The sequence below is a fragment of the Pogona vitticeps genome, chromosome 1, assembly GCF_051106095.1.
Source record: "Pogona vitticeps strain Pit_001003342236 chromosome 1, PviZW2.1, whole genome shotgun sequence".
Taxonomy (NCBI): Eukaryota; Metazoa; Chordata; class Lepidosauria; order Squamata; family Agamidae; genus Pogona; species Pogona vitticeps.
In genome coordinates, this window is record NC_135783.1 from 59,045,397 (window position 1) to 59,117,485 (window position 72,089).

The 72,089-nt window shown below is 41.7% G+C and overlaps 2 protein-coding genes and 1 long non-coding RNA gene across 3 annotated transcripts; 1 reads left to right on the plus strand and 2 right to left on the minus strand.

Moving 5' to 3' along the window:
• Positions 1–2,855: 2,855 nt before the first annotated feature.
• LOC140705553 (uncharacterized) lies at positions 2,856–14,949 on the minus strand. Its single transcript, XM_078383146.1, has 4 exons — positions 7,175–14,949; positions 6,828–6,917; positions 5,683–5,743; positions 2,856–5,034 (listed from the first exon to the last, which is right to left on the minus strand). Exon 1 carries the CDS (start codon positions 9,332–9,334, stop codon positions 8,216–8,218), a length of 1,119 nt encoding a protein of 372 aa, XP_078239272.1. The 5' UTR covers positions 9,335–14,949; the 3' UTR covers positions 2,856–5,034; positions 5,683–5,743; positions 6,828–6,917; positions 7,175–8,215.
• A 580-nt stretch (positions 14,950–15,529) lies between these two features.
• LOC144585885 (uncharacterized) lies at positions 15,530–17,051 on the minus strand. Its single transcript, XR_013540484.1, has 2 exons — positions 16,914–17,051; positions 15,530–15,749 (listed from the first exon to the last, which is right to left on the minus strand). It is a non-coding gene; the product is annotated as an uncharacterized LOC144585885 (long non-coding RNA).
• A 4,164-nt stretch (positions 17,052–21,215) lies between these two features.
• IRF2BP2 (interferon regulatory factor 2 binding protein 2) lies at positions 21,216–26,913 on the plus strand. Its single transcript, XM_072993300.2, has 2 exons — positions 21,216–22,487; positions 23,344–26,913. Exons 1-2 carry the CDS (start codon positions 21,446–21,448, stop codon positions 24,036–24,038), a joined length of 1,737 nt encoding a protein of 578 aa, XP_072849401.2. The 5' UTR covers positions 21,216–21,445; the 3' UTR covers positions 24,039–26,913.
• Positions 26,914–72,089: the final 45,176 nt, after the last annotated feature.

Here is a 72,089-nt window from a genome sequence, read left to right on the forward strand (position 1 = left end):
AGAAATACTGAAAAAATTAAGATAAAAGGAAAATGCTCTGAACCACAAATGGTTACATGCCCTGATGTTGTTAAAAAAAAGAAAAAGGAAAAGAAAGCGAAATATCTGTTGTTTCCTCTTCTCACAACAATCCAGGCCTTTACTCCTCCTCTACGATTCTGTGGTAGTCTGGGCACAGAGATAAACAGGTGTGACTCTGCATATCTTTTGTGGCTTACTTGACCAGGCACATGAGCATTAACTCTTTGGCTTTTGCACAACTAACCTAGCAGAATAAAAGGGAGGGCATTTTGCTCAGGATAAAGACGTAGAGAGCAGTAATGAATTTAAACAGATAAATGTGTCCCTGCATTGGAATAAAGGCAGGGTATAAATGAAATTAATTCAAAAATATTTTTGAAAGCAACATTTAAAAAGCTGCAGAAGGTCTAGCAGTTTTAGAAAAGCTACCTATGTGTTGTGTTGTGTCTCTTGTGGGTTTGGTAAGATTTAAAGTGTAGTAATGGCTGTGATGAGTGCTCTCACACAGTGCTGTGTACGAGAGACTGAGAATACTGTGGCTCTCCAAATGCAAATGGCTTGCAACTCCCATCAGCTCTGTACAGGGATGATGGGAGCGATAATTCAACCCGAGAGGCATACCGTCCTTACCCTTGCACTAGAAAAAGAGTACAAATAAAACTTGTGTCAATTTGATTTTTCCATGAAAAGCAGGCACTAGCAAACAAACCCAATGGTTGACTATAACTTACCTCTACATACAGGAATACTATTTCCATCTTCTGTGGAGCTTGGGAAAGTTGCTTTTTGGGATTTCACCTCCAAGGACCTCCTGAGTCATCATGGCTATTGACTATGCTGGCTAAGGCATTCTGGGAGTTCTTGTCCAAAAAAGCAAATTTCCTAAGTTCCACATTGTGCACGCATACAGTCCTCTGCCCAGTGTTCACAAACATATACTGTGTAATTTAAGTATGACTACACCGACCAGTGGTGTGTCTGCTTGCTCTTATACATCACACCTTTCCTTACTCACCATATCTGGCAATCCTTCCTTCTCTGTCAGGCCCTTATGACCTCTCAGAGCAGACATGAATCATCAAGCCATGCATCATAAAAGCTTTCTTAAACCAAGCTCTTCCTTGAACAACTCACTTCCCAACCCCCACTGCCAAAGCATGGTAACTAACCAGTGATCAAGGAGAAGTTGTATTGCAAGGTTTCCTGAGTTTACTTTTTAAGCAAAACAAGCTCTGCAACAGACACTTTTTTTGCAATAATGAAATGAGACTTGCTGGGATAGGGAACATTTAGCTTCTTCACCTCACAGAAACTCCAGTCAGCATGGAAAATAAGGAGGAACTCTGGAATTAGCTATACAAATTTATCTAGAGAACCACATGTTCTCCACCCCTTATCTGGGGTGGCTTCTGGCATGTTTCAGAGCTTACATTGTCTCTCTCTTATAATGAGAATGATCAGAATTAACCAAGGAAGCTGCTCTATGATCACCATTGGTTCACCTGTGGTACTTCAGTTTTGGAACACTCTTTTGGAGCTCTGACTGGTGTCCGTGTTGGCCTTTTAAACTACATTTTGAAGGAACTGTGATCATGGGTTGAATAATCCATGGATTTCTGTACACAAATTTACTTTGTTGAATTGATTTAAATTGACTTAAAATAATTAGGTTTTCTGTTTTATCATCTCTTTCACACCCTGATGTTCTAGATCATAGGTCGGAAAACAGGGGTAAATTACCCCAAATGGAGTAAAAGTGAAAATCCTGGGGGTAATGAGCAGAGTGCTGCCCCCTCCCCCCTCCCTCCCACCCCCACCCTCTGCAGAATCTAGATATAAGATGCAATACAAAGAGCTAAACAAATGAATAAATAAATCAGTAAGTTAGTAATTACTTGCTGTATAATGACAAGATCCAGGAGTTCAAGTAGTTGTGTCTTTCAAAGGCAATGATGATGATGATGATGACTTTTAGTCTAGAACAGTGGTTTCCAAACCAGGGCGCCAGACACGTATGGGCAATGGCAAGGGGTAAGTCAAGTAGGTATGCTTGTTCAATCTCATTGGTTAGTATCCTGTTCAATATTTACGGCACACCAGGTTTCTCCTGTGAAAGTTGCCCTAAGAACCTGCTGAAGTGCTAGTCATGTGCCTTGCATACAAGTAGCATCTTGTTAGATCAAGAGCTACTGGGCATTTCACAGGGTAGCCTCTGCAAAAGTTTCTTCTGAGGATCTTCGAGTCCTTAGGAAAAGCCTTGGATGTTGTGCCAGGAAGGAGGGGCTGGAGTTGGAGCAGCAGAGCTGGTTAAAACTGAGTGGAGACAATATGGAGGGAGAAGGGAGGGGCAGGAAAGTTCTATGCTAAGGGAGGATTACCACTCACATAACTTGGGCACTGACTTATTTTTAAAAGCACCCTAAAGGTCCCAGGTGCCATACAATCAAGAGCTTGGGAAAGTGACTTTTTTGGACCGCACCTCCCAGAATTCCCCCAGTCAGCCTATCCAACAGCAGGGCTGACTGAAGGAGTCTGCAAACTGTAGTTCAAAAACATACCGTTCCCAAGCTCTATGTAGAACAATAATGAAAAAAACACAAGGCTTGACCCATAGGTTTAGAACTAAAAGTTAATCACAAATTATTCTGTTTGGTGGAATAAAAAAACTGTATGTAAGGAAGAATGATATCATGCTTGGAACCTGTTTCTCATTTAGAAGTACTCTCCCTTGAATTCAGCTAATCTAAATATGTCATAGGGAGATCATAACCCATTTTATTCATTTTAAATGCATTTTATGTAGTTTTTTTTAAAAAGGATGCATTTAACTCCTGTTGCTTTTATAAAATATTTATTGTGAATCAGATTTGTTCATACAGTCCTTCAGAAGCTTCTATTTGTTTTGCTGTACTGTATTGTGTTTTGCATTTAGGAATACTTTTTCAGCTGGCTCTAATGATGGTAATTAACAATAATGTCAGGCCCCACTTATCAAAAAATAACATCATTCCTATGTAACAGATACTGAATGCATTGGTATTTTCCAAAATTCTGTGCTTGATCCAAAACCTGTATCTCAAAATTACTTTCATACAATTCAACAGATGAGGTTCGACTGCACACCTTAATTATTCAAGTGTGATGATGGTATCAGTTGTTGCTGGAAGCAAGCAAAGAGATTTTTGGCGCAAGAAACAGCATCTATAATAAGGAGAAAACATCATTTGATGTAAAGAGCATCATTAATTTCAGTGCAGAGGGGGGGGGAAACAATAAATCAATGCCTCACATACTAAAAAGAAAAAATAAATAAAGGACATTTCTGAAAATGAGACCCAATAAGAAATCTGGGACAGTAACTGATCAAACTGGTCTTGTGTCTGCAGGGGGTGCAAGAGGCTAATTGCCCCAAGGAATCATACATTCACATATTTATTTTAATATTTACAGGCAGATGTATTTCCATCCAGGCCTGTTCTCTGAAATTATCAGGTTTCCATACATAAAACGTAATAGTTAAAAAAAGAACATCTTTGTTGTTCATATTGCTCTCATGGTGGTGTGCCATTAAGTCACCTCCAACTTTTGGTGATCCTATGAGTGACCTCCAAAATGTCCTGTACTCAACAGTCCAGCTTAGCTCTTGTAAACTCAAGCCTGTGGCTTCCTTTAGGGGTCAATCCATTTCACATTTAGTCTTCCTCTTTTCCTGCTGCCCTCGGCTTTTCCTAGCATTCTTGTCTTCTCCAGAGAATCTTGCTTTCTTGTGATGTGTCCAATGTATGACACTCTCAGTTTCACCATTTATGCTGCCAGAAATCGTTCAGGCTTCATTTGCTCCAGTTCTGCATCTTTCTGGACGTCCAGGGTATCTGCAAAGCTCTCTTCCAGCACCACATTTCAAATGAAGTTTTTCCCCCCTCTGTCAGCTTTCTTTACTGTCCAGCTTTCATGCCCATACAAACATAGGGACTGGGAATACAATAGTGTGAATGATCTGTGCCTTGGTCTCCGGTGACATATCCTTACACCTGATGATCTTTCCTAGTTCCTTCATTACTGCCTTTCCTAGTCTCAGTTTTCTTCTGATTTCTTAGTTGCTGTTTTCTTCTGGATTGACAACTGAACTACCATTTACAAAATTTCAATTCCTTCATTGTCAACATTAAAGTTGTGTAGTTCTTCTGTAATAATTATTATCGTTTCCTTAATTTTCAACTGCAGTTCTGCTTTGGCACTTTCTTCCTTCACTTTTTATCAGATGTCATTTTACATCATTACTGCTTTCTGTTGGTAAAATTGTGTCATCAGATTATCTTAAATTCTTGATGTTTTCTCCACCAAGTTTCACCCCTCCTTCATTTGAATCTAAGTCCAGTTTTCTGCATGTTAACCATAGAGACTGAGCAGATAAGAAGATAAAATGTAGGCTTGACTGACTCTTTTGCCAAACCATTCTGTCTCTCCATATTCTGTCCTAATGGTACCGTCTTGTCCACAATACAGATTAAGCATCAGGACAATCAGATGCTGAGGCACACCCATTTATTTCAGAACAACCCATAGCTTCTCATGATCCACATAGTCAAAGGCTTTGTTGTAGTCTATAAAACGCATACTGATCGCCTTCTGAAATTCTTTGCTGTGCCCCAGTAGTCAGCAGATATTTGAAGTCTCATCCTAAGTGCATTTTCCTTTTAACTTCAACTTAACATCCAACTTAAACATCAGGCGTTTCTCACTCCATATACAGTTAAAGCCTTTGTCGCAATGTCTTGAGCATCAATCTGCTTGTACAGAAAACTAGAGCAACGGTCCTATATTTACTCTGGCATCTCCTTTCTTGAGGGTTAGAATGTATATTGAATGTTTCCAGTCTGTGGGCCATTTTTTTTTTTGTATTCCATATAGAACTAGAGTAAGCCTTGTTATTTCCCCTACTGGGACCTGAAGGCAAGTTTGGAACTTGCAATAGTGATGCCATTTCTTTAGATATGAAGACTGTCATTTCCGCTTTGTAAATAAGAGTGTAATAGGAGTAATGAAAATGGAAACAATGTTAAATAATATTTCAGTATTTATGGTTGGGTACAATCATAAACAGATTACATTGCATAAGATTTTAGGATTTTTAAAGACTGTGCTAAATTTTTATTGAACCTCTTGGTCCCCCCCCCCCCCAAACTCAAATTCAGCATTCTCTACTGTGCAAACACTTGCCCGTTACATTAAATTAAAATAAATTGCAAAATGTGGTATGCTGTTTACTTCCTGATATGACTTCCAAGAATGGGGATGGGAGTACTGAACTGGCAAAAGTGTCTTTAATTGCAAAGAAGGGGCATTAAACAACTATATGAACATGTCATTAACTTTTCTGCTGAAAGCCAGGTGGAATGTTGGCTGGCTCATATCTTACCTGTTTGAGCTCCATGATGCTGCCAGCATTTCTGGTTTACACCATTTACAGCTCTTCCTACCTTTATGAAACATTTTGAGGTTCAAAAGAGGTATCACATTTTCTTTTTTAAAAAAAAATAAGGAACACCAACTTTGTTCTTGAAAATGGAGAAAACATTAACATTCAGCTCATGACCTGTCTCATCACCATTAGAGGTCTGCAAATAAGAATTACCATTTTATGTACTGATCGTGCTTTACCTTCTTTTTCTTTCACCTGTCCTTTACCTCCAGCTCGCCGCTTTTTTCCTGCCCCCTATAACTGGAGTTCTCCACCACAATGACATGAAATATACAAAAATGACACAAGAAGTCAACTTAACAAGTTTTATTTGGCATAATCTCTCATGGACTCTAGCCCATGCGTTCAAATACATGCAGTTTGTTGGGCAAAAGGAATAGCAGCCAATGCAGGGCAGTGTGAGCACTAGAACACATACACACCCACACAGGCGGTCAAGCGAGCACTCATATATACACAAAAACACAGACTTTCCCTCAGGCTCTCCCTTCCCCTCACCCCATTCACTCACTTCACCACTCAGCTGATTTGCAGAAAAAAATATACCCTTTGTACCAGCTGCTCCTTCCTTGCATGCCTGTTTTCAAACCTGTGCAATTGGCTTATTCACTCATAGTTATTCATGCATGGGCTCTCTCTTTCCCCATACAATGTGTGAGACTGAGAGTTTGGGAGGAGGAATGGGAGAGCTGGAGGAAGCCTGACCCCAGGGCGGGGCAGTGTCCAGCCTCCACTGTACACAATCCAGCAAGTCCTTGTATGACCCATGGTATGTCCTATGCATTTAAACACATTTCTTTAGCTCTAACTAACAAAGGGATCAAGTCTGCTCTCAGCAAGGCTGGTGGAAATTTGTCATTAGCTTCAAAGAGCATCAGGCCAAGTGGGGAACACAAAGCATCTGCATTTACCTATTATCCTCTCTTTTACCCTGGCATCTGTTATCTCAGTGTGAGTCTATGTTTATGCTGTAATTATGACTCATGGGGAAAAAACCCTTTAGGTAGAATTAACAAGGAAGAGTAGCTTGAATATTACTGAAATGAGAGAAGTTAACTTTTAATTCTGTATAGTAATTGAAAGAAGGATATATTATAATTTAAACTAGATAGCACTTGGAATGAGGATGCCCCAGCCATTCTTCTGTGAATGACTTTTAAATATACTGTGTATTAAAAGATATTTCTACTATATATTGTTCTTTATCAGCTACTCCATTCTAAAAATAAAGAATAAAAAACAGTGAACACAATAACAATTAAAATCAAAATTAGACATCAACTAAAATAAATTAGCAATGGAGTAAAAAGGACAGGTTACTTACCTGTAAGCATGGTTCTTCAAGTGGATCTCTATGAATCCACACCAGTGGGTTAAACAGCGCCTGCGCTGGTCCTCTCAGAATCTTCCAGAGCTATAGGGAAAAAGTAACAAAGTTTAGGTTGCCCTGTACAGTGCATGCTCCACCCGCCAAAGCCCCAGTTCCATGTGCTCGCCACATAGAGAGAGTTGGACCTCACTCAACAGTGACGGACAAGTGGGGAGGCTGGGCGGGATGTGTGTATTCATAGAGGTCCACTTGAAGAACCATGTTTACAGATAAGTAACCTGTCCTTCTTCAATGCGGTCTCTATGAATCCACAGCAGTGGGTGACTAGCAAGCTCACTTACCGGAAGGAGGGTCGTCACTGCAGGATCGATGTCAGCACCGCTCTCCCAAACTTAGTCTCATTCTTGGCCCAGAGGTCCAGCCTATAATGTGTGATGAAAGTAGACACATTGGACCAGGTAGCTGCTCTGCAGATGTCAGGGATGTCAACTCCTCGCAGCAGGGCCGTAGAGATGACAACAGCTCTAGTGGAATGAGCTTGAAGCCCCTCAGGGAGAGGCTTGTTGTGCAATTCATCGGCCAAAGAAATGGTGGAAACCAACCATCTGGACAGAGTAGACGATGAGGCAGCAAAACCTTTACGCTGACCATAGAAGCATATGAAAAGTCTTTGAACTTTTCTAAAGTCCTTGGTTCTTGAAACATAAAAAGACAGTGCACATCAAACGTCCAAACAGTAGAGCATGCGCTCAACATCAGAAACTGGATTTGGAAACAGTGTAGGCAACAACGAGGGTTGATTAACATGAAATTCTGAAATCACTTTAGGAAGAAAGGAAATATCCAGGTGTAACACAACTTTATCCTTGAAAAACTGAAGGTAGGGAGAATCCGCATGAAGTGCTGCCAACTCACTAGCTCTACATGCCGAAGTGATGGCCACCAAAAACAAGGTCTTAAATGATAAGAGTCTCAGGTCACAATTAGCCATAGGCTCAAAGGGAGGACGAGTAAGGGAATGAAGCACAAGCTGTAGTGACCAGTGTGGCAAAGGTCTCTTCACAGGAGGTCTCATATTTGAAAGGCCCTTGAAAAAGGCCTTCAATGTAGGATGGGAAAACCATCTGGATGATTGAGAGCCCTGGGGTTGAAAGGCTACAATGGCTATGTATATACTTTAAGAGTAGATTTTGAAAGTCCTAAATGAAAGAGATGTCGAAGATAAAGTAGCAGTGTAGACAATGCTACTGGAGAAGACTGTAAACCACGTTCCTTAGTGAACTTCAGAAAGCTTTGCCATTTGTGTTTTGTAAAGACAGCTAGTTGCTGATTTTCTAGCCTTGTCAATGACTTCCTTTATCGATGGGATATCCTCCACACTGTCAAGTGGAGGGACTCCAGGTCTGGATGAGGACATTCCCCGAGTCCTGGGTGATCAGATGTGGAATGAGAGGCAGCTTCATTTTGTCCGTTGCTGACTGTAGAAGCATGGAGAACCATGGCTGTCGCGGCCACCAGGGAGCAATCAAAATTACTTCTGCTTCCATCTGGAGCGTCCTGATTAGGGCTCTTTGTATGATGGGTATTGGCGGAAAAAGGTACAGGAGGCTCTCGTTCCAGGGGATCATGAACGCATCCCCCAGAGACCCCTCGCCTCTTCCCGCACGTGACACATACTTGTGACACTTCCTGTTGTTCAAAGCAGCAAACATGTCTATAGAGGGTGTCCCCCATCTGTGGCACAGTGTGTGGAACACAACTGGATCCAACTCCCACTTGTGAGTTTGGAACGAGTGACGACTCAACTCGTCTGCCACCTGGTTTTCTGTTGTGGAGACATGAATGGCCACCAGAAAGATGTGCTGCTGGTAGCAGCACTCCCATAGGTGGACTGCCAGAAACAGGAGTGATTTTGACCTTGTTCCTCCTTGCTTGTTCACGCAGAACATGGTTGTGCTGTTGTCTGTCACCAACTGTATTGCTCTGCCTTGTACCAGAGGGAGAAAGGCCCTGAGCGCCTTTATGACAGCCAGAAGCTCCAAGTGGTTCATGTGGAGCCACGCTTCCTGAGGGGACCACGATACGTGAATTTGGTGACCGTCGCAGTGTGCTCCCCATCCCAGGGGACTGCCGTCTGTTGTGACCTGTCGTGTGAGCTGCAGAGGATGGAATGGATGTCCGACCAGGAGATGTGGGAGGAATGTCCACCACTGCAGCTGTAGAGCAAGTTCTGGAGTGACTGTTAGTCGCTTGTGCTGACTGTCTTGATGAGGGTCGAAGAGAGTGAGCATCCAAGACTGAAGAGAGCGCATCTTGAGGCGAGCATGAGATAGGGTAGTTGTTGTTGACGCCCTCAGACCTAGAAGATGTTGGGAGAGTTTTGCTGACACTCTCACATGAGGTTTGAACTTTCTTATTGCCTTCCTCAACTTGTGTATACGTTCTGGTGGCAAGAACATGCGAGCATGGACCGAATCCAGTCTTGCTCTGATGTAATCCATCACCTGAGCGGGTTGTAGATTGGACTTGTGTTATGATGGCCCAGTTGTGAAGGTAAGGAGATAGGCAGGTGGGGTGGCCAGTGAGTGAAATGATTCTGGGTAAGTCAAAGATATTGCCTTGATTTCTTGCCAGGTGTCTTGTATGATTGTCGTTTTTGAGCAGATTGAGGTTTGAAGGCAGTAGCCGATGAAGAAGGCTGGGAAGAATGTTGGTGACCCTGAGAGCTGAAAGAACAGCAAGAGAGTAGTCAGAGGCAAGAGAGTAGTCAGACGGTCCGCGATCAGGGCAACGGAGGTCAGATAGGCGAAAAAAATCAAGTCCAAGTCTGAAAAGAGAAGGTAGACAAACAATTTTGAAGAGCTCTGAACAAGAGGTTCCAACTCCGCGGGCGGAAAAATGGAGCAGGGGCTTTGGCAGGTGGAGCATGCGCTGCACAGAGCAACCTAAACTTTGTTACTTTTCCCCTATAGCTCTGGAAGATTCCGAGAGGACCAGCACAGGCGCTGTTTAACCCACTGGTGTGGATTCATAGAGAACACATTGAAGAACTATTGTTTTCTAGTTTTTACTTTGTTGCTAGTTTATGTCAGTTGATGTCTAATTTTGATTTTAATTGTTATTGTGTTCACTGTTTTTTATTATTGTTTATCGGATTTAGCTCCATTCTGAAGGAAATCAACCCTAAGTGCTCTGTGGAAGGATAGATCCTGAAGCTGAGGCTCCAATACTTTTGCCATCTCATGAGAAGAGAAGACTCCCTGGAAAAGACCTTAATGTTGGGAAAGTGTGAAGGCAAGAGGAGAAGGGGACGACAGAGGATGAGATGGTTGGACAGCGTCATCGAAGCTACCAACATGATTTTGACCAAACTCTGGGAGGCAGTGGAAGATAGGAGGGCCTGGCGTGCTCTGGTCCATGGGATCACGAAGAGAAGGACACGACTTAACGACTAAACAACAAAATCTGATTTAGCACTACAGTATATTACTAAGGAAGACAAAGCATCTTTAGGAAGAAAGGTATGAAATAACACCCACAGTGGGGCTTTCTGTTTGACCCAAATCTCTGCCTTTGATTATTTCATCCATGCCAATTCAGATGCTCAAGTCCCATGCCTGTTACTTGGTTTTGCCATGTTGAGCCTAGTTCCTGCAAGGTTTATAATGGTTGGGCATATTACAGCAACTCTCAGGACATTGTCTTGAAACATCAGGGACAGCCCTCTTATTAGGCAGAGTGAGACAAGTGCCTCAAGTAAATTTTTAATGTTGTTAGTCGTTTACTTTATTATTATTTTATTGTTACTGTCAGGAATGGAGAGAGGCTTTTGCCAAAGGTCTGCCCCAATGCACCATAGGTTAGGCCTAAGAAAGGCCGTCTCATTCTATGTCTCTAAACAAGATGCATGTTGCAGGCTTGTATAACACTGTAAAGCTCTTCCTCCCTCCCTCTTCTTGCCCGCACTCTCTCTTCTTGCCGTTTCAAGGAAAAGATCTGAAAGATCAGCTTATGTAGAAGTTTAGCCTTGAACCAAAATTCAAATCAAAGAGAATTTTAAAGGATATGCATATTATGTAAGGATAAGAAAAATCAGTGAGTGCAGCAACTCTTGATAGCTTCAATATTTCAAGAGATGTACTGTACTAGTCGTAATTGTTTTAACTTCTGTGAATGTTTTTTTTAAAAAGCAAGTGAAGAAAATATACTCAAGAGTTTTTTTGTGTCAAATAAACTAGGCCTAATTTTAAAACGCTTTCTTTCTTTAAAACGCTATATTTTACTACCAGTATTTTATGCACCCTGGAAGGCTATGTAAGAAGGTGCAGAAAACATTGGGACACATGTCTCCATTTTACTAACCTATTCATCAAAAGCAGGAGGACAAGCTCGCACTCTCCAGATGTTCTGCAACTCCTTTTGGCCTCAGTCAGCATTGCCAGCAGTCAAGGATTGTGGAAGATAAAGTCCACAGCCTCTGGAAGGTGCCAGTTGTCTAAACTTGGTCTGATGTAAATATTATTCTTCATGTATGTGAGCTCTTTCTGGCTATAAAAATTGGTTCCTTATTTGTACGTTTCAGTTTTATGATTCATCAAGTATAATGGGATTATGAAATTCTCTGTAATAGTCATTGTATACCATCAAATCAATTCCAGCTTTTCCCGTGTTTTCTAGGTAGGGAATACTCAGGAGTTGTTTACCTTTTCCTTCTTCTGTGGGTGCCCTGGGACTGTACAGCTCACCCAAGGCCACATAAGCTGGTTCTTATCACAGTAGGGAACTGAACTCCCAACCTCTGGCTACACAACCTGTGTAGGCCATTACATTTCAGAATCAAATATATATTTTAAAAATGCTTCAGTAAAGAACTGAAACTAATAACAGCACGGCTCTTCTTAATCATAGGCCTCTGTTGCAATATAGATACCGATTTAGACATTTTAGGATTTGAAGCAGATAAATGAAGTGACCACAGATTATGCAATAATTAAAACACTTACCACATGACCTTATGCTCAGGAGATCTGTTAACTGATTCTTCTGAGCCAAATGAAGAAGAAAGAAAACTCTGTTACTCTGCTCTGACAATAAGATCACACCAGGGAGTAATTTCTTTGAGTATATTTCAGTAGGTTATGAGTGCACAATAATAATGGCTATGACTAAACAATATTCATTCTCTTTGGACCACACATAGAAATCTTTTGATAATAAGCAGTCCTTCAATAAAAAAGACAGAATATGCACTATAAAAAAAGTAATGCCCTCCCTCATCTTCAAAACAGTCAATCTGGAATACAGTACTTTTATCCATTATTTTAATAAAATTTGAAAAACTTAATCATACTTAATAAAAACTAAATCCAGTGGCCCGAATATTTTGTGTAACAGTGTGCAGTGGAAAGTGATGATGTCATCAGCTTGTGCCTCTAACATTTATTTTAAATTGCTTAAATGGTTCCCAAACCCCCTCTCCGTTTTAGGTCCCATGTACATTCTATATACAGGCGCGCGCGCGCGCACACACGCACACACACACACACACGTATGTATGTATGTATGTATGTATGTATGTATGTATGTATGTATGTATGTATGTATGTATGTATGTATGTATGTATGTATGTATGTACACTTAGCTGTACATGTACACAGATTTCAGCCCAAGTTCATCCATTTGTGATTGTATACTCTGAAGGTATGGTCTGAATGCATGTGATCTGAAAATATCATAGTGCGATTCTCTGTTCTGTATACAAAAAAAAATCTATGACATGTAAGTACAGTATATACTACTGAAGTCATAATGTTAGTTGCTGGAAATGGATCTGTGTATAGGACAAAGCACAAAAGGAAAAGAACAAGATAACATTTGGACAGAAAATGGAACAAGGAAGGGTGTTAACTGAGTAAAATCTGTCCAGGTTAGCTATGCCCTGAACTTGTAAATGGATGATTTGCCTGCTATTTCTTTGTCTGTCCCATAGGGACACTAGTTATTTTGACACTGTTCATATGGATCTGGCCTAAACCTACTTTTGTTACAGTTAGGGAAACAAATTAGTAATACAGGAACTCCCATACTGGAAACAGCACAGCACTTCTGGCACAGACCCTGAGAAAGTTTTGTCTTTGGCTTGAAAGATTTAAAACTATTTGAGAGAAATGTGATCCCTTCCTTCAAACTTTCAGAGGTCCAAAGTCTGGTTCCTCCAAAGCTTGACATGACCAAAACAAAACAAAACAAAAATAAAAAAAATTCATGATCGCTGTAAAAATAAGTTAGGTAAATTTAAGCTTTTTAAAATTAAATGCAGATGCTGCTATCATTTCATTAGTCTGGGGGGGGGAACTTACATATTTAATGAAAATCCAATCAAAGAGATTTAGGAAATGAGCACATCTGCCAAGTGATATTCTTAGCTCCTTGTTTTTCTCTTATTTTGTCATTCGTTTTCTGATAATTTGTTGGCTTTTTCCCATTTTCTGTGCAGCCTTTCCCCCCCTATTGAACTAATATGTTTAAAAGTCATGAGGAGAGCCAGAGCTATGTCACAGCAAGGTCACAGATTCTGTAGTTTCCTGTTTATTTGTAAAAGGGTTTGTGGAGGTTATTCCCAGACCCTCTTTAGAAAAATAGAAAGTTGAGGCTAAAGTTCACCTCTTTCCTGATATCGAGAAATCTAAAATGTGAGCGCCATGCCCACTGTATCTTAAAGTCACAAACAACATTCTAGAGAGCAGGTCCCAGCTAGATGGTAAGACGAAATGCTTCTCAATGCAGCCGTGACATGTGTTCCAATAGACGGTGAGGAAATCTCCTTCCTTAAAAACTTCCAAAGAGAAGTTGGCCTGGGCACTAAAGAGAAGGATGTAGGCACACAGGTTCTTCTATTGCAAGGAGATGATTGTTTAAATATTATTTAAATAGATGGTTGTGGGCAAAAACTACCAAGAAACGTTTTGTGCAGCACTCATGAAAAGGAATACAAGCAGTCTTCCTGGTGAACGGTGCCCAAATGAATCCATTCCAGTTCAGTAACTGAATCAGTTTTCTTATTCAGCTTGTCTGAGCTAAAGAGATGAAAGTATAATCAGACGTTAGTCTGAATTCTGAGGAGGAAACTCTTGTTTTCCTCTGAATAATTTCTGAGTAACTCAGCAACTATTTTAACATTCCCTAGCCAAATGTATCACTTCAAAGCAGCATACCAGATCCTAGCATACAAGAATGGAGCCATTTTGCTAAATTTTTAGAAGGCTCTCTTACTGGACAGAAAAAAAATACAAAAATACTTTTTTTAAAACGATGGAACTACAGAGTCCTTTCCAATATTTGGAAACAGGCAATATTCAGAGCAAACATAGTATTTCTGCTGGTGTGTGTGGGGAGAAGCAATAGGAATAGACACTCCATGGTGTTGAGACTAGTCTTGAATAAATGACATTCACTGCAATCTGTCAAGATGCAGTAAGTTCTAGCTCTTACTGGAAAACAAACAAGTCAAGGGGTCCAGATGGTATCCATTCAAAAGTTCTTACAGAACTCAGATGTAAAACTGCTGACCCGGTAACAAAAGTATGTAAAATGTTCTTAAGACTGGCCTCTAATACTGAAAAACAAGGCAGTGGCCGATTTAACGCCAACTTTTAAAAGGGATCCAGGAAATAAAAGACTATTTAGATTTATGTCTCTTCTGGCTATACTAATAGAAAGTAATTAAAGATAAAAGTTTTGAATATAGAGAAAGGCAATTTTTAAAAGAAAAATCAACATAGCTTCTGCAAGGGTAATTCCTGTATCACTTAACTCTTCAGAGTTCTTTGAGATTGTCAATAAAAATGGGAAGGGGGAGGGCACAGTTCAGTGGCAGAAAGTTGTTACCAATTAGAGTTGATGAAGTGTTTTACTCAATTTAAGACAGCTCCCTAAGTTCTTGAGTGGGCAGAAGTGATCAAGTAGAGTAGAGCAGACAATTTCCAGGAGTCTGGAGACCATTTCCTCCCTGGTACCTTCCACAGGCTGAACAACCCGCCCTTGGCTGTCAAGCAAGGAGAAATGATAGTCACAGGATGTAAAATGGGTATCCTTTATTACTGAAAGATGCGAGCCCATATTATTATTATTATTATTATTATTATTATTATTATTATTATTATTATTATTATTATTATTATTATTATTATTATTATTATTATTATTATTATTATTATTATTATTATTATTATTATTATTATTATTAACAACAACAACAACAACAACAACAACAACAACAACAACAACAACAACAACAACAACAACAACAACAATACAGGGATACCCATTTCACACTCTGTGACTATAATCTCTCCTTGCTTGACAGCTTCAGTGGATGTACCAGTCCTTTTTGTTCTTGAACAACCCCTTGGCACAAAAACAAAAATCACTACTGTACAGGATTTGATTATGTTTCCTCATTATATCTAACTTCCACAAGAAATTCCTGGGGGAATGTTGTCAGGGATTTCAAGCTCTCTTAGAGAAAACAAAATGCTTGGAGTGTAAATTCCATATGAGGTGTCATTTGGTCTTAACTCTTCCCCATGAATGCTGGTAAACCAGTTAGGTATGCCTCTGGGCTTTCCCCCACTGCACATATGCAGTCAAATTCATGCCCCTACCCCAGCCAGGCTAAGATCATATTACTATTACCCATTTTTAAACCTTTATTTGAAACTGTGAGAATATGCTAAGAAGTGATTGCATGTTTCATTATCTCCACAAAAGCTTCTCTCTTAATGTGTTGGTCTTTGAGGTGACAAACAAATTTGTTTGTTGTCCTTGTGATGATTTGTGTGGTTTTATAAAGTCTCCCAGTAACTTTCTCAGCTGAGAAGTAACTTGAGTATGTGGCTTGTGTTCTGAGGATTGTCCTGCAACAAAATAAAGGTATATAAGAAATCCTCAGTATTCTTATCTTTAAGATGCAATACTTCTGTATTTGGATGAGAGTGTGAAAAATTTGGGTGCACTTTTATAGATAAGACAGATAAATATTATCTGTATGTGTTTATACATACAAGAACAGGCAAACTTATTTTAACTTTAATTTGGCAGTTTCTAAATTCTAGAACAAAGTGTGATCACCCACTTTGGTTAACTGGTCTAACTGCTTCAACTTATTACATGTCTCCTATTTTGCTTCATGGGGTCACCATAAGTAGGAGACAACCTGAAGGCACAAAACAACAATTTTTACTGCAGGGTTGGGGGGGCAATCTCTTGTGTTATTAACCACACCCCTATCCATAGAACATAATTCATTTAGGAATTCCACAGCCCCCTTCAGAAGAGGTATTTTCATCCTTGCTGTTTTATAATTTAGCCAGAAGCAGAATCTGAACTTTCCACGCGCTTGCCTTTTTCAGTGGCCATACAAGTTTCTTCTACAGTATTACAGCCAATGACCATTAGGTGTCCTCTAGTAATAAAGATTCCTAAATATAAAATTACCATGTAACAATGGAAGCCTTTAACGGGTTAATCTCCAAGGACTTGATTCAGTCCACTTAAAAAGAGCAACGTCTCAAACAAAAAGGAGCCTTGTTTCGCTCCCAGAATGCCTGAACAGCCCCCACCCCTTGTATCAAGTTTCTGGGAGAGAAAGAAGGGACAACTGGGCAGTATTTCAAATAACTATAACCGTTTTCTGCTCGTGTGGAAATATGCACCGATGTCTCAACAGAGAAGTCAAACCTTTAAGTTTGCCATTTTTGTTCCTGTTAAAACACAATTTTATAAAAAAGAACCAAACGCGCCCCCAACCTCTTAAAAAAATCACCCTCCCATTATGCTACGTTAAGTTCCCACCGGTGACAATCTTTTCCACGGTCAAACACTCTCATTTTGGCTCTCTACCAGAGTAAGTAAAATATTTGCAGTTTTCCTTTTTTTATATAGAATCTGGAGGCTAAGCAGGAGGGCACAGAAGTACGTGACTAAAACATCCGAACTTCCTCTTTCATAAGCCATCACATGATGGAAGCAATTACAATTCCAGCCTTGTCTCTCTACGAATCGTAGACGCATTGCCTCACCCTAGAAACCAGCCTCCCGCTCTCTCTCTCTTGTGTGTAGGCAGCAATTGCTGCAGCCACGTTGGAAAGGATCCAAATTCATTCTGGAGAAAAGAACGGGGGCACTGGGTGGAAGACAAAAACAAAGCTCTGTTTACTAAGTGTACAGCTTCTTCTTCAACCGGGAGGGGGGGGGAGAGAAATAAGCGCAGCTGACAAAAGAATCCGAAAGCGCAGAAAAGAACATTAAAAGGCTAGGCGGCTTTGAAACGGAAAACAAGGCGCGTTAACCTTTCCCGGCCCAAACCAAAACGAAGGACAGAAAAAGGGGGAGGCTGTGGGCGGCGGCGGCGGTAGTAGATGCAATTTCCTTTCAGAGAAAATTCCAGACATTCATGGCTGTCGTGTGTGAAAAAATAAATCTGTCCAGGAGAAAAAAAAAAGGGGGGGGGGCTCTTCCTCGGCGAGAGAAACCGCCCAAATCTTAATGTATTTTTTAAAAAAATCTATATTGCCTATATTTCGCTTTGTACACCTATCCACAAACTAACGGTTACTAAACCGTCGAGGTTGCTTGACGCTCGTTAACAATTATCTTGTTTGATGGGGCCGCGGAGGGGAAGAGCGGGAAGGTGTGAGGAGAATCGCCCTGCGAAGTGAAGGGAAGACAATGTTTACGTCTCCTGGTAGCCTCACTGGGGAGGCATCAGAGAGCAGGAAACTATTAAGCACGCATTGCACTGAGGGAACAATAGGATTTCCCTTAATGTACCACTAGTTGCAGTTATGCCCTTTAAAGGGGATGCGCCCGCGTGTGTATTGGATCTGCAAGAGGGGTTTGGTGGCTTGTCTGTTTTGTGCCTAGGTTTGCCCAAAAAGGAAGCGCCCATCAACCCCACCGCACTGCTTTGCGTGCTGGTAGGATTGGCTGATATCCCTTGCAGACGCATCAGTAACAGGCAAGGCGTTGACGCTGGAAATCCCCGCGGGAGAGTCATGTCATATATAATAGATTAAAACACACAAAACGAAACAAAAACGGGGAGGGAAAAACCTCACAACCTGCTAATTTGGAATTAAACTGCTTCCGTGAAATTTTGGAATAGGTTTATTAATGAGATCCAGGAAGATCGATAACATCGCGGGTGTGTTTTTCCCCCCTTTCCGCATCATTAGGAAAAGCTGTTCAAACAACTGCATTTTCAGCTAGCAACGAGGCAGAAAACGTCAGCAAGATCCCTTTTGCTTCCCCTTTGCCAATCCTGTTGGAGAGATAATGATCTACACTCTGCTCTTCCAACTCACAACCAGCTCATTCCAGTTCAAACGGGAGAGGGTGTTCTTTTTTTTTAAAACCAGCCTGGGGCGTTTGTTTGCGAAAAGAGAGGAAGAATGGCGGTCGGAAAGTTGACAGCTCAAGCAACTGCGTTTGCGGATGGGGGAGGAACATGTTACAAACGAAAGGCGTTGGCAAGCGGCTCAAGTACTGAGTCAATGGATTCTCCCTGACTTCAGAGCGAGCAAGACTGGCTTGTCCTCTCTCTTTACGCGGAAGTGTTGTGCGTGTGTATCTTCTGTGCAGACACACCTCAAGGCGACCCCCAAATCTTCTTCCGAAACTTGGGCACTTGCAAAAACAGCCGGGAATGCTAGCCACCACTGCCCGGGTTGCAATTGCTAAGCAGCAGTTTCAATGTCTGAAACGTTGTTAAAGCAACCTAATGCCGCTAATTGCTACTGCAAGACAAATGCCTTTCATGGCGGCAGCCAGAATTATTCTTTAAAGGGTGTAGGCTAACCGGACGGTAGCGCCCGGATCTGCAATGCCTGTTACCCCAGCTCCTGAGCAGCTCTGAAGGACGACCATTGCGCCTTCATTTAGAAAGGAGCGGAGTGGCCACAGTGACCTTTTTGTATTGCAAGGCGCGCGCGAGCGCCATAGTGCCTTTTGCCATTTTTACATCCCCTCCGCCACTGTAGCATGCAAGCTACTCATGCTATCTGAAGTAAAAAAATTAAGCCTGGGAGGGAGGGAGCGCTAAGAGCCCAGAAATAGCAGCAAAAAAGGGCGGCGCTTAATGCTGTGACGGTGCTTGGCTGCAGCGCTCGCTCCCCCCGCCCGGCCGCTCGATCTCTCCGTGTCCCTGGAATGTGCTTTTCGCTTCACAAGGCTTCAAGTGCCAATTGCATAGAGTCACGTCTCTGACTGCGCCTGCGCGCCGCGCGAGTGAGGCAGAAGCCCTTGAACAAAATGCAAACGTCAGAGCTCTCTTCTCCTCCCGCCCGCCTTTCCCTTTGTAACCTACATAACTCAGCAGCAACAACAGCGGCAGCCGCGGCGGCAGCAGCAACAGTACTGTGGGATTGGGTGACCTAGCCGCTGCTAGTTTTAGGGAAACGCTGCGACTTTGTTTACACGGCGCAATCCCATAGGCACACACAATGACACTTAACGTGTGTACAGTATACAGCAGGGGCCCGCCTTGCCTGCTGAGGTAGCTGAGCTGTACGCGAACGCTACATAAATTGACCGGGCTTCCGATCGCGCAAGGAAAAAGAAGAAATGTCTGAAAACTTGGAAGCAGACGGGGGGGGGGGGGAGGCGGAGAGAGAGAAAACAATCGTTTGGCAAACGTACCCAAACGTTTGTGTGTGTTTACCGTGCGCCGTATACGGTTGCCGTCTGAGAACGGAATATTTTTAAAGTAAGGAATAAAATTATAATACACCTCGCCACTGCCAAAAGTAGCCAAAGCAATGATGGCACGTAAAAAATGTATGAACTTTTGAGTATTTTGCCTCGATTGCACTACACGCAACTACCGCCCCAGAGTGTTCTTCCGCCATGTTTAGTGGGATTTCTCTCGTGCAAAGGATTACTCTTACCCCTTCCCGACTGCAGTCTAAAAATACATGCCCTTAATTCATTGGCTGATAATAAAAAAGAAGCATATTTCCGAATGCACAGGAACTTAATGCACCCGTAGTGAAATCTGGTGGGATTTGCTTCCCAGTAAATAAGGATAAAACTGCGCAGTTAAAACAGCTTGTGGACAGTATAGATCAGTTAGTTTACCGTGAGCAAACTATTTTAGGAATGTAATCGTACATTTCAGACTTAGTTACATTTGATTGACAGTAACTCAAATAATTTCAGTGGCTGGCTTTTACTTTTTATGGACTGATCGTAGCCCAACGTTACTTTATTCTATGCATTCTCTTCTTACTCAAAATTAAATTATTTATGCCTGTAAACCCCGATCCTAGGCATCGTTTCTGGAAAGTATTTCACGGTACAGTACTTATTTCCAAAAGAAAATGGATTTAGAGTCGAAGTGTAAACTGGGGACAAATTCCACGGCAATCCACCAGGATTTGTTTCCAAATAAATCTCTACTCGGATTTTTTTAAAAAAAAAAAATCTGATGCAATTTGCAAGGAGTGGCAGCGCTACTAAAGGTTCTCCCATAATTCTCAGGACAGACCTTATATCTCGTGTGCTCTAATGAAGCCTTTTTATCTATGCGGTTTCATGCGGCGGCGGCGGGGGGGGGGTTACAGAGAAGGGTAGGGGGGCTTGAGCACAGTTGGGAGTTTTCCTTCGCTCTGAGCGATTTGCCGAAGGTCATACGAAGAGAGTCACCACCGCACCTAGCATTAGATCGAAGCCGGAATTAGAGCAAGGGATTCAAATGGTAACCTAGATTTTCAGAAGCAGCCATTGCAGAATTTAAAAGCCTCTCTTAAAGCATGCGTACATACACACACATCTAAGGCGGTGGCACGATGCAAAGCAAAATGTGTATTGGGCGGCGAACAACATGACACCCGCATTGTTATCAAAGCTGCCTTGCCCAGAAGAAAGGAGAGGAGGAAGGCCCCCAGCTCCCCATATTTGCATCCATTCACATGAGAAAGCCCGGCCGCTTCCTCCCCGCATCCCCTCCCCGCGTGCTGACTAGGAGAGAGCTGGTTATTCTTGCAGCTCTTGTTGTCTTGGCAGAAGTTCAATGAGCAGCGGGAGGAGGAAGAAGAAGAAGAAGAAGGGGGAGAGCCGAGCACGCAGGCGCTCCTGGGCACTGTCGAAGAATCGAGTCACTGGAGCAGAGCGCACAAGCGGCGGCGGCGGCGGCGGTAGCTTCTGGAGTCCCCGCCCCAGTGCGAGTGTCTGGGCAGCCGGCAGCCGGCTGGCAGCGCTGTAGTAGCCAGAGCGCGGTGCGAGCAAGGCGAGCGGAGCGCAGCGCGGCGCGAACTCGGGAGGGGGGGTCTGAGTGGGGGCTGCTTGGAGGGCGATGCATCTCGCCGTGTCATCCCTGTGAGTCGCCGAAGAGGACTCCGGAGAGCCTGGCGGAAAGTCGCGCGCGGTGCTTCCTTCTCGCCTCAGAGCTGCGGCTGAACGCGAAAGGAGGTCGCCGTCCGTGCAAAGAGGCGGCAGCCGCTGCGAAGCACCGAGCCGAGCCTCCCCGGTGGCTAGGAGATTTTTGCGGCGGGAAGAGGAGGAGGAGGAGGCAGGGGACGAGGCGCGGGGGCGCTCGCTGCCCCTGGACTCGGCCATGTCGTCCGCGGCGGTGGCGGTGGCCGCTGCCTCTCGCAGGCAGTCGTGTTACTTGTGCGATCTGCCCCGCATGCCCTGGGCCATGATCTGGGATTTCACCGAGCCCGTCTGCAGAGGATGTGTTAACTACGAAGGGGCCGACCGGGTGGAGTTCGTCATCGACACGGCTCGGCAGCTCAAGCGGGCGCACAGCTTCCAGGAAGGCCGGGCCCCTCCACCGCCCCATACCAAGCAGCAACAGCCGCCGCCGCTCAGCGCCAAGGAGATGCACTCGGCGGCGGTGGCTGTCGCCGAGGCAGCCTCGCGGGCGCCCCCGCAGCCCCACGAACGCTACTCTCTGGCCGCCGCCGCCGCGGCCACCTCCGAGCGGCCGCCGCCGCGCCTGGGACCCGAATACGGAGGCGGCGGCAGGCAGGTCAACGGGATCCTGGTGCCCAATGGCTTCTCCAAGCCCGAGGAGCCGCCTGAACTCAACCGCCAGAGCCCCAACCCGCGGCGGACTCACGCCGTGGCTCCCACCATGGTGCCTCTCCTAAACGGCGCTTCCCTGCCCGCCGCCATCAGCATGAATAGCCGGGCGGCGGCGGCGGCGGCCGCCTCTTTGGCGGCCATCTCCGGGGCGCCGACCCAGCTGCAGGTGTCGGTCTCTCAGACGCAACAGCAGAGCCAGCAGCAGCAACAGCAGCCGGGAGAAGGCGGGCACAAGCGGCCCGGCTCGGTCTCCTCGTCGTCGTCCAGCAGCGGTGGAGGTGGCGGCGGCGGCGTGAGCGACCCGGAGGGCAAGGAGAAAGGGCAGCCGCAGGCGCGGGGCTCGGCCGACAATCTGGAGCATCTCGGGGTGGAGAACAAAAGCCGGGCTGCCGCAGCCTCGGGTTCGGAGCAGGAGTGGCTGGGCAAGCCCAAGACCGTGCGAGACACTTTGCTGGCCTTGCAGCACAGCAGCCACCCGGTGCCCTACGAGAACAAGTTCAAGAAGGAGCCCGGCTTGGCGGGAGGAAGGTTGCTGGGCTACGACACCAACGGGGCCGTGGCCAAAGCAGGTGAGTGAGGAGCCGTGGGACAGGGCGCGGGCTTGGCCCGGGCGGGGTGGCTGAGGGGGGGCCCTACAAGAAAGGAAGAACAGGCAAAGGCTCCCTTTTCCCGTCCTCCTCCCCCCTCCTCCCCTTGGAAAACCAGGGCACAGCCGCCATTTCGGCCCCACTTCCTGGTGCCTGAAAGCGGCGCCGTTGCTGAGGCGGCGAGCAGCATGCTTTGGCGTGCTGGAAAACGTAACATGGATGAGTCAGGGCGGTTGTTGGTAGAGACAACTGACAGGGTTTTCCTTCCCTAGTGTAGGTCTGGCAGCGCTCTTCTGCGAGGGGAGGGGAGGCGAGGCATGCACGCCTCTTAGCCAACAGCAGCAGTAGACATTTTGCTGAGCCGTGGAGCCATAGGCGCCATATCTTCCTGGTATTGTTGATGAGGCTTCAGCAGATCAAACAGAAGTTAGCAGAGTTAGCCAGTGTGCTCCATGTACGTGGGTTGCACATGTAGTGGAGGCACTCAGCTGCTTTTAGCCCAAATGTGTATTTAGTGAGTGGAAGATTACAAGCATGGAAGTGAATACAGTATTTGGCTTACGGCCACCGTGGGAGGGAGGATGGTACAGTGTAGTCACATTTGAATGCAGCATGTACTGTGGCGTAAGCACTGGCACAGTATGTTCACTTGCCTTGCAGCTGCTGATCTACAACCCCAGATAAGCTGGAGTTAACTTGGTTTTAAGCTGGTTTTATCCATTTGTATTCAGTGAATAACTTGGCTTAAATCCAACTGTTTGGTGTAGCTGGCTTGCTGACACAAAATGTTGCTTTAGCTGTATATTTTTGTCAAAGTGCCGTGTCTGTTTCTTTATAGGGGCACGTGCTGCAAGGAAGAGAAAGCCTTCTCCAGAGCCAGAAGGTGAAGCTGGACCTCCGAAAATCAATGGAGAGGCTCAGTCCTGGTTGCCAACGTCATCAGAAGGAATGAAAATGCCATCTTTCATGTCGCCGCCACCCCCTACTGCTTCACCTCATTCCAACCGGACCACACCACCTGAGGCAGTCCAGAATGGGCAGTCCCCTATGGCAGCGTTGATTTTAGTTGCAGACAATGCTGGTGGCAACCATGCCTCCAAAGATGCCAACCAGGTTCACTCCACCACCAGGAGGAACAGCAGTAGCCCACCTTCGCCATCCCCTATGAACCAAAGAAGGATGCCCAGGGAGGTGCCAAGTCAAGGGGCCAATCCTGGAGGAATGGAGCCTGTGCACCCCGCCAGCCTCCCAGACTCTTCTCTAGCAGCGAGTGTTCCCTTGTGCTGCACTCTGTGCCATGAGCGCTTGGAGGACACCCACTTTGTGCAGTGCCCCTCTGTCCCATCCCATAAATTTTGCTTCCCTTGCTCCAGACAGAGCATCAAACAGCAAGGAGCCAGTGGTGAGGTCTATTGTCCGAGTGGGGAGAAGTGCCCACTGGTAGGTTCCAACGTCCCTTGGGCCTTCATGCAAGGGGAGATTGCAACCATACTTGCAGGAGATGTGAAAGTGAAAAAAGAGAGAGACTCATGATTTTTCCCATTTTTCACTGCAAAATCACCTTTAACATAAAACTGCTTGAATTGTATATATCTATAAATACCTATAAATATCTATATATATATATTATATATATATATATATCCAAGACAAGGGAAATGTAGACTTCATAAAACATGGCTGTATAATTTTGATTTCTTTCTCTCTTTTCAAATACATTGTGTTTCTATATTTTTTGAAGATGAAAGGTATGTACTTATAAAAGTTTTCTTTTTTCTTTTGGTTATAGCAACTATTTGTTGTGCTTCCTTAGTGACAGTTACTGTTCAGTGTAGGCTGTGACATGTGCTGCTTTTTTTAGAGAGCACTTGGCAAACCAGAAATGCTTCTAGCTGTAATTGTATGCACTTGTTTTCCCTTACTTCTTTTTAAAGAAAAATGCCAAATACATCTTCTGATGTTGTAAAGATCGCCTTACTGTCTGTGGTTCCTTATTTTTTGCCCTTCCTCATTCATGCTGGAGGCTTACAGCTTTTATAAATAACATGGAACGCCACTCAGTCCATTCCAAAGACAGGTGAGAAAGCACAAGGGGTTTCACTTGGAAACACAGTTTCCTTGTTGCTACTGGGAAAAAAACACACACACTCAAAATATAACAGAAAAATTTCAGATTTTGAGCAGTTTGAGGAAAAGTTGCCTTCATAGTCTTATGTTAAGTAAGGCACTGTTGAGTTAATGGCAGAGTTGACCACAGTTCATGTAGTAGGTTATAAGACTTTAGAATTTGCTTTTATTCCTTAGCTACATAATGTTCCCACAGAATGTTATGATATGTTTAATTATTGTCAGATTATTAGTGCAGACATAATAGTGCTGCCATTTTTTCAACAGATTCATGCCTTTACAGCACCACTCAACATGGCCACTTTCTTCATATTCACATGGAAACTGCTGAGATACATTTTTAATTTAATAAAAAAGTAGTGCAGGTGGACTTTGATCGAATTTATTGCTTGAGTATGGTACTGTTCCTCTTGTTACTGTGACATCATGTTACCAGGTAGTGGCAGGTAACAGTGTGGTGATGACAATGTATGCGTTAGCTTGGCTTGCCAGTGTTGGCAGCGCAGAGATTAATGGAAATTTCTACCTGAAATTAGTGGAAATGTGTTGGGAGGGGAAACAGTTTATTCTCATTTAAACAAAACAATTTAAGATCTAAATTCAGATTCACATAGGCATGCCTTGCATTTTAGACTACTTTCTAGAATTATTTTGTAAAAGTATTCTTTTGATCACACATTTTAAAGGATTTTTAATAAATCATCCATTACTAGATATAGTCAAGCCTTTTGGTAGTGTTTCTGTGCTGTTTGCATTTGTGTTAGGAACACTGCTGTGGAACCCCTTGTGTTAAGTGTTTTATCATATGGTCACAAGTAATGCTTTGAAGCAGAAAGATGGTTATATGATTCCCATCTTTGTGGCAAAATGACACTATACATTTTGATGTTGAGAGAATCTGTTCAGCTAAATTTAACTGATACTGTTGGGTCAGATGGTTCTTATGCGTTAATGTTCACTATCTAATGCAGAATAGATTTTGATAGGTGTTTTTTTTAATGGTCATAACATTTGAAAATCCATGCACAATAACTTTTCTTTTTGAAGTGTAAGCACACCCACCACCAGCATTGTGTTCCATGCTACAGGTCAGTGTAATATTAAATAACAAGATTTGCATGATAAAACCAATTCAGTACTTGTTAAAATGATAGAAATACATATAATCCAGACTGGTGTCTTATGTAAACACGTTTAGACAATTTGAGAGGAAAAAAAACGCACATATATACAACTGTAAAGGATTTTTGGAACCACTATAGTCTGTGGAAATACATATTTAGGCACTTTATTAAAATTGGATTTTGAATTGATAGACAGTAACAAGTTCTTAAGGATCTTTGACAGATACCTCATGTATTATACTAATTTGTATGAAAAAATTGCATTCTAGGTAAAACAGTATCCCTGCTAAAGTTTCCTAGAAAGTTTGTTGTTGATGTCTTGGCATGTAGATCAGTTTTGAGCTTCTTAACTTGAGGTGGGATGATAGTAAATTCGTTCTTGCTAGTGATATTCAGGCATGCCAAAGGATTGAAAAGGCATTGATCTGGATTTCCAATGAAAATCCTTTTATTTACACTTATATCCTAAGTGTCTTCATATATTGTAGCCCTGTAATAACATTGTATGTTCTTTAAAGTAGTTTAAATAGTGGGAACGTTTAGGCCTTGTCATGCCATGTGATGACAGCTGGAACATATTTCAAAGCTTTATATCTGTTCAAGCAAACTCATTCTGAAGTTGTTAAAGTGTCCATTTCTAACACACATTATAAATTCATAAAACAGAAATGTCACTAGGACATGATCTTTGCATTTCTCCTATTTCAATTGGCCTAATGTAATTTCAGTTTGTTTCTTGCTATGTTTATGGCATCACCTCAATGGATCACTATATATTTATTATGTGTTTCCTTGGCTATAAAGACATTTAAAGTGCTTTAGCTGCAACAGTACTACCATTAATCTCTGATAATAATGCCAACCTTGACTCCATTGCACCTAATGTGAACTTAAAGTTGTTACTACAATGGAGTCAGGTTTTGCACCCTTACTTTTTGAAGTTTTTAATGGTGATAATTTGTATAGCAATAAAGCAAAACATTGTTTTAATGGAGTGTGATTACCATACTCTCACCTTCATTACTTAAAGTTACTTATATTGAAATATCACCTGCACTATGCTTTCATTGTTTATAGTTGCTAAACTAACACATTACTATTTTTACCTATTATTTTTTATCTTTTGCATTAAATAAAGTGAAACTAGGAGCTTTAAACAGTTTCTGTGACTATTCTTTTTTGTGGCCGTTTCAGAGTTGCTGTTAATATTGTAGCTACTGAGGTACATAGTAGCTAAATGACTTGCTTTTTTTCCTTTAAAGATTGCCTTCTTTTATTAGATATAAAAAGACAGAACAGTGTAACTGAAGTATTGCCCTTTTCTCAGGAAGGCTGACAGTTCTTGTGTCTTGTGTTATATTGCCCATCAAGAGATCCAGACAACTAGGAAGGAAAAGAAAATGTATAAGCACTCCAAACTAGTCATATTGCAGTGTGCAGAGATTTGAGGTACATATGTGATGGAATAATGTTTAGGAGAAAGTTTATTTTGAAGGGTTGGCCTAGTGGCTTTTTATGGCAACAGGATCCTGGGAAATTTTCTCTGTACTTTAGCCAGAGCCTTCTCCCCTTGCTACTATGAAGAACACAGTGTTGTACTGGCATGAGAAGTCATGGAGGAAAAGTCCATCTCTAGTCAGAGGTGACAAACACAAAGAGGAATCTTAAGTTGATGCCAAGCAGCTGTCCTAGGTATATGCAAGTTGAAGTGGTCTTTGCATTCAATTGAAGTATGTTTAGAATTACAGTACATCTTCAGCATTGACTTTCTCACTATTGTACTGTTGTATGAAGAACTATGAACTGTTGGATTTTCCTGAGCCTTTTAAAAATACTCGTACTGGCTACGAGTGCTAGGTGCTTATAACATAGTTGCTTTTAATTTAGAAGCAGTAGGGTTTTTTTAAAAAAAGTAATCATTTTGAATGAGAGTTCTGAATGACATTAACTGAAGAGAAGATTTCACATGGTATGTGGCACTGCAAGTTTTTCAACCCTGAAAGTTGCACTGCTGAAATAGTGAACAGTATTGCAAGTAACTTCTATAGTTACACAAAAAATGTAACCAAAGTGTTTTAAACCAGTAACTACTGGAAATAAGTCACTTTTCAGCAAACATTTGCTTTGTAAGAAGCCCCATAGAAACAAAAGGATTCACTTCTAAGTAAACGTTGGTTCCCAGTGTGATTTAATGGATTAATGGACCTAGGACTCTGGAGAACAGGGTTTGAATCCCCACTCAGCCATGAAAACTCACTGGGGGAGTGGAACTGGTAAAACCACTCCTGAAATATCTCTCTTACCTTGAAAGCCCTATTAGGAATTATATAAATTGGTTCTGACTTGATGGTATAGAACACACAAACATGGATTATATGGTGTAAATCTACAGTCCTGTGTCCATCCATTTGGATGTAAGTCCTATTAAATTCAGTGGGCTGTTCCTACACAATTGTGTTTTAGAAAGAGAAAAAGGTTACAGTTTACACCTGGCTTAATGCAGTGTTGCTTACAGAATCAATTTTATGATATTCTGGAAAGAAAACAATTACTGTACTTTATAAAAATTATATACAGAGGTGTACATTTATTTTTCAGTATACTTTTTCAAGCATGTTTTTCACATTTTCATAGAAACCCTAACCATTCCCATTTACATGCAAGTTAGAGCCATTGATTTTTCAGTATAATTGATTCCACTTAGAAATGTTTAGGAATTCATTCAAATGAACAATCGGTTTGAAATAAATGCATTTTATATGTAAACAGTCACTAGTCCATGGATGACTTGGTTTGGGTTTACATGCAAAAGATTGCAAACTTCATTTCTAATAATACAGTATGAAATTGGGTTTCCGCGTTAAGAGTATGTACGAAAACAGTGGGAAGAGCTGAATGGCTGATTCTATTTTGGTCATCAGAGTAAGTAAGCCCTATTTGAAGTTCAAAAAGACAAGACTGGGGGAAAAACCCACACACAAAACAGTTTTCTTGACATTACAGAATTAGATTTTAAAAAATTCATTCCAGCTACTTTAGCTATTCATTTTAACTAAGAATACTAAAAAATAGTGTAAAATGCGCTTCTCAACATTGCAGCTATTAGGCAAGGACAATAAGGTTTTAAAATTCCATAATGCTGATGCAGAAGATCATTAATGAAATCTGAGGCACTTTGTAAAATAGTTTTACTTGGATGGTACTGAGTAATAAGTTTTCTCTTCCTGATTCTTGAGAGTAGACATTGAATCATTCAGAAAATGCTCAATTACATCTAGGCCACATGAAATCCTGAGTCATCCTCATTTACTTGCCTTTGTTCAAAATGTACAGAAAAGCAAGACACGCCTTTCCTCTGTCATAGACCAAGGTCAGACTGTACTAACAGATGAATGGAATACAATATTACCTGTTTCATAATTCCAAACTCTGAAGCTAGGGCACAGAGATTATTTAACTGTTTTGATTTTCCCAGTCTTTAAACAATATTTTCTACTAGCAACTGCCAGTTATAGAAGTCTGGTGTTCCAATCCAGCTAGTCTTAAAAACGGGAAGAAACAATGAGCATGCATAAAACTGAGAACGCACATCCTAAAACTAGTAAAACTGCCATGCTTCTAGCTGGAAAAAGCGTAACTAGCTTGAGGACCATGGGCAATCAGTGGAAGACAACTCAGAATGGGCATTTGTGCCAGCTTTTTATGTTGTGTGGTTGGGGGAAATTCTCACAGTATCCATAGTGTCAATTGACAAAGATTCTTTTAGGTAGAAGATCTCCAAAGGAAAGGGCAAAGAAAACTGGAATGCACTTCAAAGGTGAGAATGGGAACAGTGAATAGGCATGTGGCAACAAATGGAGCCTGCTTTCCCATCCACTGTAAGAAATTAAAAGTCTTTTTAGCTGTTGTATGTGTTGGAAGTGCACACACACACAACAAGTGGTGAGAGTGTGTATGCCCCATTCCCCTCTACCATTGCTTTCTATATGCAAAAGTGACAGTCTGAACCAGGGAAGGCTGCTCTTATTTATGTAGCCTTTCTGTGTGATTCAGAACTCTCTTCCCATTAATTGGGGTTTTGTCTTACATAGAGATAGTGGACCCTCTCTCTCTTCAGAACATTGGGAGTCAGGTGCTCAAAGTGGCAATAGAAGCTGTGCAGCTACTAGGTCCTTCTCCATGCAAGTGGGCGATGCACACTTAAGCAACACCTGAATGGGGCTTACATTTTGTACCCTGGCAGGTTTGTGCACATACCTTCCTCAGAACAAATACTTTAAAGTCTAGGACTCTTGGATACAGCAACTTCAGACAGACATCTTTAGAAATACAATCAATGGTGTAACAATATAACACAGATATTATACTTCTAACAATTCTGGTCACCTCTTATGTCAATATAAGAAATATATGGGCAGTGGATAACTGGGAAGGTTCAACTTAACTAAAATAGCTAAAGCTCTTTTGAACCAAACTCAAACGGGAAACACCCTTGCTGTTAGGAATATTAGCTGCAATCTAATTGTTACAACATAGGTATATAGGTGAAAGGTAAGTATTAGACGAGCAACAGGTCTTAAATGGAGTAAGATACTGAACACTCAGAAAAACTACAGTATTTTCCCATCAGACACCGGAAACCTCAGAACCTTTAACAGCTTATAGCTAGTTTTTTTTTTTTAAATGTCAACATGAGTTTTGCCTTCAGTACATGAGAAACAGAACAGAGTTGGAACAGGCACAGAAAAAGGTGGTTAAAGCTTTGATACTATGCCCACTAAATACAGAATTTACTTCCACATCAACATGCATGGATTAGACAAAGCACTTTGTGTTTCATTTCTTATACTAAAAATAAGAGCTCTGGAAAATAATGAAATTCACATTGAAGCAAATATGTTGAGGTTTATACTGCACATCAACTATCATATTCATATGTACCAGGGAGTAAGTCTTACTGGCTTCAGCAAGACATCTTGCTACGAACATATATAGGATCAGGCTGCATGTGAGTTTATTATAAAACTACGGCATTAACAGTCTGGAGAAAGGGCTGTTTTCTTCCCCCTTATGTCACTAGAGCTGAGAAAACTGATTGGCTGGCTTCCTGGCACTAGTAAGGCATTTACATCATCATCTTTGGGAAGGAACCCTATGAAACATACAGGACTTTTTAAAAACTGAAAAAAATGTAAAGTGTCTGCTGGCTAAGATATCTAATATGACTATAATTCTGAACGTCAGATATTGGAAGAAATAAAAAATCGAACCAACTAGAAAGGCCACTATGGTGCCTAGCTTGTAAGCTTAAGGACCTTTGGTTTTCACTGATGAAAATGGATATTTGTGTACATGGGCCTTGTGCCAATATGGTCCAGCAAAGCAGTCCTTTTATTTAGAAGATGCCACCACTTAAGAAACAATCACACACAGAAGAATCAGATTTGGCTATTTTATTGACTAAAATTAAGAATTTGAAAAGAGACATTTGTTTACATGGAGGGTCACTCACAGACAACCGAGGGTTTGTTTTCTTTTATTCTGTTCCTTCAGAAATAAGATTAGAAAGGAACACATATGTTGACAGAGAAACTATGAGAACTGAACTAGAAATAAAGAAACTAGTCCTTCGTAGCATTTACAGTATTCTATAAAGGTAGCTACTCCAAATGCAGACAGGAAGAAAATGAACAGTTTCAATGATATTGCAGAAAGGCTGAAAACTTATTCTGGAGCCAGGATGTTAAGCCCAATAGAATGATTCACCCCATCATGGATTTCCCTTATAGGAAATCATCACAGCGTTTCTGTTGTTGTCCTCAGTGCCTCCTTTTGGCTCAGATTTGCTTTCCTTGCTAGAACAGAAATTCCCAAGCGGCAGTTTGGGAGCCTTGAAGATGAATCATCCAGTTACCAGAAGTGGATGTTGGAGCCAATCCCTCTACTACATTAATGGACAGTAACTTCTGAGCTAGAAAATAGTGCTGACAGGTGGTGTCCTGGCAGCAATAACAAAGTTTTAGCAATCCCCTTAGGAAATGTTTTGAAACTACCCATATTGACATGTTTCTGCCTTGTACAAAATGAGACCACTAACTCATCCAGTTAAGTAATGCCTCCCCTTCCCTAATATTAGTACCCTCCAGCTGTTTTAGATTACAGTTTCTATCCACTTGAACTAGGATATCCAGTAGTCAGTTGCATGACCTAAAGGGCAACATTATTTTTATTATTATTTTATACTAGGGATACGTCAGAGAAAACCACATTTCAAAAAAACACATACTATGCAAAGGCATGGTTGAGGAGACACCTTTTGAAATTTCCCATACTTAATACTGTTAGAAAGTATTTCCTCTTACTGTATGAAGAGGCCCTTAGATGAGGAAAATTAAAAACAAAAACTTATTACTGTTCCAATGGCCAATTCTCCAGCCACTGGAAAGCAATTCATTAGTATTCCTAGAACTAAATGTCACCATCAATAGTATTTTTTCAGAATGTCTGTCTTGTGATTTTAAAGGTTTCTGAACTTTTACAGTAGTTTAAAAATAAGGCAATTGTGCATGTGAGTAAATTATTAACTTCCTTACCAAGCACTTGAACTGCAATTTAGCCATGTGTTCTTTGTAACTAGGGTTTGTTCAAGGTGCTCACTGCTCCAGACAAAGTCTGAAGTCCAGAAACTAATGTTTACACAACCAAGTTCACCTTCTCCTTTGAGGTCTGTTGCCCCAAGCATTATTCCACTACCAATATACATTGGCATGTTTTCTTCTCTTCGCACCCTACAAGCACAGCACAGGGACTGTCAAATCTCTGTTAGGAATTCTGATATGTGTGTGAGAGAATTAATGTGCTAAGTGACACCTTTAACTCAGGACACCTTTTAAATAGCTGCACGACACATAAATTAAATGTGAGAAGCTGTCTTCTATTTTTGAATATCCATGTTAGGAAAAGTTGAATGTATGAGATTTCTGCCTGTAGCACAACTGATTGAAGATAGCCAAAAAACACATTGCCAATAGATAAAGCAACCTGTTGCTCAATCAGTCCACTGAAAAGCTATCCAGGCAGTTCATGAGGAAATATAAATAGGTTCATGAATGGGATATTTCAGCAATAACCAGCATCGGCTACAAACCTTACTGCACTAAGAAGTTAAGCCCCATGAATGCAGTAGGTCTGCCCTGTAAGCACAAGTAGGATTGCCCACTAGGAATCAACTGCATGTTAAATGCTGTAAAAATTCATATACAATAACTGAGGGCTAAGGAACTGAGGAGGGAGGTGCCTCTTCCCCAGCTTTGTGATGGAGCCCCCATACAGGTGCCTTCAAGCCTGTAAGTCATTACTGTACAAAATGCACTTCTATGATACAAATTAAGGTCTGCTGGTGGACAAAGAGAGAGGGACCTCTACCCCAATCATCGGTCCTCTATGATACAGATCTTTAAGTGTTTCATGGCTGGTTCACTCAGGCCCACGCACACCCTTTGTTCTAAAATTAGAGAGAGAAAAGCCTTCTGTCTGAAAGTACTTTAAAGGGGGGGGGAGGAAACCGCGACAAGAGGCCTGTAATCCTATCTTCACTGACCTGGGAGTGTGCGCCACTGAACTTAATAGGATTTGGTTGTTGAACAGACAGGGACAGGATTGTGCTGCAAAGCACATCTTTTTCAGAAGGCAAGTCGACTGTCACCTACTCCCCCTTCCCCCGGGCTTAGCTAGGGTTACAACAACAAGGCCAGGTCGTTTTACGAAAAACAACACAACCAAGCGACGCCCGGCGCTTAAAGACACCCCCCGCCCTTTCCCTGAAATCCGACCAAAGGGACAGGATGCGGGGTGGTGGAGAGAGGGAGGGAGGCCGCGCGTCCACATGACTCCGGACAGCTGAAACGCGTTTAGGGGAGTCTAGGGGGTCACTAAGGGAAGGCAGCGAGGCGGCTTGGCCCGGTTCCAGGTTTGGGGGGACCCTCTTCTCCCCACAGGGACGTGTGTTTGTGTGTGTGTGGGGGGGGAAGAGACAGCGCCCCGAAGGCTGTTGCGGCCACCAACACGCCGGGTCGCCACCACGTAGACATGCAGCGTGGGCAGGCAGCTCCGGAAGCGGCCCATTTTGGCTCCAGCAACCCAGCCACCCAACCCCCTCGCCCTCTCCTGCAAGGAAGCTGCGGCCACTAAAATTAGAGCGAGGCTCAGCGAGGGCGTCCCGACGAGCAGCTGCACCTCCTCCTCCTCCTCCTCCTGCTGCTGCTCGAGAGGGGCCCGGCTTCGCCTCGCCTCCCCCGCCGTCTGCCCGAGCCGAGCCGTACCAAGAAAGGCATCGGGCTTGCTGACTCCAGGCTTTATCTGGACGGGTCACCTCGTGGTGAACCAAATATAGTAAACGGCGAAGGCCTCGTTACTCGCAGCTACTTTGCAAGCGGCGGGCGAGAGGGCGCGAGCGCGCGCGTCTGGCCGGATTGCGCAACCGGAGCGGGGGGGGGAGGCAGGAAAGGCCGAGCAGTGACGTGGCAGGCGGCGACAGGCTGGGCGCGCACAGGGCCAAGGGTTGAGCTTGTCTTCTTCTTCTTCTTCTTTTTTTAATGCCTGTTTGCAAGCCCGGAATTTTGCTTGGATCGCTGTTTACGCCTCTGACTCATCAGGAACAGATTGGCCACGTTCTTGCTGGAGTAAAACTAGGGATACCCTGGAAGGACCGCTTTGGGGAAGGATGCCTCAAGGGTGAAAACCTGTTTGTACTTACCTAGGAATAAGTCTCGGTGTACTTCATTGGGTTTTCCTCTGAGTAAGCATGCATGGTATTGCACCCGTGGAATATTCCTGTGGAATGCAGATGCTTATTTATAGTTCCCTATTTCAGAGCAAAGATGTAAAATGATAGGGTCACATAGTCTGAGTGTCTGCCTCCCTGACATCTAAGGCTGAGGAAGGGGGTCATTAACTCTTTATTTGTACTGCCACTCTAACTTCCTTTTAAGGGTCTAGGGCAATTCCTCTCCCACTCTCACCTGTTTTCTTTTACTGAAACCAACTTTTGACTTATGAAAATATCTACATGCTGATAGTAAATTAGCATAATAAATGCTGATACATTTAGATTGATTCCAGTTTCCACTATAACCTCATAAAGCCGCTCGCAAACATCATGTTTAACAGATTGTTATTTTGCCCTCCAAATAAAATTTACAATGATATTTTCATATAATGGCAACAAACATAAAACACATCCTCAGTGTCTTTAAAAGGAGGAAACCATTTGGGAATCTATTTTAGACATTCTGAAACTAAATATAGGATATTAAATTGTAAGGTATTAAATAAACCACCCCATTTTAATTCTTAAAATAAAATATAAGGGGCAGGATCCCATTTCTAACAACTGTACCATCAGTCGTGGGAAGATCTGCCCTGTCAGAGCATCTAGTTTTTCTGTATCATCACTTTTGTCTTATCGGGATTCAACTTCAGCCTATTTTAACAGCAGCCTCCAGACACTTGATTTAGCAACGAGGCAGCAGCTCCCAGCTGCTTAGTTACCAAAACAGATCATTGTGTGTCATTGACATACAGATAACATCCAACTCTAAAGCTCCAAAAGATCTCACTCAGCAGGTTCTTACAGATAGTAACACAGGCAACAAATATTGACTCTTGTTTTAGGCAAGCCGAAATGATGGACCCAGGGCAGAGGAGCTTGGCTCTCTCCTCCTCAGCCTTTGAACATTCTTCTGCAAGTAAAAATTACTGGAGGGTGATCCTGGTTGTCTCCACTAATGTTTTAGCCATTGTAATGAGGTGGCACACTCTGCCACGTTGAATACAACAGAGAGTTCTAAAATAGAAATAAAGAGGTTTGCCCCCCCCCGCAATGTTGGTAGATTGCAGTTTTTCTCATTTCTCATCATTGGTTATGCTACTTAGAGCTGATGGGGATTGCAGTCCAACTAAGGTTGGGAAATTTACATTTTGGACTACAACTTCTAGAATCCTGCAGTCAGGTACAAATCCCAGATTTCCAGCCTAACAGGGAATTCTGGGAGTTGTAGTTGAAAACCTGCCCTTCCCAAACTGTAGTCTAACTACAGTACATTTGAAGGGCTACGTATTTACTCCTGAAGGGCTACATGCACCCCTGAAGGTTTAGTAAAGATTAATCACCAAGTTTATTCAAGTCATCACAGTGCCACAGCCAAGTCAACCTAATTAATAAGGGATAAGAGAGAACCTAGTGTAGTGTATCAACCAGAGTGAGTCCTGGGGCTGAATCCCAGTTCAGCCATAGAAGCTCACTGGGGATGTGGAAATGGTGAAACTATTCCTTAAATATCTCACTTGAAATTCCTATTATGGAAGCTGCAAGACGGCACATAAAAACTAACAAGGTAGGATACCTTGTCTGAGTGTGCCTGAAGTTGCTGTGTTGCTAGGTACTTCATTCTTTCCCTCTGAGAAGTGAGGTAGAAAACAGGCCAGGTACTAGCCAGGGTCACCTGTACTCAATGATGCTTGCCAGGTCACCACGCTCATTGGTGATATTTTTCAGTTGGGTCCTGATAATGGCCTTCTTTAGAAAGAACACTGTGTCGCCAGTTCTGTACTGAGTTCAGCTTGGCTAGTCCTAATTAGCCAATGGTGGGCATGGGATCAGGCTGCACTTGATGACCTTCACAGTTCCTAATACGTTGTTCACATTTGTCAAGATAAGCAGGCTCAAGCAATCCAAGCAGCTGAGAATAGAAGGTACTTCAGACATTCTTATGATGATATCCAAGGTGGATCAGAGTTGGGCACATTGATCTGCCAAGAGAGTCATCACAGGAGGTACCAGATAATAAATTCTATTGAGCCAACATTTGGGCAAAATTGGTCTTTTAACCCTCTGAAGCAGCTGAGCAGAGCACAAAGCTGGTGCAACTGTGGCAAAAGAGAAAGGCTTTACCACCATCACTCAAAGGCTTAGGTCTAGATTGCATGGCATCTCTGTCAGCTTATGCATGTGCCCTGTAGTTCTTATACTCCAGCTGTCTCCCATCCTGTTTCATGGATGTCAGTTCTTTTGCATATTAAGCAGAGGAAGGGACTTGCTTAAAAGTCTGTCAGCTAGTCATATCTTCTTATTGTTAAATATTTTTATTGATTATAAGGTTTTATATTACATCACTATAAATGGTCTTTTAACAGTTTATGGAAAGTTGGCATATAAACATTTTCATTAATGAATAGTTCTCTTATTAGTTACCCATTCCATTCTTCAGCATGGGCCTCACAAAAAACTGCTTCTATCATCTCTCCAGAATACAGCTGATACTGTAAGTCTCATTTAAACAGTCCAGCCTAACAGTTATCTTTCCTCCTATGATATTTTCTAAAGATACTTTCTGCAGTGATAAATGTCTACTCTCAAGACCTTGGATCCCCAAATCATCAGAGTGCTGGCCACTACACAACAGACCCTAGTATTCTTGCCGTCCCTGTAACAGTCTGGGGCAGCCCCTTAACTGCAAAATACTGTATCAGGAACCGGCAGCTATGGCTCTCCAGATGTTTTGAGCCAGTTGCTCCCAGAATTGCCACCACCCACTATTTTGATTATGACTTCAAGGAGTTACAGGCCAAGAAGATTTGGAGGGCCACCGAGGACTCCTTCAGACTCCAATGATCTGCCATCAAAGGAGGGAGAGACCTCAAAAATTCAGAAAAATTTGATTACTGTAATTACTGATTAGGTGTGGTTTCAGTGATGTAATACTTTGTACATTTGCCCAACTGTTTATCACAGAATCTTCTTGTATTTCACAAACATTGAATTAATTCTCACACCACCCACATAAGTCAAGATACATGTTGTTGCTGCCATTTTCCACATAGAGAAACAGAGATGTTGAAAGATTGATGTAGCTGAGTGTAGTAAAAAAGCAAGTGAGAGGTCAGGCCAAATAGATAATATCTTGAAGGAACTGTTTTGTTAAAAAGTTTTGTTTATAAGTTTCACTAATCTGTCTTCAAAAAAAGAATATAGGTCTTGCAGATAAATGTCTTCTCCCATAACACTGTTTTCCCATAGTATAGGATTGTAAGTCTCGGTGGCTTTAGGCACAAAATTCTTGCCCACAGTGCTTTACAGTGGCTGGGCATGGGCATGTTTGTTTATTTTTTAAAAATCAAACAGGAAGTACTGGGATGAGCACTTAAGACTATAGAATCATGCACTTGTAGAGCTGAAAGGGACCCCCAAGGGCAATCAAGTTCCAACCCCTACTAGTGCAGGAAATTCACAGCTGAAGCCTGCCTGGTAGGTGGCCATCCCGCATGTGCTTAAAAATCTAATCTTTCTCCCATTTCTTTCTCCCCTTCCTTCCTTCCTTCCTTCCTTCCTTCCTTCCTTCCTTCCTTCCTTCCTTCCTTCCTTCCTTCCTTCCTTCCTTCCTTCCAAGGCTGCACAAGGGGCTTGAGAAAGTACCTGACCACGGGCTAAAATGTGTGTATTCACTTCTCTTAAATCACATTTCTCTCTCTTTAAAACTATTGTCTGCCTGCAGCCAGAAGGTAACAGTCATGTCATACACTAATTACTTATTCTCCAAAGTGTTTGCATTTGAAGAGGTTATCTTGAGTATCAGATTCAGCATCACTATAACTGTTTGGATTACTGGGGTTTTACCATATTGAACACAAAGTTGTCTGCCTGCTGCTCACTGTTGGCAAGCCAATATAAATAATAACTAATCTCAGTGTGCTGTTCTTACTTTGATCTTGTCTTTCTTCCTTCTTCTTCTTCTTCTTCTTCTTCTTCTTCTTTTCTTCTTCTTCTTCTTCTTCTTCTTCTTCTTCTTCTTCTTCTTCTTCTTCTTCTTCTTCTTCTTCTTCTTCTTCTTCTTCTTCTTCTTCTTCTTCAAAAAAAAAGAGACATGTTATAATAGCAGTAAGAACTTCCAGGCAGAGTATTTCTGGGAATTATTGCACTTGCATGGTGGTTAGTACCTGGCCGTCAGCCACTTTTCTGAAAGTATGAAGAGTAATGGATTAGGGAGTTTAAAAAAAACATTTTGTGTGTGATCTCAGTGTTGGTGAAAGGTGCCAAAATAGTAGTTTGAAAGACAGAAGCTGTCTATCTACAGACTTTAACAATTTTAACTGGCATTATTATATATCTATACTTGACACCACTGACCTTGAATATTATGAAATCTTTGGGACATATTCAGTTTGTCTAAAGACAGTATAGAAACTTGAGAAGTTTCTCCTCCCTCAGCCCACCACTTAGAGAATTGTCTACTGGGGCAGTTATCTATTTTTAATTGCAGGTAGCACCCAAAATATTGAGGCACCTGAAGTGGAGAATCAGCACAGTCCAACTTTCAATAGTACATTGAATTTGCTGCTCAAGGAGGAGGAGACCACACCATGTAGCTACATTTTATTGGTTCTACCCTGTTTCCCTGAAAATAAGACCTAACCTGAAAATAAGCCCTAGTATGATTTTTCGTAATATAAGCCCTACCCAAAAAATAAGCCCTATTTAAGTGAAACCCTGCCCTCCACCATTGTGCAGCAACCAGAAGATAACATGACTATATTTGAATAAATGTAGATTGTTGTACATGGGGAAAAAATAAAACATTCCCTGAAAATAAGCCCTACTATGTTTTTGGAGCAAAAATTAATATAAGACCCTGTCTTATTTTTGGGGAAACACCGTACATAAGTTTTCCTGAAATAGTCTTCAGGTGTGACCACTTTAGTTTTAATCAACATGCTCAGAGAGGAGCAACTAGTATCTCCATTCTCCATTGTCCCTTCTGAAAAAGAGAAATTCCTGGTCACATGAGATCTGGAACCCTGGTTTTCTAGTGTTTGTCCTTGTCTGTAAAAACTACACCAAAGCAGGAGTCTCCTTGTCAGTTATGTCACCCTTCACATGGAGAAAGCAGTAGCACAGAGAGATGTCCCAGTCATTCCTCTAATCATTCCAATTACAACTGGGAAGCATCCATGTAGGCCTTAAGTGGAAAACTGTAATGACACTTGAGGCATTTTAAAAAAATATTTATTGCTACAAACAGTTAAGGAGGGGAAAACAGAATGACCACCCAGCACCCTCCAATTGGTAGCATTATAAACTGTCTACAGTTATTGCAATATGTATTTTCACACGCAAAGGTCGGTTTTGTCAAACTGTGCTTTCCACAGTAATTGTGGACAGTTTCTGATGCTGCCAGTCAGAAGGAGCTGATTAGCTATTCTGTCCTTTCCTCCTTAACTAAGAGAAAGAACAAAAGAAGCAACACTGGGAAAACAGACAGGGCGACTCTAAACCAAAGGTTGAAATATTAGGATTTCTGATTGAATTCCACAGGTGAGGCAGGGCAACTGCAAAGTGAAGACAACATCTGTATGCACCCTTGGTCTTTATTATTACTTTGCTGCTGCAAATCAACATGGCTGTTCACTTAAATTTCCTAAGGGAGACATAGCTTTCTAGACTTTGTTCAGCTTTCTGGCTTGAAGTAGAATTCTACCTGGTTCAGAGGCAGCTGAGGTGACACCAGGCCAGCTGATGCTTTGCTGAATCCAAACCTATCTTGATCAAGGAGTATTGGACATTATTTAGGAATATTCTCAACCTGGCCTAGATTATTCCCTGTATTGTTGGGCTGGCAGGTCCCTCGGTTGGCAGATCTCTGAGATCATTCAGCAGAAAGACATTTCTGCCGTCAGAACAGTCTTGTGCTTAATCTTAATTCTTCATATTTGGCCCATTGTTGAATTGCACAGGTAGTGAATGATCCTGACAGCCTGAAGGTGGTTGCTGGAAGGAGGTGGAATATGATAGAACTTGTCCTCTGTCAGCCTGTGCTGATGAAGAGAAGCACCACTGACTGCAGTGACTGCCTCCATAGAGGGCCCAGTACAGGCACAAAGCTGAAATAATTGGTGTTCCTCCTGGCGGGGGCAAATATCTCTGAAAAAGGGGGATAATGGAGCTGGCTTTAGATCATCAGATCCAAATCTGCTCAGTTCTCACAAGATGAGCCCAATCCAACTCATTCATCTATAGTAGCCTTGTTAATTCTTTATTCCCATACACACACCCATTGCTTTTGGTGGGGAAAAATGAAAATCTGCCATTGTTACTACAAAAAGCAATGCATTATTTGTTTGTCATTATATCTGGCCTGTCCTTCCTTCCTTCTATCCTTGTGTACAGCCTACATGTGATCATATTAGCAATACGTTTGGGTGTCAGGCAACTGTTTCAGAAACAGGAGTGAGACCCGTAAGCAGATCATTAATTATTATTTTTTTTAAATTAGGGAAGAGCAGCAGAGTTATGAAAAGAAATTGTTCCTCTCCTGCATGAAGACTTGTTCTTTTGTATTCACAGGACTGAGATATAGAGGAGCTCCACCAATTACACTGTCACCGCCTGTCTTCTTATAATAGTAGCAATAATAATAATCCTTTCAAAAAAGGAAATTATTATGGTATGTAATAAATTTTTATAGATAGGAATTGTTTATTACAAAGAACATTATCATTTATTCATAATTTAAATTAGAGCAAATTTAATATTTCAGTATTTTCATTAATATGTAATATAAATTATTTAGAATGAATTGTATTGTATTGCTTCAAATGTTTAGCAGATGCCAATTAAAATTGGTTGTTGTCATATGCTAGAGAAGGATGAAGTTGCAGCAGTTGTTGGGGGCTAATTTCATACCCTTATGGATATTTAAACAATAGACAAAATACGGGAGGAATACATTATTGCAACAAAAGCGAAGTGTGCTTTTTTAATATACCATCACATAGCACTTAAAGCACTCTCTGGGTGGTTATCAGTTTAATTATGCAGGCTGTGCATGGCCCCTAGCAAGCTGCATACTCAATTTATTGACCTCGGAAGGATGGAAGGCTGAGTGAACTTGAAGCCTGAGATTGAACCTGGGTCATGAGCAGAGTTTTGGTTGCAGTACTGCAGCTTAACCACTGCACCACAAGGTTCCTCAATAACAACAATTCCAAGTAACAGGACAGTAGTAGTATTAATATTGATATATTTTTCATGTTCCAGTGAGATATGTTTGCAGATCAAACTGTTTCCCTCAACAGAATAGGCAGAATTTGACTTCCCCACTACTGTCTCTTCTGCACCCCAAAATTTGTTCTGGACAGCTTAGACCCCTCCAATTTCTGAGCTGCTCCACAGCCAGCATCCAGAATGGGAAGGAAGGAAAATCCCTTTGTCTTGGCATTGTAGCATGTCTGTGACTTTGGATTTCATCTGTTGTTACGTTCAGACTGAAGGAGTAGAAGGTGTGGCAGGAGAAATGTTTCACATTTGCCTCTTTAGAACCGAAAAAACAATTCATATTAATTTGCTCCAATGGACTTTATAGGATAACATCTTTTTCCAGCTGTATTGTAGACTTCAGTATCCCAGAAGAGTGCATTCTTGCAACCTTCCTCTTAGAAGCCAACTGTAGGTCAAACCAGAGCAGAAGTGTTTTATTCCTAATATCCATATAACTGTTATCCTCTGACACATTGTATTCCAATTGATGGGATCCAATACAAGTTCCCTTCTCTTTGTGTCTAGAAATCATTTATTATTCTGCCTGCAAATATTATCCATGTACAGTTTTCTAATGGCTGCTGGTTGGCCATGTGTTCCACTTTACAAGGACATCTTCTATTTGAAAGGCTATCTCTAGCTGATGCATATTGATGTGGGCACAGGTTTTCTGGGCATTTAAGAATTCTATGCTCTTGGAAGTATTTGGCTTCTTTGCCTATGTGGATTTTCATACCTGCATCACTAGGTTAAGCACTGTCCTGTCGAAATTTGCTTGTCTTTGATCCCAAGATAAATGATCATGCAAACAGCATCAGGGCTGATGTGTAGAATCAGATAAATAGGAAAGAAAATTGGCTGTGAATGACTGTAGCTAGTCCACAAGAGTATGGCAGAAATGCTCAGGAATTACTTGTTCCTCATGTAGATATGAGTAAGGTTTCATGTGCATTTATGTCATAATTGACAGCTAATATGATGCAGTAGATAGAGTATTGGACTGGGGCTAAGGAGAAATTCATTAACTGGTGGCAGTGGTAAACCATTCCTTAATTATCTTACGTACTTGAAAATATAATATAGTATACCTCCACAATGAAACTAAAACAAAATATTGTAGTGTGGAGCAGTCCTTGATTCTGTCCAGTTGTGCACAGAAGATGCCATTTTGGTTACATGAGAATCTGTATTTGAGGATTTCCAAACAACAGTTGGAAGGCAATGTGCCAGTACATCCCACTTCTCAGTTGACTTTCTGAATAAAGAAGAATATGGAAAAAAATTAGTGGAAAACCAAGGGAAAATTATGAGTGGAGAATGACTTCATGTGAAGCCCTGTAAAATTTCAGTGGCTGAGGCAAGGCAGATGGCGTGATAAAAGCCTTAGCTGAAACAGCTCTGAGAGAATCTAATCTGTTATTAATATGTATATGATGTGATGTTTGATTGCTCTAAGTACAGAACTGAGAGTGAAGGTAGCCTAATAAAAAAGAAGCATAGAGGGCCTCGCAATGTCTGCCCACCTCATTCTACATACTGTCAGGTATCGCACAGTATCCAGCGCGGCCGCGGCGAGCATCAGCAGCGAGACAGGGGTGGCAGCCTTTTTGACATGACTGGCCCGTTCTGCTCGGTGGGAAGCAGCGGCGCTCCAGCCCGCCTCTTGTCTCACACATGCGTACTTGTGCACTAGTGCCGGTCACAGGGAGATGCAGGGGCGGGCCGGAGGCGCTGCGGTTGCACTGTGGCCGTACAATGGTGACAATGAATAGCACCTTTTATTTGATGTGTGGAAGGTGTGTGGAAGAGGGGGTAGTCTTATACGGCGAGTATATAATAAACTCTATATTTTGAGTGGAAATATTGGGGGGTCATCTTATACGCCCAGTCATCTTATATGCCGGCAAATACGGTAAATACTACAGTTAACACATAGCTTGTGTGCGTATACCAAAGTGCTTTTCTTTGTATGCATTTTGTAAAGTTTCTAGCACATCTTGATTTTTTAAATCTTTGATTTTCATTCATAAGACATATTTGATTGTATAAATATAGGTCTATTTTTTAGATGCCAGTAAATGTCTATCTTGCTATTTGTTTGTTTGTTTGTTATTTATTTATTTCTGCCTCTCTATCTCTGTCTGTCTGTCTGTCTGTCTGTCTGTCTGTCTGTCTGTCTGTCAGTCAGATACCGGCACCAAATGGACATATGGCTATCAATGATGTGTAAAAACAGTATATTACAGCAGTGATAATTTAGCCTTAGACATTTTTGTAAACAAAATCTGATATAACTAGGTCATGACTAAACTGAGTTGTTTCCCCCCCCCCATTTTAATGCATATTACCAGCGCTACATAGTTGCAGGTTATACCATATGTATGAATCACATGTTTCTTTTAGGCCTGGACACTGCATTGCCACTATCCATAATTTGTGTGATATTAGCCATATTTCCTCTCTAACCCCTCCCCTTTCTGCCAATATCACCCCTTCCACTCTTCACATTTCCTTTAACACTTTTTTCCTGGGGCAAATAGCAGGACAAAGGCCAATCAGATTATGTTCTACACATTGGTAGAAAAGGTTGGTGGGGACTTAGAGGAGAAATGTGTCTAAGGTCATGAAAAGTATAGTTAGTGGCAACTTCTACCCCAGTTCTACATTATATTAGGAACACTTGAGCTCACTGGGCTGAATCTAATTGTTAGTCTCAATTAGAGTAGACCTAGTGATTGAACGGACCTCGTTAAGTCAACATTAGTGTAAGTCACATTGATTCAGTGGGTCTACACCAGTTGGAATTGACCACTGGATTTAGGCCATTGATTTCCATGGGCTTCAATTTGCACTTCAATATAGTACAGTCCTGTGCACGTCCCCTTAGAAGTAAGTCTTGCCATGTTCAGCACAGCTTACTTCCTGTTAAAGGTGTTTAGAATTACAGGTTTGGGCAAAGCCTATTGCCTATTCAGGCTGATGCTATAATAAATCCAGGATGCTTCTCTCTGGTTTTTCTTTCTTTCTTTTAATTGCTTTGGCCTACAGGAAGCATAGCAGAGATATAATATTCCAGGGTCTTTTGCAAGCCTTTTCCATCCCACAGAGGAAAGCGAAAGAGGTTGTTAACACGATCAGTTTAATCAGCCTGGCACACAGCACTAGAAAGATGCTGTTCTTTTTCTGGAGAGTTCCCCTGTGATACTGGATATAGAAGTACCAGATGAGTATCAGCTACATGATGCCTCTCAAAACCAAGTAGAGCCAGGGAGAATAAAAAAGCACCGAGTAGCAGCTGTGGCCATTAACACAGGCTCTCTAATCTGCTTTTCTTTTATTAGACTCAGGTCTCTGCTGAGGTTTATTCCAGATGAACAGCCTATGGCAGTTTTACATTATTATTATTTTTACTTTCCTGATGGAAAGATGGAGTTCCACAGAAATAAAATAAATTAAGAAAAATAATTAAAAAGAGGGAAAGTAGAAATGGCAGTAGGTGACAAGATATTTATTTTCAAGTAATGATTGAAGATGGTGGGACCATCACCCCAGGGATAGTTTCTGATCCTTCAAATGCACTACCACTGCAAGAAGATAACGTTGCCAGTGGTTTCTAGCCAGGATGGCTACAGAGTTCCTTCTGAATGCTGTCTGCTTGGGGGACAGGAGAGAAGGAAGGCTGTTGTATACCTATCCTATTTCTGTGGGTTTCCCATAAGCATCTAGTTGGTGGCTGTTGGAACCAAATGGCAGACTGCAGAAGCTTCTGTTCTGAACCATATGTTCTTATATTCTTAAGATCCAGTCTTAGAATGAATTCATATCCTACTTCATAGCAGATGGGAGAGAGGTGGATGAAGAGCCAATTATATCAGCTTGGTTGGCATGCAGTGGTTGCAGGCACTTGAGATTAGCTGCCTGAGGGCTTCTGGGAGTTACAGTACTCCAAAACCTGGGAAAGGCAGTGCTAGATCCTGTAACAGGAGAGTTTCAGAAGGAAAGACACTTCCAAGTTAATATCACTAACCCTTTGTTACAGCACGCCTACAAAATTTAATATGTTAGTGTGGCATACAGCTCTGCTCTCACCTGTCCGTCACAGCTGGGCAGGGGAACCTCAGCCAATGAGAGGTCAGAGGGTGATGCAGAAGGGGGAGGAGCTGGATTATATAAGGGGTGTGTGTGATGTGTGAAGGAGAGTTTTGGAGTTTGGAAGATGAGAGAGGTTGTTTGAGAGAGTGAGATAGATTTGTGAGAGCTAGTCAGTGAGGGAAAAGTCTGTGCGATTTAGTAATTGAAAAACGTGATTTAGAACTTGATTTGCTACCTGTGATTCAACCTTTTTATTTTTTGAAATCAATAAACAACAGTTTTGTTTTGAAAGAAACACTTGTCCTTTTTTGAGTATTAAGGATAGGTTGGTGGCAGCAGTTTGAAGAAGAGTAGTGAGCATTCCTGAAGGCCTGAGTTGACAGAGGCTTCAGAGTGGCATCAATTAAAAGTTGTCTTGGGGGAATTTTTTTAAAATGTAACTGCAAATTATTTGGGGAGCAGTTATACTGTTTTTTAACAGCTTCCTGACATGCAGCCATTAACCGGATGATGGCTTTAGAGGGAGCAGAGAAATGAAACTAAGTTTCTAAATCATCAAATATTGGCCTTTGAAATTCCAGCTTTAATTGTGTTCTGTATTTATTCACACATTTTAAAGAAAACATTGTTTCAGTTACTGTAATACTTTTGTTGCTTCCTTCCCACAAATAATTAAGGGAGAGGTTTAGAAGTCCCCTTACTCAGACTCTTCATTCTGCACTGCTAGGGAGATAGCAGGTTCCATGAAATGCATGGAAGGCGGGAACTCACTTCCTTTGGGGAGAGTCTAACAGTGGTAGTGTGCGTCTTGGACATGGGGAGGGGGGTTAAGTATTAGAAGAGGAAGGTATATCTAAGCATGCTACAGGATTTTTTTTTTTAAAAATGTTCTTGTTGCAGAGAGGTAGGGTGCATTTCCTTGTGTTTTCCACCTTTAAAGCACTACATGTGCAGTCGAACAGAATCCTGTAGTAAGAAACAACCATACTTGGCCTGGAAGGGATATAAAGAGACCATCTGTTGCAGAGATTTGGGAAAATGTATGTATCTTTCCCCAACAGTGTTGTTGGAGACTCCTGATTTCAATCTAGAGCCTGTGCTGGTTGCACTATCAATCATCACACAGAGCAGATGGGAAAAACACCAGTGTCAGGATAAGTCACCTAGTTCAGTGTAGGAACTTGCACTGAAATTCTAGGTGAAATTGAGATAGCATGTTGGATTGTTTGATCAGATGGGATCAAAGCATTCACTGTTTGATCCACTGCAGCAACAGGTTGGTTCTCTCCTTGTTCTGGTGATCACGTGACGTAACCACTGGAGTGAACCAGCCCTTACTCAGAGCATTCCTATTCACAACTTTCTGGGTTCCTGCTAGGCACTTCTACTTTTTATTTATTTATTTATTTTTAGTGTGGGTAGGATTTCTCCATTTTTATTCATTTTCAGTGTGTGTGATCACTGGGGGGAAAACAAAGCAAGCCTTCAGCTACCAAGGCTCCCTCACTAGGAGCTTGCAATCATGTGAGGTGACTTAAGACAAGAACTACTTCATGATCTTGGTAAATTAAACACTTCCTTTGTTCCTCCATGGAGTACCTGCCAGTGGTAGATTTGGCTGCAGGCAGGTTTTCAACCAGACCTTAAAAACAAGTCAAAGGGGGGGGGGGAAGCCCTTTGTCACCCCTCCAGTTTCCTTCCACTTCCAGGAGGAAGTTTTCAAATTTTTAATATTTTTATAAGTGATACAGCATATTTGTGCTATGCTAATAGAGTCTAATTTCTGTCCATGTGTGTTTAATTTGCCAATATCCTGAAGTAGTTCTTGTCTTAAACCACTTCACAAGATTGCAAATTCCTAGAGGAACCTGCCCAAATAAGGTTGCTTGAGTTCCAGTATGCCATTTGGGTGCAAGGATCACAACCAATGGCATACTGGACCTTTACCTGACCCCAGATGACCTTATTTACTCTGCACCAGCCCACTCCAAAACAGCCGGTGTAGACAAGTTTTTATTTAGAACTCATTCACATTTTACAATTTGTAATTGTTATCTGGGTAGACATTACTTCAGGAATGGAGAACCTTTAGCCCTCTGGATATATGGATGATGTGTCATAGTCAATATGGTCAGTGGTAGAGGTTTGTAGTCATAATTCAAAATGTATATAGTACCAAGGTTCCCACCTCCATTTTGTTTCTTGTTTAAATGCTATTGTTAATTTAAGAAATCAACAATTACCATCATCTAATATAATTTCTTTTTTTTTTACTCCTATCCAATTTCTCCAGAATATTTCAAGATCTAAACTTGAAGTTCTGTTTCTGTTGAGAAATACCTGTTTGTTATAGCATGTTATTTTCCTCACTTCAGTATCTTAGATGTAGCTGTGCTTTGTTTTGTGATTGGTCACTAGAAGCATATCATTAGCCTAATTTGCACATCTATTTCCTGAGGCAGGCATCTGTGAGGAAATCTTGTCGAAGGAAAAATGTGCTCATCACAGGGAATATGCATTTCCCTCAACATGTTGTTGACCATCTGTTACCACTCTTTGAAGATTCACAGTTTCTTGAGACAAGAAGGGTTTAATTTAATAATCTAGTTCCAGCTTTACCTGAAATTGGAAATCTTCTTTCTCTTCAGGGTTTCATTGTCAAGATCACAGCACAAATGATGTCTCAGTCACTTCGTCTGGGAATTCACAGCTTCTCACATCAAATCACCTTTTGCAAATAACTGGGAGAGAATCTTTAATCTTCAGTTGCTCTTGGAGACTTCCTTCTCCTCTTCCAACTCAAACCATAGATTCTGATGTCTGTGATTTGAGCCCTTTAATTCTTCACACATTTCACTTAGGGTTTGTCATGCCTTCTTTTCTGCCTAGCTCAAGCTCTCAACTAAACCTGCTTTCCTGTTGGATCTGCTCCTTGTTCACACTCTTCAGCCAGACCCTTCTGACCAATAAAAATTTAACACTAATCTAGCCAAAATGTGTAAATAGTGTCCTCCCGTTATTGTGCTATAGTCTGAAACAACAGGCCACAGGTTCAGGGCAGTACCTCTGTTATTCCTTAGAAGAGCATATCCAGTGGACTTGTACAAATACTTTATTCCATCCCACTCACTCACTGTAAGCCACAGGCACTGTTATTATCTTCAGTTAAATCACCTTACTGTATATCTGAACTCATATTTTTCCTGACCAAGCTGGGTGAGAAAGGTGCTGTTATTTTAATATACATACTGTACCCTGTTTCCCTGAAAGTAAGACCTAACCTGAAAATAAGCCCTAGTATGATTTTTCAGGATGCTCATAATGTAAGCCCTACCTCCAAAATAAGCCCCAGTTAAGTGAAACCTCGCCCTCCACCATTGTGCAGCAACCAGAAGAAGATGACATGATTGTATTTGAATAAATGTAGGTTGTTGTACATGAAAAAAAAATGAAACACCCCCTGAAAATAAGCCCTAATGTGTTTTTTTGGAGAAAAAATTAATGTAAGACCCTGTCTTATTTTTGAGGAAACATGGTATTAACATTAAAGTAATGCAAGGTGATAGTGTAACATGCAATGGGGAGGCATTATGTCTCAGGCTTTCAGTTGTCTTAAGCACGTCCTGAACATGAAAGTAAAAACAACTGTGAATGTGAACAATAATCTTATCTTTGGTGGTTGGTTGCCTGTATTATTTTCCATGTACTAGTAACTAGTATATGACAAACATCAAGCTACTTTTATTCCACAAGAGCTTAGGATGTCTACCGTGTTTGATGAATACGATGCCAAAATCATTTGCGGTAATAATGTATGATAGAAATGTTGTCTTTGCTGTCTTTATCATCAATTTATTGAAAATTACTTGCAAAATCATATTTTGTTCCTGTTGTTGTGGGATGGATGGTATGCAATAGCAACAGTAAAAATGGCAATGTGAGTTTCAGTTCTGGGAGAAAGGCAAGACAGAAAGAGAATAATTAAATGGATAAATATTTCCAAAAGTTTGTTTTGTTCATTTGTTTGTCCTAAATTTTAAATCTAGTATTTTTAGCCTAGATGCTTTAGATTGTGATCCAGATGTTTACATGATTGCAAACTGAACCACAGATTGTGTTAGCAGATCAGGCAATCGATGCATTAATAATTCTTGCTTTTCAAGTAGCACTCCCCCCCTCCCTTTATGTGAGATAAAGAGTTAGTGGTATTGATTTTATGGAAGGTTGTGTCATAACTCAGGAAACTCAATAGTGAACTAGAAATAACAAGTCAGAATTCTATTCCATGCTTAACAACTGTGATGCATAATATGAATATCCAATTTAAGACTTCCGGCTTCCGGATGCCAACTATTGATGTATCCTTGTAGCGGATCGACATGATGCTTTATGGGAGTCTTTTCAAACCGAGTTCCCATTCTTCACTTTCAGACAGTATCTGATTATTTATGAGTAACCCCTATATTTGACAGCCATCAGTGCTACATACTGTTGTTATGACTAATTTGCCTAAGTGGGGTTGTGGGGGTGTTAATTGGTACTCTAATGTCAGCATACCACCAGGGATGTGTGGGGTTAGGTGCACTGTGTTTTCTCCTGCAGCAGTGGTGTGGAAAATTCCAGGACCTTTCTGCTAAATTATGCTGCCTCGGATCCAGGCGATCTAAGGCCAGATCCATTCTGCCTCTGGCTTGTCCCCAGGATGCTCAGTTTCAAGGCCAGTCTCAAGAAGGGACAACACTGATGATGGTGCATCTATGGAGATAATTTCTGCAGGTGTAACTGGGACCACCGGGGTCAACACAGATCCCCAGCCAGTGGAAAAGTACCCCGGCCTTTTCCTAACCTCATCCCTAGTGCACGTGACCAGGTGCACCAAAACCACTAATCCGTTTCCTTGTACAACCTGATTACTTTTGGGCAGCAGTGTTGTAGCAAATTAGAACTGGATATGGAACAACTGAGTGGTTCAAAATTGGGAAAGGAGTATGACAAGGCTGTATATTGTCCTCCAGCTTATTTAACTTATATGCAGAATACATCATGCGGAAGGCTGAACTGGAGGAATCCCAAGCCGGAATTAAGATTGCCGGAAGAAATATCAACAACCTCCGATATGCAGATGATACCACTCTGATGGCAGAAAGTGAGGAGGAATTAAAGAACCTTGTAATGAGGGTGAAAGAAGAGAGTGCAAAAAACGGCCTGAAATTCAACATCAAAAAAACTAAGATTATGGCCACTGGTCCCATCACCTCCTGGGAAATAGAAGGGGAAGATATGGAGGCAGTGACAGATTTTACTTTCTTGGGCTCCATTATCACTGCAGATGGAGACAGCAGCCACGAAATTAAAAGACACCTGCTTCTTGGGAGGAAAGCGATGACAAAACTTGACAGCATCTTAAAAAGCAGAGACATCACCTTGCTAATGAAAGTCCGAATAGTCAAAGCTATGGTTTTTCCTTTCGTGATGTATGGAAGTGAGAGCTGGACCATAAAGAAAGCAGACTGCCGAAGAATTGATGCCTTTGAATTGTGGTGCTGGAGGAGGCTCTTGAGAGTCCCCTGGACTGCAAGGAGAACAAACCTATCCATTCTCAAGGAAATCAACCCTGAGTGCTCACTGGAAGGACAGATCCTGAAGCTGAAGCTCCAGTACTTTGGCCATCTCATGAGAAGAGAAGACTCCTTGGAAAAGACCTTGATGTTAGGAAAGTGCGACGGCAAGAGGAGAAGGGGACGACAGAGCATGAGATGGCTGGACAGTATCTGCGAAGCAACTAACATGAAATTGACACAACTACGGGAAGCAGTGGAAGATAGGAGGGCCTGGCGTGCTCTGGTTCATAGGGTTACGAAGAGTCGGACACGACTAAACGACTAAACGAACGAACGAAACGAACGTTGTAGTAAATATGGTAGTGCAAGTGTTCATTATGACAGTCCTCATAGCCAGCCCATGGCACATGACAAGAATTTAAAAATGCCGGCAATGGGCTTGGTTCATTTCAGCAAATGAAGAAGGGGTCTTTTTGTACTGTTCATGGTTCTCAGTTGCCCACACCACGCTCAAATATTTTTAATTAAAACAGGGATAGCTTGCAACAATACTGTATACTGTTCCTGGGGAAACTGTTCCATTGGTGCCCCAGCTATTGGGAGAGTTACAGCTAAGCTCACAGAAGCCTGAAGTGAGTGGCAGATGTTGTCATGGTCCTTGCTGCTATTGAAGTCCCAAGGCTTCAGCTCCGTGAGCTACAACACCATGTCTCCTCTATCAATACTTTTTAATGGTTACAATAATTATGTGTCATCAAGTCAATTCCGAATTCTAGGTATGAAGTCCTTAGAAGCATTTGAACTATTTTAAAAAGCTACCATTGTCTGTAAATTAATCTCACAAAGGAGTTGTGTCTTCAAATGTTTTGGTCATTTCTATCTACCCACCCCAAGTTCTTTGTCCCTCAGTGGTGGACATCTGAATATGTATCCATTCCTAAACTGCCTGCAGCCTACACTGTCACACTAGAAACGTTCTCTTTAGGTTTGGGAAACAATGGGAGCATTTTGAAGATGGCAGAACACCTTCTTCTGCCATGAACTGGCTGTCCCACTTGTTCATCCCAGGTGGGATGTCTGAGGATGCTGGCCCTGAGAGAGGCCCGAAGGCAGTCAGGCCTTCTCAGCAGTCACACCCAAACTTTGAAATCAACTACTTCCAGACATCCTCCTAGACCCCTTACTTATGACCTTCAAAAAAAACTTTGAAAACCTGGCTGTTCAGACAGGCATTTCCACCAATGGAAACTCACTGAAAATTTCAGCCCCTAACTCAAATCTTGCCATCTTTTAAATATTCAGTGCTTAATGGATAACTCTTAACTATGTAATTATTAAATTATTTTTTATTTTATTTATTTTATTTTATTGATTTGATGATATCTTATATTTGTATTAGTGTCATTGTTTGATTTGGTTGTGAATCGCCCAGAGTGGCCTTAGGGCTATATGGAGGGTATACAAAATAAATAAATAAATAAGATGCAGATTAAAAACTGAGATTTTCCTTATATACACAATCCCAATCTCCCTGGGTTTCATCTTATTTAGGGGACTCCTCAGCCCAATAGTTGCCCAACTACTCTTCCTGGGCATCTCCCCAGTGTTCCTCTGCTGCAGGTCCTTCGTCTCCCCCTGGCCTTTTCCACTCTGAAGTTCTTGTGCCAGGGATTCTCTCTCCTGTGCAGAAGTGTCTGTCTTCTCCCCTTTGGGTTTCCTCTTCTGTTCTGAAGTGGCTGTCTCTCCCCCTTGGAATTCCTGCACTTTTTGTATCGGACAGCCAGCTTCCTCCCTGTTTGCCTCCTGCTGGATTTCTGCCTCCCCTGGTGGCAAGACCGCTTTTATATCTGTCATCCACTGGAGTAGACAAATTCCCACCTCTCCCCTAGGGGGTCATCCCCACAACACCCAGAACAGCACGACAACTCTGGCTTCCATCTGTGTTCTGGTCTCCCAAGAAGGGCTAGATTCCTGGATAGTGGCACTTGGTAAACTCTCTGCAGTTAGTGGGGCGGGCGGGCATAGTAATCTGGATAGCAGATGTGTCATTTATGTATTTATTTATTTCATTTAAGCTGTTCTATTTCTGTCTCTGCTCTCCAAATATGATCACATGTGTGCATAAAATTATATAAAACAAATATAAATATAAGGGTTAGACAGAGACATAAAAGCCATAAAATAAACAGCAAGAATTGAGCACATGGTCAGGAACACAACCAGCAGCTCATTAACTGCCTTTCACTGTTTACTGTACTCAAGTGTCAATTGCCAATTATTTTCTGGCCAATCAGCTTTAAATCAATTTAAACTGCAAATTTGAATCAGTTTTTATAATTTCAAGCTTATTCTGAAAATGAATGGACAAAGAGGAACGTTTTAATCTAAGTTTCCCCACAGAGAAAGCCCCCCTTTTTGTAGAGGGGATGGGTAGTGCAGTTCCCCAGTGAGGAGACACTGAGCAAGGCTTCTTCTGAAGAAGTCAGTGCATGGATAGGATGGTATGGGTGGAAATATTCCTTCAGATACGTGGGTCTGAAAGCATTTAGGGCTTCAACTGTGATCACCAGCACCATGAATTGGGGCCAAAAGCAAACAGGAAGCCTGTGTAGTTAATCCAGGATGAATGTAATGTGGTTCCATGTAGGTTAAGTAGTCAGAATCCTAGCAGCTTAATTCTGAAATAGCTTCCAAGCCATTATCAAAGGAGGGACCACATATAAAATATTACAGTTCTCTAACAAGAAGTTACCAAAGGTTGGATCACTGCAGCCTGGCTGTCCCTAGCCAGGAAAGGCATCTGGAGGCTTATGCAGTCTCTTTTCCCTGTAATTATTCTTCGTCCCACAATACTCAAAATTACAGTGTGATGTGAGTATCTGCCACCTTGATTTCCCAAACTAGAGTTCCCAGGGTTTCCTGGAAAGAGAACAACATACCTTACAGGGAGGAATTGAATCTAAGTCAAGGACTTAGAAGGCCCAGTCTTCTTAAGACAGGGATGAGCAAAATGCAGCACTCCAGCTATTCTTGGGAGCAAGCAGTTCTTATCAGCTCTAGCAAGCATCCTCACTGATAAGGAATGCTAAATGTTGCAGTCCAGAAACATCTGGCCAGCTGCATTTTGTCCATCCCTGTTGTTGTTGTTGTTGTTGTTGTTGTTGTTGTTGTTGTTGTTGTTGTTGTTATTGTTGTTCGTGCTTGTTAAACATCGTGTTACATGGGTTGCTTATAATTATTTGTTTTTTACATCTTGGTATCTTCATTGTCTCTTCAGAATATATACATTTTTAAAAACATTTAAACCGTTCATGTATATATTTTGGTATACAGTATTGGCTATTGTCATAATATTGCTCTCAGAGTATACAATGTTCTCAAAATCCTCTAGAAACATACCTAATAAAAGTAATTCCGGTTCCAAGTCTATATAATTTTGAGGTGATTTAACCAATGAACTTTGTATTTTATACCAATAATAACTGAGTAGGTTTCTAACACATAATAGATGTTATCTAAAGGAATTTATACAGATTTTCTTTATATGTTTAGTCATTTCTATCTCCACATTTTCTATCATGTCTATATCAATATCATATCCAATGTATATTCATTACTATTTGTTTTGCCCCATCCTTCTATCTAGCTTCAATTTACCTTAAGAACCACTGTGTTATGCCTTTACTCTGATTAATGATCCCTTAATTCAGTTTAATTCCCTTTTTAATATATAAGATATGCCCCTTTACAATTCCAGAAGTTAAGTATATATGTGCTTTCAACCCTGAGGGCCACCTTAATATTTTTTGCCTTTTTCATCTTTCTATGTAACTCCTTCTCTTATTTGTCTTTTCCCAATTGTTGTTTCTATCTTTCTAAACATTCTGCCATCCCTTGTGTCACCTGAAAACATTTTACTGTATACACTTGATCTCATGTCCAATAGATCTTTATGCACTTGATCTATCTCCAATAGATCTTCCAGGCTATTTTTAATTAATTCTGCTGATTTTCTCCCCTTATCTTCCCTTAACACAGCTAAAATTCTCCTCAGCTCTAGAGTAAGAATTAACTCTCCTACATTTTTCCCTCTGATTTCCTCCAGCCCTTCTTTTGGTTGGCATACATCGTCCACCACCCTCACATTTCCTTGTTCATTATTCCCTGTCTGCTGTTGAATATAGTCCTTCTTTATTTGCACCTTGAATTATTTCACCTCTTTGTTATGAGATCTCACTATTTCTAAGGTTGCTTGAAGGGTAGATTTTGTTTCATCCCAAAGTTTCCCTTGTTGTAGTATTATGTCCCAAGATGCCAAGTACTTGTATTGCAAGTAAAAGATGTTCAGTAGCTTAGAGCAGTCAGTCCAATTCCATCAATAATTGCTTCAATAAGCCCACTTTAGTAAATTGATCAGCGTTATGGTTAATTTGAATCCAGTCTCTGAGGTAAGTTGACAGCCCTGTTCACTCAATGTTTGTATTAGACTTCCCAAAGTTAATTGTCTATGTTTTAGTCAGTTCTCAGGAAAAAAAGGAAAGTCAAAACAGAGTTTCAAGTTTAAGTATTCAAGGTCATGTTCTGGACTTTTTGCCAACACTATAGATAGCCATAACAGTTTAACTCCCAGCGTTGTTTGGCTAAAATAATTTTAAGAGGAAAAGTTCTTAAGTTTAATGCCAAGGTAATAACAAACTTCCTTCTTTGAAGTATAATTAAGTGTTTAATTAATGTCCAATTTATTTTCTTTGCATCCCTTTGTGTCTCTTTCCCCTTCTCCAGATCCACCGCTGCTCAATTTAGTGGTGGGGCTAAGAGACACTTTTTTCTGTTAAAGGGATTATTCTGTCCAGGGATAGTCATCGAGCAGTATAGTTAAGATTTTGTATCTCACCCAGTGGTAGCGACAATGTTAAATTGGCTGATTTATCACTTCTTCTTTTGCCGCCTGCTGACAGCTTGCAAGCAAGCTAATTCAGCTACTTGTTTCTGTCTGCTAGTTGATTGGGGAGTTTCCTGGATCAAACATGGGTAACAGCCATCTGCCATTCCCCATGATCAACAGGCTTCTACTCCATTTCACCACCTCTTTGGGGTAGTTTTAACCCCCTTGGTGGTACCAAACAGGTTGGAATTTAGCCCAGGGGACGGAGCTCTGTCCTCCTCCTGCTGTCTCATTGCAGCATCAAGCCAGAAGTCCTCCATCCCTGTTTTAATAGGTCTGTGCAGTTGATGGAAGCCAGCAGTTGAATGGCAAAAAGTACTGGAATTTTGAGTTTCGGGAATAGGAGTGTTACGTATCAGGCACATCCAGCCAAGCAGGGAGATTAATTTTTTCTAGATTGATTCAGAGGTCATGACTAGAAGTGTTCTCTTACTACTGGGAGTAGTTGTTGCTGAATGCAGACTTGGAATATTCCCACTGAAATCAACAGAACTTTAGACATGATTAATTGAAGCACCATTGATTTGGGTGGAATGCTGTAATGACACCTGTTTGGATCCTATTCTTGGCCTCTTTGATTCTGGAATTGGGGAAGATGAAGAAGGTGGAGTTAACTTTTAGACAAGCTTTATTAAGAAATTCTGACCCTTTCCACAACCCTTCACTGGCCAAAAATGTTTCTTCTTAAAATTTATATTTTTGCATGGCTACAAGGGAAGGGATATCTAGGGATGCTAGGGGCATTCTCCAGGAAAATGCTCCTGGAGGACCATATTGAGCCCATAAGCTGTATTTTGTCTATCCTTACTTATCAACTTATTAAGTTCTGGAAAACTACAGAGGAGATGAAAAATGCCAAAAGGAAACATAAGCCAACACAAGATATTTCTATGAAGGCAAAGATAAGAACAATGCAAAAGAAACATGAAAAAAAGTGCTTTGCTGATTATTGCATGGAGCTCCAAGATTAAACAATTTCTCATTTGTAATGAACTGTATTTGTCCTGGGTGGCAGTAAAAATATCAGAAGCAATATTTAGAACTAGTATGCATCATAAATACTAACTCATTACATACATCTAAAACTGTTATTTTCTGACTTCTTCAACATTTAATATTAATCAAATACCTAAAAAACAAATATGATGAATACAGACATAATGTGATAAAAATGATTTCTTGTTAAATTTTAATTTGGAAAATAAAGGCCACAAGATTAATAAGACTTAATTGTATCATCAAATATTTAATAACTGAATTTGAAAATCACGGTGTTTCTGTTTTCTGGTCTTTAAAACTCCCCACATAAAATAACCCTTTTTCTACACTAGGGCCTAATTCTGCACTCCTTAGGCAGTTTGGATAGTCATTATCTTCATGGTATTAATGAAAAGGATTTCATTGAGGGTTGGTATTGTTATGATTGCTGCTGTCCTAGATCTATTAACAGAGTCATAACTTTTAAAATGTTGCTTATATTAGGGAATTTGGTAAAAAAAATGGGGGAGGGGTTCTAGTAATTTGGCTATTTCTTTTAGGTAGCAGAGAATAAGGTAGAAAAAACAACAACAGTACAGACATGTAGAGAGATTGGCCCAGTCTTATCAACACTCTCCCTTGTTTTGTGCACAAACAAACACTTTATATGATAAAATAACTTTAGAAGCATTTAAAGTAGAAAAAAGGTGACCATCTGTAGTTACAGTCAGAAGAAGGAAAAGGGGACGGGGGAATGGAATCTCCAGGATTCCAGAGGAATAAGAGGAATCATAAACAAAGCAGAGGGAGTAGAAAGCAAACAGGAAAAGAGGGCGGAGCTTTCCTCAAACGGCAGAAGCGGGAAAAGAACTTTACTGATCAAGTTAGTGGCAAAGGATGATCACATCAGACCGTAAACCCCTCCCCCCTTCCACTGTTACCCATTCTTAGTGTAGGCAAGATTACTATTATCCCAACAGTTTATGTGTGTGTTTAGTCGTTTAGTCGTGTCCGACTCTTCGTGACCCCATGGACCAGAGCACGCCAGGCCCTCCTGTCTTCTACTGCCTCCCGGAGTTGTGTCAGGTTCATGTTGGTTGCTTCGCAGACACTGTCCAGCCATCTCATCCTCGGTCGTCCCCTTCTCCTCTTGCCATCACACCTTCCTAACATCAAGGTTTTTTCCAAGGACTCTTTTCTTCTCATGAGATGGCCAAAGTACTGGAGCCTCAGCTTCAGGATCTGTCCTTCAAGTGAGCAAAAAAAAAGATAATCATCTGAGCTGAATTCGCCCATTCCTGTCCATTTTAGTTCACTGATGCCCAGGATGTCGATGTTTATTCTTGCCATCTCCTGTTTGACCACCTCCAGCTTCCCAACGTTCATAGATCTTACATTCCAGGTTCCTATGCAGTATTTTTCTTTGCAGCATTGGATTTTCCTTTCACTTCCAGGCACGTCCACAGCTGAGCGTCCTTTCGGCTTTGGCCCAACCACTTCATTAGCTCTGGAGCTACTTGTACTTGTCCTCCACTCTTCCTCAGTAGCATGTTGGACGCCTTCCGACCTGAGGGGCCCATCTTCCAGCGTCATATCTTTTAGCCTTTTGTTTCTGATCATGGGGCGTTCTTGGCAAAGATACTGGAGTGGCTTGCCATTTCCTACTCCAGGTGGATTGCGTTTAGTCGGAACTCTCCACTATGTCCTGTCCGTCTTGGGTGTCAATGCACGGCATAGCCCATAGCTTCTCTGAGTTACTCAAGCCCCTTCGCCACGACAAGGCAGCAATCCATGAAGGAGCCAACAGTTTATACTGACTTACATTTACTGGAAATATGTAGCTCTACCTACAACCACTACCTACCTACATTTTACCTACTACCTACATTTTATCACTGTTTCATTAATACACTTTACTATGCACTGAATTAACAATATGAAGTCTTAGCATAAACAACAATAAGGGCACAAAAGTGCCTGATCCTTCTGTATTAATGGCAGCAGGGCTAGGTTTACATGAAAGTTAAGTAAACTATAGTTTCTTCTTCGTGGTCTCTGTGAAGGCAAACTAATAGGTTTTATCTGCGCCTGTGCAGAGGTTTCAGGAATCTTCTAGAGCTTAACACTGTTCGCTAGGACCGCTCCCCTAGTATATGTGGTCTGCCCATCCGGTCAAGTGCCTCAATTCCTTTTGCCGCCACTGAGGTTTCTTCTCTCCGATGAACTCCGTTCGCTATTGCATTCGAAAGGAATTTGTGAGAGTCTTTGTGGTTTTTCTCCTGTCCACTTCCCCCCTTCCCCCCTTTCCCCATGTTTTCACTCTTCTTATCCATGTTTTATAGTTTATGGCTTCTTCTGGGCCTTTCAAAAGGTGCACTTCGTGCCCCAGTAAAATTCCTCTGACCGACAGCCACAACTCTTGTCTCTTCTGCCTTGGCGAGGCCCACCAGCCAGCTTCTTCCCCTATTTGCAAGAAGTTTACTAAGGAGGCTCTTAAATTAAGACAGCAGCGCCTCTGTTCTTACTTGTGGGAACATTCTCTTCACCCTTCACCAAATACGGAATCCACACAGCTACCACCACTTCTGTTACTGTCTCTGGACGCTTCTGTGGCCTCCTCAGTAAAGTCCAAATCTAAGATTCTGGAAACCTCTGCACAGGTGCAGATAAAACCCATTAGTGTGAATTCACGGATGACCACTCAAAGAAACTTGGCAACTTAGGGCTTCAGCATGTCGTTATCTACCTTAGTCCAGCTATGACTGGCAGGTCTTGGAAGAGTTATGTTTTTGGACTCCATCTCCCACAATCCCCCAACAAGCACAACCAGTTTATTTATTTTTCATTCTGCAATATCATATTAATTACATGGGAGTCATTGGATTCAATGGGATTCACTCACTGGGTTTTATGCATCCTGTGACCATTCTGTCTGTGTGCTGAGCCAGGCATTGAATGTTTCACATTTTCCCAGAAAACAGAGCTTTGACACTCGTCTAGTGTCATTGGAACACAGTCTGAACAGTAAACCAGATATATCTGTCATTCGGCAATTCTCTCTAAAACAGGATTCCTTGCACTCTGACTCAAGAGGTTTAGAAATGGGCATCATACATAACCCTTGTTTGTTCCTTGTTCCACCCCAAAGAAGCTGGTCTAAGGCCACTATCAGCCCTACTTCAGTTTCCTGCAGAGCAGACACCATGACTCAGAACCTTACAATCACCAACGTGATGACGACCAGCTCTGCTGTTGGAAAGGAACACAAAGCCAAATATTATATATGTTTCTATGTCATGAGTGACAAGTGAACTAGATTCTTGCTTTAAAAAGGAACACATGATTGGTGAACATATCTTGCTGTTTAGTTGTTAAGTCGTGTCCGACTATTCATGATTCCATGGACCAGAGTATGCCAGCCCTCCTGTCTTCCATTGCCTCCCGGAGTTCGACCAAATTCGTGTTGGTAGCTTCGGTGAAACTGTCCAACCATCTCGTCCTCTGTCGTCCCCTTCTCCTCTTGCCTTCACACTTTCCCAACATCAGGGTCTTTTCCAGGGAGTCTTCTCTTCTCATGAGATGGCCAAAGTATTGGAGCCTCAGCTTCAGGATCTGTCCTTCCAGTGAGCACTCAGGGTTGATTTCCTTTAGAATGGATAGGTTTGTTCTCCTTGCAGTTCAGGGGACTCTCAAGAGCCTCCTCCAGCACCACAATTCAAAGGCATCAATTCTTCGGCGGTCTGCTTTCTTTATGGTCCAGTTCTCACTACCGTACATCACGAAAGGAAAAACCATAGCTTTGACTATTCGGACTTTTGTTGGCAAGGTGATGTCTCTGCTTTTTAAGATGCTGTTGAGGTTTGTCATCGCTTTCCTCCCCAGAAGCAGGCGTCTTTTAATTTTGTGGCTGCTGTCTCCATCTGCAGTGATCATGGAGCCCAGGAAAATAAAATCTGTCACTGCCTCCATATCTTCCCCTTCTATTTATGCCAGGAGGTGATGGGACCAGTTGCCATGATCTTATTTTTTTTTATATTGAGCTTCAGACCATTTTTTGCGCTTTCCTCTTTCACCCTCATTAAGAGGTTCTTTAATTCCTCCTCACTTTCTGCCATCAGAGTGGCATCATCTGCATATCTGAGGTTGTTGGTATTTCTTCCGGCAATCTTAATTCCATTTTGGGATTCATCCAGTCCTGCCTTTTGCATGATGTATTCTGCATATGTGGTGAACATATAGCATACAGAAATTCCTCTCATCCTCCACACATAGGCTGTATTGTTTGTTTTTGGCTCTTATCACTCATTTTCATGAAGATTATCAATTTGTGCTTTCAAGTCATGAAACAAACTGAAAAAATACAATAGGGAGGGGAACAAGACTTTGCCCATATTAAGACAGGAATATTTGTACGCTCGACATCCAGTAAGGAAATTTTGTCAAGATGTGCTTTGTAGGGAATGGGAGAGAAGGACAGTTTTGGTCCCAACAGATTATGAGCCTTTAGAAACTATTTTCAGGAAGCTAATTATTTATGGTAATTTGGAACTGGTATGGTTTGGGAATTTTAGCCCTTGGCTCAAGAGAAGCGTTTGAACAGCAGTGACAGCTACTGTACTCTCTAGCTGAGTGTGACGTGCACTAATCATTATTCTGGTGTGGTGAGCAGACTCAAAGTTTCTTAGTCACAAGAAACATACTCCTTTGGGGCTTCAGCCTTCTAACTTTTATCGCTGGTGCTCTGACTTGAATAGCAATTTAGGTCTCTCGAGTACAGCCGCAGGCTCTACGTGCCAGCACTGCAAGAAAAGGCAAACAAGACCAGGCCATTTTCTCCACACTGCTCCCTTCAAAGTGACTTCCTACTCTCCTGCTTGTGAATTGTAGATAAATGCATCAGAAGAGGATGGATTCCTGTGTTACTTTTTCTGCACATATATTTGTATGAGTGGACTGGAACACATTTGTAAGCCCAAACTGACATATATTTAAATCAGGGGCAAGCAATTAAAAAAAATACAGCTTGCATTTCCTTGCAAGTAACCTGTTAGGAACTGTATGTCAGTAATGAGAAGGGCTGATGACATCAAGTAATTGAGCCCCCCTCCCCCCACTTTCATACAGAGTTCAAAGAATGCTGGCTAAGGGATTCAGGAAATGTTAATACAAAAAAGTAACTTTCCTAAACCATATTGGCTAAGAGATTCTAGGAGTTATATTCCAAAAAAGTAACTTTTTCCATGTTTTGCTTTTCTCTCTCTATTTCTGCCACTTCCCCTCCTTCCCTCCCTGCCATCCCTTCCTCCCTCTCTAATTTTGTACCCAAGACAGTTGGACAGGAGCTTTTGAACTTAGACCAAAGGTTGCATCCAGTTGGACTGAGGGTCCATCCACAGGCTGAATGCATGCAGCATCCAAAATTCTGTCCCTGCAATGTAGCACAAAAGCATCATAAAGCAACAGTGTGGACTGAGGTGCAATTCAAAATGTCATGGTACATCCTCCAGTAGAGGTTAATCCATTATTTCCCTGCTTTTGTAAGTCTCAGTTTTCACCTCATTGTTTGACTGAGGAAACATTTTTCATTTTAATGATTCAGTTGCCTCCCTATTTTTAAAAAAAAATAGGTAAAGGGTTAAAGGTTCCCCTTGACATTTAGTCCAGTCGTGTCCAACTCTAGGGCGTGGTGCTTATCCCCGTTTCCAAGCCATAGAGCCAGTGTTTGTCCAAAGACAGTTTTCGTGGTCACATGGCCAGCGCGACTAGACACAGAATGCCATTACCTTCCCACCGTGGTGGTACCTATTTATCTACTTGCATTAGATTGCTTTCGAACTGCTTGGTTGGCAGGAACTGCGACAAGCAGCAGGAGCTCTCTCGTCGCATGGATTCGATCTTACGACTGCTGGTCTTCTGACCTTGTAGGCTTCTGCGGTTTAAGCCGCAGTGTCACCACATCCCTATTTAAAAAATAGATACAGGTTTAATATGTGGAATAAAAAGTTGGTTGATTTCAGGTAGAGTTGTGTTCTGAAACTTGTCTTGAATGGCAGAGATACACAACAAAGTGATAATAAAGTACTTTAAGTGTGTACAGAGTAATTTCAGCTATCTCCACATACTGAGGGACAGGGCTTGTAGGTCAAAGGATCTCCCAGCACACAGTAAGAATAAGATCTGATTAGAAATAAACAATCCGCATTGCAGATGGTCAATCAACACATGTCTCATCAATAAGATATAAATGCACGATAGTTCTAAACATCAGAGCATTTGAGACCAAAGCACAGTCAGTTTTGATTCTCCAGCTCTTGACGATGTAGAAAATCATTCACATTTCATAGCAGTGGGGGATATAAATCATTATTACTTCTGGATGGCATTGTGATCACTGGCACCACACAGCATTTCTGACACTGGATTACGAATTCTTATTAGCACCATTGTAGTAAACATCCCTTAGGGCCAATATTCCCTTAAATTCACTTTACTGCAGACTTTTTAAATTCAGCAATATAACTCACACATCTTCATTTAACTCCCTGGAGCATAAATCAGAGGGTGTTATACCCTGGGTGCAAGGGATGAATGTAGCTAATCTCATTCTTTAGCATACCTTCTAAGTGGCCTTAAAAATATTATGTTCCCTTTCATTTGTAGACTTGGCCGGCCTGCCTGCCTGTGTGAGTGCTTTTACACCAGTTTCCATAGCAACTGGCTCTATTGTATTTAAGACAGTAGAAGAAAAGGATTCATGTGGATCCAACACCTTGTGGCAGCTCTTATGGCGCATTGTCCTCTTATTTCCTGCTCTAATTTCTTCCATTCCTGCTCCTTCGGAAACTGTCCCTGCTGCTCAGTGCCTCAGATCTGGGAGGGGTGGGAGAGCTATGAATTTTATTATAATTGCTAATCCTTCTTTAAGTTCTTCATGGGTAGAACGTAATGCCACAAAGCCAATTAAAGTGCTTGTTAAAGTTGGGTGCCCTTAAATAATTATATCAGAAGACTTAAGTGATTAACACTGCATGGCATCCATTAAAAAACTAGCTATGGAGCAAAAAAAAAAAAGGAACATTTTCACAGAAAAATATCCCACATGAAGAGATGTTGCTATCTTACCATCAGCTTGATCCAGCAATAGCTTTTTATAGGAACACTCAGCTTTTGCATGCCATCCTTTGCCTCAGCCTTTTCTGTATCATTGGCCAGGGATAGAGAATGCGTGGTTTCCCAGATGTTGGATGGCAATATTTCTGCCCATTGACTATGCTGGCAAAGACAGCAGCTCTTGGCTAACTCCCCAGTAGAAAAACTGAGGGGACAGCAGATTCTGTGGAAACAACCACCTCAATGTGATCCTGCCCTGTTAGAACCAGCTTTGTTCACCCCTGACTTTTCCCATAGAAGGGAAATGGTGAATGGAGCCTTTGGGAACCACCACTATAAGGTGCAGGTTGCCTTTGCCTTCATCTTTTTCTCAGGGGTAGACTACAACCCTTGGAACATGTCAGAACAAGAACTGCAGCCAGAAATATTCATAGCTCAGTGGCTTAGATATCTGGCTGTGGAGCCAAAGGTTGGGAGTTCAGTTCCCCACTATGCTGCCTTGACAGGGTCTGGACTTAATGATCCATAGGGTCCCTTCCAGTTCTGCAATTCTCAGATATTCTAAGGTATTTCCCATTTCTCAGCAGGGATTTAGGGGAGGGAATATTCAACCAGGCCTCAGTGGCCAGATGAGAAAGTCTCCTAATCCAAACACAGTAGGTCAGGCAGGGTTCACCATACCTACTTTAAGATAGTGCAAACACAAAGATCTGTGCTGTGGATGTGTTCTTTTAAAAAGGAATTGGCCTGGGGTATTGCTTGCCAGGAAGTATTTGCATGGAAGCTACAGAGAAATGGATAGAAACTGTGAAAGAGTGCTACCACACTAAGATGGTGCCTCTGTGAATTTCAGCAAAGCTTATGTGAAGGACCCTCCCCCAGTGTGTTTTTGGAAGAATTTCTATGACTTTTCATAGTGTTCTATGGCAAGAAACTAGCTGCTAAGTTCTACCTCTATAGCTCTCCCTGTTGTCCCATTCTTGCTAAATGAGCACACAGCATTCATTTCCCTTGCTTGTTGCCTGTTGAATATTAGGTCCTTCCCCCTTCAGCTTATAAAGTGCCAGATTCCATTCACTTTGTTCCCACTCATCCCCTCCACGCAGACTGTCTGTTCTTGCAATGGAATGTTATCTAGTCAAGTAACCTATTAAGTTCTCCAGGTCAATTTCAGAATGACAAAATGGCCATAGACAAATCCCACGTATAAAGGTGGTTTGTAGGTTTCTAGGTAAGAGGCTGGTGCCTTAACGGTGGTTGGTCATGACCAACAAGTATACAGACCTCTTCCCATGGATCAATGCATTGTTATGAGGAATACTTTTGCTGTGGCCCACACTATTTGTACAAATACTACTGTAGTTTAAAAATTGGGTATAAAGTATCTGATAGAATAATTAATTTCCCTTTAGTGGAATTATGCCACTTTCCATCAGTAACTTAGATACTTTCATTTCATTTCATTTCACTTTCTTTCACTTTATGTATGTATGTATGTATGTATGTATGTATGTATGTATGTATGTATGTATGTATGTATGTATGTATGTATGTATGTATGTATTTATTTATTTATTTATTTATTTATTTATTTATTTATTTATTTATTTATATCCCGCCTATCTGATCTTGCGACCACTCTAGGCAGCTGAATGGGTTATAAATAAATATTTATTTATTTATAACCCACCCTAATATTTAGGGCAGCCATACGGTTCAGTCCAGGCAAAACAGAATTCCTTTGTCATAGACTCCTCAGTGTGAAACTTACTTTCACAGACATGGCAAACTGATAATAGGGTTTTACAGGCTTCTTGGGATATGTTTCAACATTATGTCTTTTACATACATCCAGGCATTGGTGGGATAGTCAGTTTGTTACAGATTCTATTTGATTTTGCCATTATTAATACTTTTCTCTCTTCCCTTCCCTTCTCTTTTCTCAATAAAGGCATTGCTCTTGAATTTGAGCCCTCGGTATCAGTTTGAAACTAGAAGAAAATGAAAATCTGAAGCTCCATACCAGAAATACTGAATCCCTAACAATACTTCTGCTGTGCCAGTTCATCTTTTTGTCTGACTCACTAGCTAAGGCTTTGGCAGCATTCCAGGATGGAGCAGGGGAAGAAGGGGGAGTGGAGACAGCATCCTGAGCATAGCAAATGCCTGATTTTGATCTGTGGTCCCAAGCACTCATTTCCACTTCACAGACTCTACTGAGCCGTGCCACAGAGAACAAATCCCAGTAGTGGTGGGAGGAAAGATGAAAGCCAAAAAGAGCCTGCATTTATTAAGCTGTTTTTCTTTCACTGAAAAGAAGCATTTATCAGTGATTTCATATATCATGTGAGAGGTGGCTCCCTGCCAGTTTCCAGGGATCCAAACAATCCGCTGACATCATATGCTAACTATAGAGCTGCTTTTGCTTGAGGTGAATAAATAATGCAGCTGCAATGGCAGAGGTCTTCAGTGACACCGTTTTTTATTATGGTGGAGCTGTCGGGCTTGAAGAATCATTCTTAAATGCAACAAGAAAAGCCAGTTGCAGCATTCGGAACATTTATCAAAAGGAGCTGATGGAGGGCAGAATCTTGGCATGTTCTGCCGGAAGGAATTGAGCGTAAGCAACAGAAAAAGTGCACAGCCTGGTTCCAAGGGATAAGTAGGTTGCTTCTCTGTAGGAAATGTTGCTGGAGGAAGGGGCTTTTTTTGACCAGCTCCAGGAGCATTGTAGAATTATAGCTAAAGTGCTGTCACTCTTGCCCCCTCCAGTCAAATAAGATGAAAAAATAAATAAATCTGTGCCTGCCTCAGGGGTAGGATGAGTCCCTTCAGGATGCCTTGCAACTGCTTCAAAAGGCATCTCAGAAGACAAGAGAGACACTTGTATCAGGGAACAAGGGACTACGTGGGCCTTCTGCTCTAATGCAATTCCCAGTAGTGTAGCTATGTTAATCTGTTGCAGCAATGAAAAGTCTGGTAGCCCCTGACTAGCAAATTGGATTTGGCGGCAGCAGCTCACGGAAGTTTTTGCCAAGCAGAATGTGTTAAGTCTTTTAAGTTCCTTCCAAGACGTTGTTGTTGTTGTTGTTGTTGTTGTTGTTGTTGTTGTTGTTGTTGTTGTTGTTGTTGTTGTTGTTGTTGTTGTTGTTGTTGTTGTTGTTGTTGTTACAGGAATATGTAGAGCAGGAAGGATGAGTTTTGCAAAAGACTGGGGCACCCTCTGGTAAGGCTATGGATTGTGGGCATTCTGCAGGGAGATTCTGATCATCATGCATGCAGTTATCCAGCAGGTGGTAACAGAGAAACAAAGGTGGTAGGCAACTGTGGAGGTGGAAAAGACAGATTATTTTTATTCTTCCTTTCTTGAGAGATTTGCAACTACTGGGGCCACATTTCCTGATTGTGCAGAAGTGCTTGTGACTGGTACAGATTGTAGTGCCTTCCTTAAACACTGACTGTCAGCACGAGGGAAACTGGTCGAGGGTCAGAGGAAGTGTCCATATCTGAAGCATTATAGCCATTTTGGATATCATACAATTGAATGGCCTCAAGTGGTGCGTTTTTTTGTTTTTCTTGGGTTTCTCAATACTAGCACGAACCCTGTTTATTGCACACTTTCAGACCTCCTGTTCTGGTTGGCTAGCTTGTTTTTTATTTGGCACTAGTTTGAAATTGGAGGCTGTTTCTATACATGGAGCTTACAATAACTCTTTGTGTGAATTTGTATAGAAACCAGTGGCCTCAGAAGTACCTGCCCTCCTCATTTTGCTTCACACTGATACCTGTCAAGCATAACGATATTCATTTGCTTGTAAGTCTGTCCCTCAAAGTGATGATTATCAGCCACTCTCTTCCCTCAAGCAATGCCTTCACCTTTTCCTACTAAGCAAATCTGGAAGGCTTTGGACTTCCCCTGTCCAGGGTTGCACCATATTTTTTACATGTACATCAGATGCGATTGGAATGCCATTTCCAGCATCCTCACCATTGCCAGTGGAACTAGCACAGATTGGAGTGGCAGCCCAGCAACATATGCTGGGTGACTGTTGTCTCAAAGTAATAAACACCCACCCACATGTCAGTTTCACCTCCCTCCATTGAGTCTGGTGAAATGGACAGGGCTCCACATTGCCATGTTGCTTTCTCCTCTATGCTACCCTGTGAAATTTAGATGTCCTGACCTGAAGAATTGGTTGACAAAAAGGAATGTGTATTTCAGGATGGTATTGGTTCTAACATAAGTTCTAACATACAATTTCTGTGGTCCTGAATGCTGATTTAGGGTCTGATGTGCCATTATTGTGTTAAGATGCACTGGATCTTTAATTTAATACTGTACTGCCATACTACCACTGTGGGTAACTGTTGAATATGAGTGCATTAATGCTACACATCGTCGTCGTCGTTTAGTCGTGTCCGACTCTTCGTGACCCCATGGACCAGAGCACGCCAGGCCCTCCTATCTTCCACTGCCTCCTGGAGTTGTGTCAAATTCATGTTGGTAATGCTACACATAGTATACATTTAAACACAGAGATCTGATTATAGACACAAGCTGATCAAAATCGGGGTTGGGGAGATAGAACTGGTCTTTGTTTAGATATACCAGTTTAGGAGGTTTGGATACTGCAGGATTGGCATACAAATCAGAGACCCACAACTCATTTCTGCAGCAGATATAGTATTTTAAATGGTAATAAAAGGCCTTATCAAATATCAACAAATAAAAGAGCAAATTCATACTCCATTAAAATAATTATTGTGTAAAATGTAATGTCCTCTAATATTTGTTTAATGTTACTCCAGTCATGGTGGAGAGAAATAAGCAGTACAGCAAAATGTAGGCTGTTGATGTGACTTCAATAAGCAATGAACCATTCAGTCAAATAATTTGTAGAGCCTGGAACAATGTTCAGACGGAACAATAGAATGATTGCATGCTCATATAGCTACATTAGGATTCCCCCCCCCCCCGAGCATCTATATTCATATTTATTTTGCAATGCTACCTCTTTGCCATCCTGCTGGTATTTATATACATACCTATATGGATGCATTACAGGTCTCAATAAATGATTTGTATAAAAGGAATCACACTTTGTACGCTAAGCTTGCTTGGATACTGGTATTAAGGCACAGGAGATTCCTGTCACTGTTGTACACTGGAATTTAAAAAAATACATCATTTGTGGTCTGTTACGAAGGCTGCATTGTGGAGAAACCAAAAGGTACTGCTGAATGTGGGTCTCAGTTCTAATCCAGATCAATAGAAATAACAGTTTTGTAAATTATGTAATAATGGACAGAATTCTACTGGTGTTTGCATAAGCTTTGTATAACTTGCTACAGCTAATTGCACCTAATTGATGAGCTTCTGGAGCATGGCCTACACAAACCTTACATGAATATCAATAGATTTAAGCCAGCAATTAGGTGTAGATTTTGATTTATGCTGATTCTCCCAGGGATGTCCAGGAATAAAGTATATGTGTTCTGTGTAATGGTGCCACCCTGCAGAACTATGAACGATAAACAAACAGTCTAAAAAGAGAGTTGTTCTCCTGTATTCTGTGTGGCCACTTAAATCACACAGACCTGAATTCCCTGGTGTGACTTCACAGCGAGTGAATGTGAGTGGATTTGCTTTTCCCTTGCTGTGTAGTTGCACCCTTGCACTATCCTTGCAGGCTGCCCAAAACCACACAACTGGCAGGGTGCAAAACTCACTCAGCCCCACCTGCTCTAGTAGAGGCCATCTCAGCAGGCTGCTCTCTGAGGAGACATGCCTGACCTCCAGCTCTGCATCAGGCACTCCATAAATGATTTAAGCCATCCCAAATCTAGGGCCTTGCTTTGGACCAGATGCTTTTGAATGGTACTGGGTGGCTTAGTGGCTGCCCATTTATGGCTTCATGTGCACCACATGCATCCAACAGGCTCTGCCACTTTCTTACCCATGTTGATGTTATGTACCTTCATATCGGACCCAACTTACAGTGACCCTAGCAGGACTTCCAAAGTAAGTAAGATGTTGAAGGAGTGGTTTCTGGAACTGCTCCCCAAATCCATTTCCATGGCTGACTGGGAATTTGAACCCAGGCTTCCTGAGTCTTAGGCTGTCTTTCTCTCTGTCCACTATACCACACGGGTATCCTTTCTCTCCTATAGATTAATTTAAATCAGGGCTTAAAACTAGTCTATAAGGCAGGAGACTAGGTGGCGAAACTTTATGGCCTGTACCATATCAGACAGTAGTATATGTGTTGAGGGGGGAGGGGTGCTAAATCAATATATTTTTGACTGTTTCCCCACTAGAATGAATTTTATATTCTTTGAAAACAGGAGATAATAATTTGGGGAAAGTGGCTCGACTATCCTTTTCCTTTATTTCCAGTGTTGTATGTTTAGTGGGTTTGGCAGTTATCACTAGAATGAGGCGGTCACCTTCCAGAGCTTGGAAAGTTACTTTAAAGACAAATGAATATAAAGATGTGCCGAAGCCAGCTATCAATAAGTAGTGGTAGAATGATGCTCTGGGATTGTAAAAATTGCTGTCCAAGCTCTGCTCTAGGCATCTTATTTGAGGTGTCATGAAAGGGCAACACACTGATATCTATTTCATTGTATTTGTGTTACACGGGTGAAACCAGAGGATATACTTAGCACGTTTTTAGCAGGACCTCAAGTGGTCAAAACAACTCTCTCTTACACCATGTGGTCTTCCTCACCAATGTGTCTTGCCTTTAGCATGCTTTGCTTTGTATTCAGTTTGCAAGTCTAATTGCTAAGGCACAGATCTCTGAGAAAATCTTGTTGTGAGAGGGAAATGTTTTAGTATGGTTCTGCCTAATATCTGGTTTAATCCTGCAGTTTTCTCTTTCAGGTATCAGAATTACTTGACCAGCCTTGAGTATTATGCATGTAGGACAGAGGGGCATTTGCCATCCCACTTAAAGCAGAAGAGTGTATTTAGCCGACATTATGTGCACCCACACAAACACACAGCAGAATTCAGACATTCAACTAAGTCTGCTATCTGATGTTACATAATTCAGACTCCTTTATTGTATGTCTTGTGTAGACCAGCCTTGAGTTCTAGTAAATGTGGACTTCAGGCAGTATTGGGGTTGGAAAAGTTTTTTTTTTAATTGGAATGCTGGTTCCAGAATCTCACATCCATTACAGTCAGTAAGCAAAACAGCTGTAAGGGCATGCCAAGAAATACTGACTTAGAGTCAATAAGGAGAGACACCCAAGAACAATTAATGCTGACAGGTTTTGGGGTCAGCACAGAAAAGGCTCTGCTCTGTCCCATTGTTGTTCGTATAGCCTGGATAATAGTGGCTTCAAGCCAGGTCTTCCCCTGCTGTCTAATCTGATTTGACTTGGTAGAGGCAGCTTCTTCAATAGTATGCAAACAACTTGCACAGATTTCTTTGGATTATATTTGGAGAGTTTTGGAATTTGTTTAAGGGTTAGAAGAGGTAGAGCATGTCTTTGGCAGTATGATTCACTTCAAATAAGGGCTGTGATTGTCTGATTATCTTAATTAGT

What these genes read in the sequence shown, in the direction of transcription:
- LOC140705553 (XM_078383146.1), bottom strand. Translation starts at nt 9,334, where the DNA reads ATGGATTACATCAGAGCAAGACTGGATTCGGTCCATGCTCGCATGTTC.
- IRF2BP2 (XM_072993300.2), top strand. Translation starts at nt 21,446, where the DNA reads ATGTCGTCCGCGGCGGTGGCGGTGGCCGCTGCCTCTCGCAGGCAGTCG. An exon ending in CGGGGCCGTGGCCAAAGCAG is followed by an intron (nt 22,488 to 23,343) that starts GTGAGTGAGGAG and finishes GTTTCTTTATAG; the next exon opens with GGGCACGTGCTGCAAGGAAG.